We start from the raw sequence: 72,089 nt of genomic DNA on the forward strand, positions 1-72,089 counted from the left end.
TTAACTTAAAGAATCTGTATTTTCCTAACATTAAAGACAAGTGCAAATTATCTATTATGAATGTAAACCATAGAAAAATGTAATTTAGACATTATTGAAATAAAGGTAAATTTTAAGTTTTTAAAAATATATTCAAACATTTGAAAAACAAAATGAATAAGTTCATAGTGTGTTGTCTTTTTAATGAACTGATACTCATTAATAATTCTTATTAAGTGCATCTCCCCACATGTATACATCATGCATACCTTTAACAATAACACACTTAATGTTAAAAATTGTTTCTCAGGCATTCCGTGGAACTGTTGAAGGTTTTTGACTAACTTTGTACTGACAAATTGGAAAACCTGGAGAAACCAAAAATGGAAATTCTGTTAGGGAAATACTCCATTAAGCAAAAAATATGTTGTATTTATGCTATCTGATTGTGACAAGATAGTCTTTTTTCATAGTAAATCATATTTACCATTCAAATATTACCTAAAATTTAACGTATTCATTATAACTGTGACACTGAAACTGAGACTCTGGAAACTTCCAAAGCATTAGAATGCAGTTTCCTTTTCTTTGAAATATGAAGAGCAAGGCAGGTGAAGTGCTTCTTTGAGTCTTTGAGTTTTAGGAGATGAGATGCTTTGCCATTACAAGTATTATATTGTCAATGTTGAGCTAAGATCTTGGATAAATAAGCCATACATACAGTTATTTATTTTATTTTTGAATCTCTTGTGTGACATGCAAGTCATATGTCATATGTACTCTTTCTTAACATCTAAGCATTGGTTGAAACATTTCCTCCACTCTTATTCCCTGTCTCCTATACTAAAATAAAGATTGTGCAACTGAACGGGAAGAACAAAATTTCCACCTCTACTTCAGATCCAGCAAATCCCAAATTTAAATGATAATCTGATAGTCCTAAAGTCTAGATGCAGTGCTGAATAATTTGTAGCAGAAAAGAAGATGTAAGCAACCGCACCTGCAAGCAAGGAATGATACATTCTAATCTTCTGAAGAACCCTCTAATGAACTTCACTGTGTTGTCAACACCTGGAAATCTCCATTTGAATAGATTGTATTGGGCAGAAAAGAGAAATGTAAATAACCTTCACCAAGTACAAATCAAAACAAAACACATATTTGACCTTACTCCACTCACCTTGCTCCTTTAAGACCAACTCTCTCTTCAGTTCTAAAAAATACAAAAGTGGAAAAGATAGCAACAAAAGTGGTTGCAAGACTAGGAAATGGTCAGATCAGGCCCCTGTCTCTTCCACATTGATCTAAACATCTTTATACATTTAAATTGTGTCAGACACACTCTGGGGTGGCCTCCAATAAATGGGTATGTTTTCCTGTTTGGAGTAGATGTAATGCTTATTTGTTGTTTCCAACCAAGAGAATATTGTAAGATGAGATGCAAAGTCCATGTGTATGTTATGGTATATGTGGCAAAAGTGAAGGGATTCCATCCTCACCACTGCAATCCTTATCCCACTCTTCATCATTATTCTCATTCCAGATATGATATTCTTTTAAACATTTTCTCAGAAAATTTCTAAAAAGACTTGCATATTGGAAACAACTGAGGTAAAGTTTTTTTTTTTTTTTATAATTCTGAATACTATTTCTAACAGGCTTTATTGTGTTAAGGTTGTATCTATGTTAAAACACTAATGAAGAGTTCTCCAAGTCATTGCTTAAATGGAGTTGAATCAAAAGAAAGTTGTCATGGATCTGTTTTCTCAAGGTCTCTGTTTTTATGTTTGCTTTCATTACGCATTACATCCTTTCTAAGAGTTCTTCTTACTATATATGCGTTTTTGGAAAAAATGTGTATACATGTATGTAAATGCAAAAAATGATAACCTGTTGACACTGATCCAGAAATTGGGAAAGGAAGGTAAAGGGGAGGTAAGAGGGGTATAAAGGAAAGCAGTGGAGGGGGATGAATTCAAGTATGATATTTTTGATATACTGTAAAAACTTTTATAAATGTCATGATGTACTCCTACCCAGCAGAATAATAAAAAAAAAGACATTTTTTATATTTATCTCTTTGTGTATTCTTCATTTTCTCCTTGAAACATTTGGCCTCCTTGAAAACTCCATAGGCCTTTTGATATAGAACTATTAGGTTAACCTTTTGGACTCTTATAAACTTCAAATTATACATTTTTACTGTCATTAAGAGAGAGAAGCTTAATCTTGAAAACTACATAGCTGAATTATAACATTGTAAAGGGCAAGGAAAATTGTCTTTCTTCCAAATCAAGTGAGTTAAGCAAATATAGGGATAAAGTTGGTTATATTATTGCAAAGATGACTGAATGCATCAGATTTTCTGTATCAGTTGGTAGTGCTTACTATCTGGAGGCAAGATGAGCAGAAAACACTTATCTTCATTTTTAACCCAAATACAGCAACAATATTTAATATATATATATAATATGCTATATCTTATCTTTAAAAGTGTTACTGTTTCAATCTGATACAAAATTCAGAAAGAAAAAACGGTTCATCTTCATTGGACACATTACATTTAAGTGTTCCTTTTCTGTCTTAAAGTATTATCTAGTATTTATTTCACTTACTAATGGAGAGACATTGTGAGGCTAGTCAATATAAAACAATTTTAAAACAAATAATTAAATTTAGGAAATGTATATTACATATTTGAGATGGAAAAGAATATAAGTTGTTTTCCAGGGTTCAGAGAACATTTTAAAAAATTTAGTGTAAAAAAAAATTAAGGCCAGGCATGGTAGTACAAATCTGAAATCTCAGCAATTGTGAGGCTGAGCCAAGAGGATCAGGAGTTAAAGGCCAGTCTGGGCTCCATAGTGAGACCCTGTATCAAAAAAAAAAAAAATCAAAAAAGAAGAAATAGTGCCTACACTTATCTGTGCTTATAATCCAATAACCCTGACAAAGAAAAAAGAAGAAATAGAAAGACTGTGGCAAGTACATGAAGGAATAGCTTTCATCGTGTTGTTTTAGTCTGCTGTAAAAGTTTACTAATTAAACATTCACTGAAACAGGAAGAGAATATCAACAAAACATTTTTAACATGTTCAATATGAAAATGAAGAAAATGTTTTTCTTTTGTTCACATGAAAATCTAATCTATATAGCTTTTCAGAGCATTGCTGTATCTACAAACTGTAGGCTTTTATCATGACTTAGTAGAAGATTTCACACTTTTTCCTATTTAAAAATTAGTAAATATAATTTATTTCTTGGGATATTGTTGTTGTTTACTCAGGCTTGAACTCATGGTCTACACCTAGAGCCATTCCACCAGCCCTTTTTTTGTGGTGGGTTTTTTTCTAGATTGGGTCTGAGGAGCGATTCACCCCAGCTGGCTTCAAACTATGATCCTCCTGATCTCTACCTCCTGAGTAGCTAGGGTTATAGGAGTGAGACATCTGTGCAAGGCAAGCCACACACTGATGTTTCAGAAGTGCTTTTTTTTTTTGGTGGTGTTGGGCTTTAACTCAGGGTGCTCCTACCACTTGAGCCACTCCACCAACCTCAGGAGAAAATTTAGTCATTTTTCATGTGTTAGTATCCATAATCTTCACAAAAAAAATCAATGAGGATACTAAGTAAAAAAATATATATTTAAAAATGCATGTACATAAATAAAGTAAATTTATTATTATATTTAATTTATGGTAAACTATACATAAGAACTCCAGAGTTTTGTCTCTGGACACCAATAAATATCTGTATTTCTGGACTTTATTCATATAGGAAAAAGCCTGATAAATGTTTACTTTGAAGGTGTGAGACGGGATTTAACCCAACTTGTTTACTTTTATACTATCTTAAAAAGACAACTAGATGCCTGACAAGTGAATTTTTTAATGCACAAGTTTATTTAGAATCAGGAAAATGAAAAATATCTCTATGAAAATAATTCAAATTGATATTTAGAAACAACTGAAATGTTTTCTTCCACTGCAGTGTAATAACATAACAAAAAAATCACCAAACTTTTATGGGCATTAAATTGTCAGGAAAAATGGAAAAAATATCTTAACACTAAGTGACCAGCTTCAAGTGCTCTAATTAGTATGTCAAATATTTCTAATGGAAATATTTTAATATTTACTTATTAAAAATGCTGCTAAGCATTGATTATTTGTGTAACAGAAAATTAGATGAAAGACATCATGATGAATCAATCTTCAATTTCAACTGGAAGATTTTCACCCCTGTATTGCCAGGTTTTCTTATTTAAATTGCCAATTCCTTTTAGCTATTTAATTAGGTATGATTCAGTGTCATTACCATTCAAATGCTCTCACAGGACTATGAGCATGTAAAGCTAGAAGAAAATATAGTTACAACTTGATAAATTTAACCTGGTGCAAATTGAAAGATACACTGCAGCCACCTTCCTTTGAAGTGTGAAGAAATAGATTCATGGATCTTATAAAGATGGTAGTTATAAGAAAAATCACTTTTATTAGAGAAAATTCTAGATAGAGCTAGTCAGTTAAGAAAATAAAAGGCCAGGCACAGTGACTCAAGCCTGTTATCCTAGCTACTCAGGAAGCAGAGTTTGAGAGGATTGACATTTGACCTCATCCCAGGTAAGAGGTTCAGGAGATCCTATTGCAACCAATGGTTGGATATGGTGATTAATGCCTGTCATCCCACCTAGTCAAGGAAGTACAAATAGAAGAATTATGGCCCAAGCTGTCTTTGGCATAAAACCAGACCCTATCTCAAAAATTGCTCAATGCAAAAATTGGTAAAAGAGTGTTATTAGTAGTAGAGTACATGCTTAGTAAGTATGAGCCCTGAGTGCAACCCCCAGGACCATAAAAACATGGAAAGGAGCCTTACCATTTTTATAATTGTTATTTTTGAACTGTGATTAATTGCCTTCTCAATATTCTTTCTAATAAATCATTTACAATTACCCTCCAAATGCACAGTCAGTTATTTATGTACACAGACTATCACATGCTCTGTGATTTTAATTTCCACATGTAATTGACTTTATATTTGTCGATTATTCAAAGCTTTGGAAGTTTTCCTGCCTCTCAAATGTCAAATTTCAGAAAACGAGAGTTAAAACATAATTGGTGCTACCAAACAGCCCAGAGGCTCTATTATTGATTGGTTATGTCTCTCTTTTATTCAGATTTCTTTTTTAATTTAGCTTTGGCACTGGTAGCTTTTCTTCTGAAAAACTAAGGTAAATCCAAGGGATACATGAGAATATTTCTGGATCTATCTTCAAGGATTTGTTCTGGAGAACAAAAGAAAGCCCTGTGCATACAGTTTCTTCTTTCTTTCATGGATGAGACTTGATTAAAAATCTCAATTTCTATGTTACACTCCCCTGATCTAAAAGTTAATTTTTCTCCACTTTGGCGATCAATGGCAGGATAAAACTAGGAATAAAATTGTGCTTTGCATGTCCTGGTCTGAATCATTTTCATTAAGATACACAGATTCTGGCTTTCATTCTCCTTTTTGTCTAGATAAGAAATCTAATTGTATCCCATTTCTCCTGCTTATAGCAATAGATGAGAATCACACTCACCCATAAATTTTTCATAAAGAGTTTTTTAGAATTATCATATAACAGAATTAAGGTCACTTTCAAACTGAAATCTCCTTTGGTTCATGATGCTAAATTGCTGCAAAATTACTAGGTCATATTTGAAATACATATAGTGGAGACTATATTGATATACTCTCCAACTCAATTTTCCTGGCTCAAAAGATATAATAAGCAGGCAGTTAAAGGGACACATATGTTGGAAAAGTAAGTGAGATCTAGCATTACGAAAAGGACTTACATATTCTCTGTTGGAAACTACGTTTCTCTTCTATTAAATTTTCTGCATAACAACAGGTAAATAATTTAGTCTATAGTTCAATCATTGTAATGCATAAGGGGGAAATATCGTGAGTATGAAAAAGTCCCATCTAGTATTTTTCAAATACTAAAGATACCATCAATTTGTGCTAGTTTTATTCCTACATGGTATAAATTATGATTCAGTCTTTTTCCTTCTAAAAGTAAAAGAACATTTTTTGCTTCAAAGTCACAGTCACTGGTTCTTCAAATAGGGAAAAAGGAATTATAACTTATGGAAAATTATTTTTACTCATTTCCTTGCCAGATGTTAAATAGATAGTGTCATTCATGATATCACAATGAAAGAATTAGCGAGAAAGACCAAATATGAGAGCAAAAGAGAATTTTAGAGTGGGAAGTTTCAAAGGCTTAAAAAAAGGTATAATGAATCTTGATTTGGGAGAGAGCTTACTGTACAAAACATCAAATTCTATTCAGATATCAGAAATGGTCTAGGTATTGTGCAACTTCTTTATTTATAAAAAATCACATTTACTTTTTATTCGCATGAAATGGATTTGTTATTTCAAAATTCTTTATTATATAGTGATCATTTGACACAAATTCAAAAGGAGAATTTAGAAAGATATCCCTTACAAAACAGACTAATTAATCCAATTGACATATCCTTTTTAGAATATTGAGGATGGGAAATTTAGGGCAGATAAGTACAATATTAAACTAAGAGATTTACATAATCTTGGGCAAAGATACCACATTTAAAAAGCCAATATCACCTTTCATAATTGAAAGCAAGGTACTTTAGCAAAGAATCATTTATTAAAACTGAACTACTATTTCAATAAAGCATTAAGATTTGCTGCATTGAATGCCCCTTGGGCAGCACTCTGAAATAATAGTGAATTGCTATTCTAATCCACAATGGAACATTTTAATAAGTGTGATAAATGACTCACAGAGAGCTTCTGATTTCAATGTCAGTGGAATTAGAATCAGACAAAAGCTGGCCCTGGATGATAGATGTAGAGGATTTTCGTGGTAAACACATTGCAATGTCAGAACAATACAAGCTCATGGAACTCTCAGAGGCAAAATTCATGTTCATTTGTCAACTTTCTGCCTGAGGGTAGAAATGTAGACAGAACACTAGTCTTACTTTAATAGGTAATATACTCCTTTAAATCATATAACCCTTCAAAAGGATATAAAACAACGAAATTAAAAGATATAATATACAAAAATACATCACCTTTTATCTAAAGACATAGCATTGCATTCATAGCTTCAGCAGTAGAATGTATTGGAGAGCTACATTAAGTTCAGCTGGGCTGAAATCCTCGACTTCATTCTCCTAGCTTTGTGAGTATATAAATGTGCATGTGTCCCTTTTCTTTTCCTAACAAATGCAGTCATGTATTCCCAGTAAGATTTCTTCTGATCATGTTAATTTAGAGTAAAGATGCAGAATGAATCGGGATATTATGAAAAAAAAATTTAAGTTCATATATGAAGCTGTGAATTCTTATTTTCTAACATTTAAAATTTGTCCTTTGTACTTTTTCTAAAATGATTTTATCACATATTACTTAAATGCTCCCAAGAAAACAATTTCTAATGTATATTTTAAATTTGCTATGCTAACATCTCCCTCACTGTCTTGCCAATATGTAGCACATATTGCAGAAGTATTATGCTGATATATATGAAGTAGTTTCATTAACAATAAGATAAATTTGAATGGAAATTAAAAAGAAGAAATCTAAAAGACTAAAGAAAAATTAGGATCAATACAACTAATTACAACAAAGTTTTCTCAATTTTTGTCTTAAAAAAAAATAAAATCTTGGAACACAATAAATTTCAAAAATAGTAGAAGAAAAGTTACTTTATGGTTATAAATAACAACTGTAAAATTGTTAAAATAAGGTAATTTTAATATTTTGAAAAGTATCCACAAATTTTTTAATTTTTGGTTGTCCTTGTTGATAAATTAAGGATATGTTTTCCACACCGTAACACACACATGGGCATAAGACCACCTGGAAATCTTATTCAAATGAAGGTCATGATGCTCACAAGTTTCTAGATGCAGCTGTCATGTAGACCACACAATGAGGACTGTGCAATAAATATCCTTCCATGACTTACTTCTTCATTGACATAAAATAGGGGGGAGTTTTTGAGAAATGAAACTAACCACTCTAGATTGTTCATAATTAAGTGAATGAACTCTATAGTAAATGCTTAATCTTTTTGGTTTCATTAATATAAAGCAATGATAGAAAGTGGAGATTGTGGTCAAGAGCACTGATTATGCCACCAGATATATGAGTTGGATTTCCGTTTTCCTTTTTAACTAGCTGTGGAATTTGTGTCTATTATTTCTCATCTTTAAACCTAAAATATTATTAACAGCTACATCATTCTGTGTTTTTGGTTATATTAATGACATGATGCATGTAAAATAGGATAGTTTCTAAATATACAAAATTAAATTATTATTTTTATGAAAAAGCAAAAATCAATGATCTAGAACCCATATATTTATATCTGATTATCGACCCTTTTATTTAATTTTACTAAGATACATTTAACTCTTTAAAATGATTAAACTTTCTGATCTCAAGATTTCATTATGAAATATGAATAATCACATACATTTCAAAATATTGCTAAGATTTTAGGATAATATCTATAAGAATATTTTGGAAATGCTAGTGTTGTGCAAGATGAAAGTACATTTGTACTTCCTTCAGTGTTAAAATTTAGACAAAAACTGCATTTAAATTCACCAATTAGTGAGAGTTATTCAGCATTGATCAACTAATTTTGTTGATTCATTTTTTATTTCATTCCTTTTAAAGTTTCCCAACAATATTTTGACAAAACAGGACAAATGAGAAACAAGTGAATTATGCATGTATTTTTTACTGATTAGAAAGGGATGCATCACACATCTATGAGAGAACTCTTTGACTTTTTGTACTTACAAAAATCATATATTTTGTTTGATAAAAAGTAAAAGGAATCAATTCTGTCATACTTGAGCCCTAACAAAGGAAACATTCAGTAAATAGCTGTTGAAGAATGAATTCAAAAGTTGTTTTTTCCTGATTCTATTTCTCTCTTGTGATGTGTCCTTAAAAGTATACTTGGTGACTTTATTCTTCATATTCAATATGAAATGGGACTATCCAAGAGGACTCGCTACTTGGAGAAATTACAATGAGAATTAGTCAAAATGATGACAGGTAAAGAAAGGTTCCAAAGAAATACAAACCTCTTCATGGCATCAAAGTCCACTTCAAAATGACGGGGGAAAGTAGCTGAAAGAGGGTGTAGCAAGGAGGAAAAAGAGGGGATGTTAGAGATGAGGACTTACAACTTTTATTTCACAGAAATGAAAGCATCAGTTGTAGCCACTATGAATATTTTCTCATGCAGTGAAAGGGTCTTAGATCAGATTTTACTAATGATTTGGAAGAGAGAATAACCCATTCAATTTATTAAACACAAATAACCACAATTTATAAGCATTTGTAACACCAAGGATGTAGAGGTTTGAGAGGTTAGACATAAATAAATTAGTAAGAATAAGTCTTGGAGAACAAAAGTGAGTACACAGACAAAAAAATAGCAGAAGTATCAAAATTACAATCAATAGCTATGATTGCTTTTAACAAAATACTCCCAAATCTTGAATTTCCTGAAATTCCAAAATTAATAGTGTTAATGTAAATATCAATGAATCCACCAGGGCAAACTTAAAATACATGTCAGAATAGAAATAAACATTTCCAAACCACAATTAAACAAAAATAAAGCAAAATAAAATATTAGAGAATTTCTGGGTATCGATTTGAAAATACCAAGAATTCTATATTCATATCTTTGGTAATCCATGCTAAATCCCAGGGATTCACACTTTCTTTGCAGTTATCAACTGTTTGAGCCAAGTCCCAGGCCCTTTTTAATTAATTTATTTATTATATCTTTTTCAAATAGGATCTCACATTTTTTCCCAGGACCAAGATAGGAACACAATCTTGCTTCCTAAATCCCCACACACAGTATCTAAGGATGCTGGGGCCTGGTCACCACACTCAGCATGTTTGTTGGGATGCTATCTTGCAAAATTTTTTCCTGGGCTGGCCTTGAGCTGCAATCTTCCAAACTGATCTCCATCTGAGATTACAGACATGAACCATTTTACCATGCATAGTTTTCTAAGTAATAATTTATGTAAATGTGAGGAATGCATGCGAAATAAATTTCTCGCAATATTATTTATAATAGTGAAGAAAATTGGTAGTTGCCTAAATGTGTCATAAAGAAAACTTTTTGGCGGTTTTGTAGCTATATGACAATATATAGAAACTAAGAAGATGAGATTACATTTGTTGTACACTGTGTGTCATTGGGACATTGCAAATTAAAAGTATAAGGAGATAAAACTATGTCCCTTTTAGAACACCTGAAATCAAAATTTTGAACACAAAAAAACTAGTTAGGAGCTGGTTCCAGTGGTAGAACACCTGCCTAGTAAGCACAAGGCCGTGAGTTCAAACTTCAGTACTGTCAAAAGTAGGTAGGGTATGGAAGAAAAAGAACTCCATAAGATAGAGTGGTATGGAAATTAGAAAGTAATTGGAAGTTTCTTGGAAAGTGAAGCATGTTTTTACCATATTATGCAGCAATTGTTCTTCTAGGCATTTATCAAAATAGGCCTAATAGATGTCCACAGAAAAATCTGCAATGAAGGTTTACAAGAGCTTTATTCATAATCACCGAAAATTTGGAAGTAGCAAAGAAGTTCTTCAATGAGTGAACAGATGAACAAACTGGTTGATCAGTATAATTAAGTATGTTCACATGCTAAAAAAAATGTGCCACCAAGCCACCAGCACAGAATATTTAATTGCATATTGCTAGACAATTGAAGAATTGCTGAAGACAGTATTATATGTCCTTATGGAAAGACCACAGAAGCAATAAAAAGATAAGTCCTTTCCAGAAATTCAGGGAGGAGGAAGAGGGGTGGTTGAATGTACGTAACATAGGGACTTTTTAAAGGCAGCATAATTATTCAGAATGACAGTGTCATTATAGTCAGTTGACATCATATAGTTTTCAAAATCTGTACAGCAGAAAGTGAATTATAATTTATACAGAATCGTTAATGTAAACTGTGCACTAGAATTAGCAGTTATTCATTAATATTCTGTCATTAATTGATACAGATATAGTCACACTTTTAGAGTTTGTCAGTGATAATGGAAACTGTTGGGATTAGGGGTTAGAGATATAAGGAGCTACGTCTTTTCTCTGATCTTTTTTCTGCAAACTTGAAACTGCTGTACAAATGTTCTATTAGTTTGTCATCCCACTCTCTTCTGGTTTCCATGGTTCAAATGAGAAATCAACTATTAGGATGTAATAGTGAGGCTTCTCTGTGCATGGGGAGCCCTGTTTTCTTTGCTTGTTCGAAATTTACTCTGTATTCTACAGTTTATATGTGATTTCTTCATGTGTAGATTTATTTGCAACTCTTGATTTAGAGCTACCTCGAAGCGTTCACTAGCATGTATCTTCAAGAGCTTGATCACTATTCTTTTTTCTTCCTTTTCTGTTTCTTGTAAGATTCACCTTTTATGATTGTCAGTGTGTTTACTGTCACAGTTCTCTAAGATTTTGTCAGTTTTTCTTCAATCTTTCCTTTTTTATTCTTCTTATTGGATATTTTGTACTATCTACCTTCCTATTCATTTATTCTGTCTTCTGTCATCTCAAAATCCCTGTTCAGTTTTTCAGATACTTAAAAAAAATTCAGCTCCTATAAATTTCAACACTAGAATTTCCATTTGATCCTACTTTATCTTTTCTATTTCCATGTTGATAAACTTTATTTGTTGAATTAGTGCTGCTGTTATATATTTTTATTTTAGTTGGTAAACATTAGCTTTCATTCTTTAACCTTCATAGTTTTTATGAATAGCTATTGTGAAATCTCTATTGAATCCTCTGACAATATCTACTCACTTTTTTATCCTCTTAGATAATAGGCACACTTTTCATGTTTAAAACATTTTTGTTAGAAATTGAGCATTTTAGATAACAAGTTCGAGCAATTCTGGAGTTTGATTTTTTTCCCTCCTGATGGCCATTATTGATATAGTTTCATTCTCTGTTAAGTAGTTTGTGTTGGCAAACTTGCAAAATCTCATTCTTTTATGATGAGTGTGCACTACAACTACTAACTTTGCTTAGTTATCTTTTTAAAGATTTCTTGTTTTTAATTTTAAGTCTGGCTCATTAGAGTTCATCACTATCCCCCTGCAGTTTCAAGGTCAGTTTGTGATTTCAGAGATACTCTATTTGACCATCTGTACCCAGTAATACTATTGATCTCTGCATACACAGTAGAAAAAAGTTCTGGCTTTTCTCAAGTCTTTTTTCCTGTAGGACCCTATTTTTCATCTCTCTTTGTATATACGAATCCTTAGGGTTGACCAGGTATGTGTGGCTGACATTGGCTCTCTCTTCCCTACTTCTTAGCTTCTTATCCTGCTATAAATCAGCTTGTCCAATTATAAATGCCACCTGACACTGGTACAACCATTGTTTGTCTTTACTCATTCATCTCTGAGATTGTGACTTGAACTAACAATGCAGCAGGTTGTAAGCATTGCCCATTGCTCCAAATACAGTTAGTGTTTTTTGTGTTCAAGATGCAGTTGCTCTTATTGTCCTGTGCTAGCGGAACCTGTATTAATTGCTAACTTAGGACTTCAGAGTTCATGGAATATCATTACTCTGGATCACCAGAAATTACTAAATTCTTGCTAAAAGTTTGGGCTTTTCCAAAACAGACATTTTTCATGAAATTTGACAAATTTTCAGTGCACTCAAATTGCTGTTTCATTAATTTTGTTCTGTTTTACAGTTGAGGAAGATTTGAAAATGTCTTGGCTGTAGCTAAGCTCAAGTGACCCCAACACAAGTTTTTAAACTTTGTGCAAGCAATCATCTGATTATATCTACATTTCTATGCAAGTTTAAATTTTATAACTGCAAATTATGTCTTTTGAAAGTTCATATAATAGGAGAAACAATATTTCATGTTTAATGATTTTAGTGTGTCTTGTCTAAGAACATGCTGTGGTGTATTAGAAGAGGGAAAGAAAAAAATATAATAAAAACCATAAAAAAAGCTACTAACACCACACTGAACTCATTTTGTTAATCACAGAAAGAGAGGCTAATGAGGTCTTTATCTTATAATTATTCATTGAAATTTTATATTGATGATGTTGATTTTAGATGTGATAAGAAAATGGTCACCATGCTGCATATTTAGTAATCATGCTGTTCCATGGCCTGGATGAAGGAAACTTGGAGATATAATCAGTTCACTTTAAGCTAACCAAAAGATAAATTATCCAGGCCAGGCATACATAAACAAGCTGGCCCTTTAAAAGCAGATTTTAAGATAAGAGACAGGGAAGAAACAGACACACATTCCTTTTGGCCTTGGAAAAGTGAAGTGTCATGTCATATGACAGATCACAGTGGGAGGTCACTAAGATCGGAATGATTTAGTCAGATCTACACTCACAAGGAAATGAATTCCATCAATAATTATTGAGCTTGAAATAAGGCTGTGAATATTAAATTTGACTACAGCCTAAGCTCACATGCTGATTCAGGTCTTGTTGAGAATTCCAGCAGTATCAGCCAAACTACACCTGAAATTTTTGCTTAAAGATGCTGCCATGCAATAGCAGGGTGATGTCCTCATGTGGCAGAAGGGACTAGGAACCTTTTTGGTTTCTTATGTTGCCACTAATTTTAATATGAGGGCTCTGCCTTAACACTTTAATAACTTCCTAAAGGTCCCATCTCCTAATACCCTCACTTTATGATTAGGATTTTAATACATGAATTAATAAAGATTGATTCTATTACACATCCTAAATTTCTCTTGGTGGCCCGCTTATTCTCTCTTAGGCCATATACCCTTCTCAACTTCAAGGATAGATATGTGTCCTGAATTGAGTAATAAGGGTTCTGCATATCTCATTCTCTACTGTGAGGAAACATGTACTTTTCTGTTATGGGTTATATAATGATGACATAAAATTATAGCTGTTCTGGTAGTCATATTTGTCATACAATGATAGCATCCATATATGATAAGGCATGTTTCCTTTATAGTCAGATAGCCACACTTACCAGTTTCACATACATGGATTCAACCAAGTTTGGATCAAAAATAGCTGAAAAAAATGCTTTTGTAATGAACAGGTACAGGATTTCTTTTCTTGTTATTCATTAAACAAGACTTTGTTACAAATATTTCTATTGTATTTATATTTTATTTTGTGCTATAAGCAACCAAGAATGGGTAAAATGAATAGGAGATATGCAAATTTATATAATGGACTGGAGTAGTTTCAGATTTTAGAATCGACATGAGTTTCTGAAACAAATCCCTTGAAAATTTCAAAGGACAACTACCGCAGGCTACATTTTTATAAACACTATTTTTCTTATATGAATTAACATAGAGTCTCTAAGAACAAGTAGCTATGGATTGAAAAAATATTAAGAGGTATGTTGGTGACTTAGTGTCATTGTAATCTATAGGATTTTTATCATGCCACCTATTAAAATAATTTCTCACCAAGACGCTGTTGGCTCCTAATTGCAATCTTAGTTACATGGTCATCTGAAATGGGAAGATGAGAATATTGCTGTTCCAGGACAGACCAGACCAAAAATTTTTTAAAAAATGTGAGACCCCATCTCAACAGAAAACAGCTGGGCATGAAAGACAGGCAACTCCCATTTCAGAAACACCAGATGGGCAAAAAGTGAGACCCAATCTCCAAAACAGCCAGTGCAAAAAGGGCTAGAAATGTGATTCCAGCATCTGCCTGACAAGTGCAAAGCCCTGAGTTTGAACCCTAGTACTGCTAAGAAAAAGAAAAAAATCTCATGGTTCTATGAAAATGGATGTGAGTATTATTATGTATGATATTAGGGAATTATTAAAATACATAAAAATGCCAAGATAGAGACAAACTATGTGCTATATCTTAAATTACAAAGTCAATATAATTGATAAGGCTAAAGTAAATCCTAATAGCAATTCTATTATTCAAGAGAATGAGAAAATCATTCAGGTGTCTTTTGTTCTTCAAGTGTCAAAGGGCCATAATTTCAGAAATATACCTCAAACTCTATACTATCACGATAAGGATCTGAACTGGCACTATATAATAAAATTCCCAATCTTTTCATACAGCCTTTGTACAAAAATGTGACATGTTGGTTAAAAAAATGTAAGCTCATATTTAAGGTATATATTAAGAGTTTATATTATAAATGCATGCTTACAAGAGGTATAATTTTTATCCAATAAATACTCAGAACTGATATTTATTTAAAAAATTAAAACTAAGTTATTCTGCAAAATAGGTCACAAGTATAATTCATATAGTTTGAGTTTTATATCACAATCATTTAAAATAATTTTCTTGTACTTTAAAATATAAAATTGAAATTACTTTCATTAAGAAACATGTTTAAATGTCTTAAAACATGTTTCAGAGAAAATCCCTATTAACTGTATAAAAAATTAGTCTGTGAGCATATTATAGTCACATAATTGAAGGGTTTTATAAATTTTGCTTAGAGGATTGTTGAATTGAGACCTTAAAATAGGAGAGAAAAGTGAGAAGGGATTTTGGAAATTTAATTGCTTGAAGAAAAAAAAATGAGGAAGACTTAGTTAAAATAATTGTGTTGCAATTTAAAACTGATTCCTAGATTTAAAATCTTAGTAATGTGAGTAATGTGTGCTTCAATATCTCAGCTTACCTGATTTCTTCTATATATGAAGATGTACATCACATAATAAAATTAAATATTTATGCTGTAATTATTAAACAATAATAATAGGTAACATTGATTCAGAAATGAAAGATTTTATTAAATCTATACAGATTGCCAAACAGAATCTTCTGTATTATACACATTTACCACCATGTACACATTAAAGTGGGAAAATGTGATTTCTTAGATCTATATTCTTTCATTTTATTGTTTTTACATTTACTTATATGTGTATACATTGTTTGTATGACCTCCCCATCCTCCCGAACTCAGCCCCACGATTCTAAGGCCGAATCTCTTTAGCTCTCTTGTTCGCTGACATTGTGGAAGAGAAAACATAGGAGATAATAAGAAAGACATAGTGTTTTTGCTTGTTTGAGATAAAGATAGCGAGCTATACAGAGAGTTTCCTAGTGTTGCTTCCATGCACTTGTGTATTGCAATCCACATTGGTTCATCTCTACCAGATCTCCTCAGTACCTGCTGGTCCTTCCCATAGTGGCCTCTGCCACTTTAAGATTACTACATTTACTCCTCTACAGCCAGCACATCAACCACATTCAAGTTTTAGGTTTCCTTCCTTTCCCTATTCCTCCGGTGCATGTTCTCCCCTTGGTGTGTGACACATGTGCAATAACTTTACTACATTTGTTTTAGGTCTATAATCCACATATGAAGGAGAATATCTGAACCTGGTTAATGATGATGTTCTCCAAATCCATTCATTTACTTGTGAATGACAAAATTTCATTCTTCTTTGTGATTAAGTAAAATTCCATTGTATATAAATACACATTTTCTTAATCCATTCACCAGTAGTGGGGCATCTTGGCTGTTTCCATAGCTTGGCTATTGTGAATAGTGCTGCAATAAACATGGGTGTGCAGGTGCCTCTGGAGTAACCTGAGTTGCAATCCTTTGGATATATCACTAGGACTCATATTGCTAGATCATACGGCAGACATGTTTGATTTTTAAGTAGCCCCCATATTGTTTTCCAGAGTGATGGCACTAACTTGCATTCCCACCAGCAGTGTATGAGGGTTCCTTTTCTCCTTGCAAACATTTATCATGGTGGTGTTCCTGATGTTAGATATTTTAAGAGGAGTGAGGTAAAATCTCAATGTTGTTTTGATTCACATTTCCTGTATGGCCAGGGATGGTGAGCATTTTTTCATGTATTTTTGGCCATTTGGCTTCTTCCTTTCAAAAAGTTCTGTTTAATTCATTTGTCCACTTCTTTATTGGTTCACTGATTTAGAGGAAGTTTAGTTATTTTGAGCTCCCTGTATATTCTGGTTATCAGTCCCTTGTCTGATGTATAGCTAGCAAATATTTTCTCACACTCTGTGCATGGTCTCTTCAATTTAGAGACCATTTCTTTTGTTGTGCAGAAGCTTTTTAATTTTATATAGTCCCATTTGTCCATCTTTTCTTTTGTTGCTAGGCTTCTGGAGTTCTACTGAGGAAGTCCTTGCCTATACCTATTGCTTCCAGAGTATCCCCTGCTCTTTCGTGTACTAACTGCAAGTTTTCAGGGCTGACATTAAGGTCCTTAATCCACTTTGAGTTGATAATAGTACAGGGTGACAGGACTAGATTTAGTTGCAGTTTCCTATAGGCAGATAACCACTTTTCCTGGCAACATTTGTTGAAGAGGCTGTCTTTTCTCCATTGTGTTTTTTTGGCACCTTTGTCAAAGATAAGGTGGGCATAGCTGTATGGATTCATATCCTGGTCCTCTATTCTGTTCCACTGGTCTTCATGTCTGTTTATGTGCCAGTACCATGCTGTTTTTATTGCTATGGCTCTGGGGCATAGTTTGAAGTCTGGTATTGTGATATCTCCAGACTTGTCTATTTGCAGTCTTTTGTGTTTCCAAATGAACTTTGGGGTAGATTTTCCAATCTCTGTGACAAATGTCATTGGAATTGTGATGGGTATTGCATTGAACATGTAGATTGCTTTTGGTAGTACAGCAATTTTTTTACATTGATTCTGCCAATCCATGAGCACGGAAGATCTTTCCATCTTCTGTAGTCTCCCTCAATCTTTTTCTTCAATGGTTTGTGGTTCTTGAAGAGGTTATTTACACCCTTTGATAAGTTTATTCTGAGGTACATGATTTTTTTTTTGAGGCTCATGGAAGTGGAATTGTTCTCCTATATTCTTTCTCAATTTATTCACTGTTGGTGTATAGAATGGTTACTGATGTTTATAAGTTGATTTTGTATCCTGTTACATTGCTGGAGGTGTTTTTGGTGTCTAGAAGTTTTTGGGCAAAGTTTTTTGGGTATTTGAGGTATAGGATCATATCATCTGCAAATGAGGATAGTTTGACTATTTCTTTAAAAGTTTGTATTCCTTTTATTTCTTCTTCTTGCCTTTATTGCTCTGGTTAGAAATTTCAGGACTATGTTGAGTAAGAGTGGGGAGCATCCTGGTCTCATTCTTGACTTTAGGATAATTGGTTTTAGTTTTACCCCATAAAGTATGATGTTGTCTATAGGTTTGCCATATATAGCCTTTGTAATGTTGAGCTATATTCCTTCTATTCCTAGTTTTCTTGAGCTTTTATTATGAAGTGGTATTGAATCTTGTCAAAGGCTTTCTCTGTGTTTATTGAGATGACCACGTGGTTTTTTTCTGTGGTTCTCTTAATGTGCTGTATTACATTCATTGATTTGTGTATGTTGAACTCTCCCTGCATCACTGGGATGAAGCCAACTTGGTCATGGTGACTATTCCTTGATATGTTGTTGGATTTGGTTTTTCATTATTTTATTGAGAACTTTTGCATCGATGTTTATTAAGGAGACTGGCCTATAGTTTACCTTCTTGGGTGTACCATTGTCCAGTTTTGGGATTGGCATAATGCTTGCTTCATAGAATGAGTGAGGAAATGTTCCTTTCCTTTCTATTTCGTGAAAAAGTTAAAGGAGTATTGGTATCAGTTCTGCTTGTAGGTCTGGTAGAATTCAGCTGAATAATCTGTCAGGTCCCGGCCTTTTATTTTTTTGAAGAGTCTTTCTTGCTGCTTCGATAGCAGTACATATTATAGATCTGTTTAAGCGGTCACTATCCTTTTGATTCAGTTTGGATGGTCATAATTATATAGAAATTTGTCCATTTGTTCAAGATTTTCCATTTTATTGGAATACAGGTTCTCAAAGTATCCTCTGATGATCACCTGGATTTCCTTAATGTTTGTTGTTATCTCCCCTTTTTCATTTCCAGTTTTACTAATTTGGGCCTTTTCTTTCCTCATTTTAGTCAGATTTGACAGTGGCTTGTTAATCTTGTTTATTTTTTCAAAGAACCAGCTTTTTGTTTCATTGATTCTTTGTATGTTTTTTTTTTTGGTCTCTATTTCATTAACTTCAGTCCTTATTGTTTCATTTCCCTACTTCTGGTTGTTTTGGGTTGTACTTCTAGTATTTTTGAGGTGTAGCAATAAGTAATTTATTTTAGATCTTTCAGTCCTTTTAATATATGCACTCATGGCTATAAACTTTCTTCTTAAGACTGCCTTTGCTGTGTCCCATAGGTTCTGCTAGGCGGTATTTTCATTTTCATTAGCTTCCAGGAACTCTTTGATTTCCTCTTATTTCTTCTATGACCCACTGATCACTAGGCAATGTGTTATTTAGCCTCCAATTATTTGCATATCATCTGCTGTTGTTTTGTTGTTGAGTTCTACTTTTAACAAATTGTGATCAGATAGAATGCATGGTATTATTTCTATTTTCTTATATTTTCTGAGACTTGCTATGTGCCCTAAGATATGATCTGTTTTGGAGAAAGTTCCATGGGCTGCTGAGAAGAATGTATATTGCTCTGGAGACAACAGTTAGGTCCATTTGATTTATGGTGTCATTTAGTTCTAAGATTTTTTTGTTGGTTTTTTGTTTGGATGACCTATCTATTGGTGATAGAGGGGTTTTGAAGCTTCCCACTGCCACTGTGTTGGAGTCCATATGTGCTTTTAAGTCCTTTAGTGTATGTGTGATGAAATTGGGTGCACTGACATTGGGTGCATATAGGTTGGTAATTGTTGTTTCCTTTTGATGCATTGCCCCTTTTATTAGTATGAACTGTTCTTCTTTATCTTGTTTGACCAATGTAAGTTTGAAGTCTATTTTGTCTGTTATAGCTATTGCACTCCTGCCTATTTTGGGGGGCTTTTGCTTTGGTAAATCTTCTTCTAGCCTTTCACCCTAAGCCAGTGCTTATTTCTGTCAATAAGATGGGACTTTTGTGAACAATAGATTGTCGGATCTTCCTTTTGAATCCAGTTTGCCAAACGGCATCTTTTGATGGTGTCTTTTGAGTCCATTGACGTTCAGTATTAATATTGATAGGTATGTAGTGATTCCTGCCATTTAGCTGTTTTTATTGTTTAAGGATTTGATTGAAAGCAGCCAGATCAATGGTACTCTCTGATTACTTGTCTTTTCTTCTCTTGTAGTTTGATATTTCCTGTTCTCTCATGTTTTTATTGTTTTTTTTTTTTTTACTTTTATCTTCTGTGTACAGAATTTCTTGTAGTATATTCTGTAGTGGTTGGTTGGTATCATATATTGTTTTAGTTTCTGTTTATCATGGAAGATATTGATTCCTCTGTCAATTTTCAATGATAGTTTTTCTGGGTAGAGTATCCTAGACTGGAAATTATTTTCATTCAGTGCCCAAAATATCTCACCCCATGCCCTTCTTACTTTTAAGGTTTTCACTGAGAAATCTGCTGTTATTTTGGTGGGTTTACCTTTATATGTTATTTGTTTTTTCTCTCTTACAGCCTTCAATATTCTTTCTGTGTTCTATGTGCTTGTTGTTTTAATGAAAATACATCATGGGGAGGTTCTATTTAACTCAAGATGTTTGGAGTCCTGTAAGCTTCCTGTACCTTAATGGGCAAAACTTTCTAGAGATTTAGGAAAATTTCTGTTATTATTTTATTGAATATATTCTGTATCCCTTTGGTTTACACCTCTTCTCCTTCTATGCCCATGATTCTCAGGTTTGGTCATTTGATGGAGTTGCTGATTTTTTGCATATTCTTTTTGCAGCTCTTGAGTTGTTGAACTAACATTTCTTCTGTTTTTTCTTTAATTTCTAATCATGATCTGAGATTCTGTCTTCCACTTGTTCTAGTCTGCTGGAGTCACCTTCCATTGTTTTTTTGTTTGTTTGTTTGACTAAAGGGAATTTTATTTCCAGGGTTTCTATTTGATTTTTTTTTCTGAGGTTTTTTTATATGTTTGGTCAACTCTTACATTTTGTGTTGTCATCTTTAATTCATACCTCTCTGTTTTTATGGTGTTGGTTGTTTCACTTTGGTGTTTGTTGAAGTTTTCTCTGAGTTCATTTATTTGTTTCTATGTCTTCTCATATTCTTTATTTTTGGTTTTATGAAATTTCTTGAGTGCATCTTGTACATTCTGGATAACCATGTCTAATATCTTCTCCATGAATTTCTCAGTGATTTCTGCCAGAATTTCTTTTTTGAAGGTTTTTATGTAGATGTCACTGGGTTCCTTAGTGACTTTTATCATTGTGTTGTTGAGGTCAGGAACTGGATATCTATTTTCCTCATTTGCCACTTAATCCTATATTGAATTATTTTTTTGAGGAGAGTGGTTTCCATCCATTCTTCTTCTTCCCATCACTCCACTTGGTGCTGTGCAACTATGTTCCTGGTAGGCTAATTGGTGGTTTTAATTGCCTGTTTTTGTCCCTTGATTTACTTTTTGTGTTTTGTGGCTGATTTGGTTTTTTGCTAGGTTGATGTGTTTTCTGTCCCTGGCCTGGATGTGTAATTTAGCAATAACAAATTCATAGGTTCAATGCCAGACCATTTGTTTACATATCATATACAATACCCTTGATGATAATAGTTATAAACTGTAGAAGTTGCAGTGTGATGGTTATTAGGCTAGATATAGAAATTTGGGAAATTGGTAAAAGTGGCAATAAAAGGGAAGGAGGGAAAAGGGGTGGGCAGGTGGGAGAAGAAGTGTAGGGGCTGCTGGACTTTGTGGCCCTTGCGTGTGTTTGGCTGTATTTCTGTTGTTTTAGTGGAGTGGGCTTGAGTCCAGGATTTCAAGGACTATGATTGTGTACCATTGGTACAGTAAGCCTAGTCAGTGAGTGGTAAGTGTGTAGGAGGGAGGGGTAGTGTGGTAACAGGTTGGGGGAGGATAGGAGGTGAAGATGGGGAAAGAGTGGATGCATGGGGCAGAAAGAGTAGTTGAGAAGGAGAACAATGCATTGTAGTACAGGAGCAGGAAGGAGAAGTAAAGAGGGTAAGAATAGGGAGAAAAGAATAGTGATGGTGATGTTAATAATACAGGAATAAAATTTTAAAAAGAAAAACAGAAATTAAAAAAAAAAGTAAAACAATAAAAAACACCAGGCTCAGGGACAACAAAATGTTCATTCTTTTGGTAAAAGTTCTGGCATTATTCCTTAGGTGTCCAATCCTGGTATTGGCATACAAGCAGAAGCTTTGATGTGGTCTTGCCAGGTTACTGGCTTGTGAATAGTATTTGGTTCTTCTGTCTACAAGATTAGTTGGAATTGTAAGGTGATGTAAGACTGGCAGCTCGTGCAGTGTGTTCAGAGCTGTTGTTTTCATAAGGCATTGCCCTTCAGCTGCAGCTCTGGTCAACTTCTCCCTCAGCAAGGTGGGGCAATTCAGTTTTGAATGTTGCCCTCTGTCCCAGAGATCAGCTTTGGGATCCACCACCTTCCCTGCTTTGGAAGGTTGGCCTGTAACCCCAGGCTACTCTCAGCCTTTCTGCTTTTCCCAATCTCTGCTGAGTGCTGGCAACTCCTCTGAGAGGTTGGCTTGTTGCCATATCCCCACTTTCAATATTTGCTGGTTTATTGAGAGTTTTGTGAGTTTGGCTCCTTGCCCCACCTCTGTTCTCTGGGACAGGATCAACATTCCACTCCCACCTCCACTGTTGGTGTTAGATTACAGTTTGCTGTTTGCTTTTCAGTTTTGCTGGGGTGGGGGTTCAGTCTGCCTAGGGGCTGTGCTGGATTATTTTCCCTGGGAGAGTTGGTACAGGAGTCTCTTGTGGTACATGATGCTCATCTGTTTGTTCTGCAATTTCATGCAAGCAGCTTTGGAGCTGGCTGACGGGAGAAATGGCTCCATTTTTTTTTTAAGTGTAGCATAGGGAGGCTTTCCACAGGCTAAGGGTCCAGGATTCCACAGAGCTTGATTCTGATTGATGCTCTGTCTTGTTCTTCTTGGGAGAAAAAAAGAAAAGAAAACAGAAGGAAAACCAAAAAAGGGAAATGGCAGGGGGGCTTTTTTTACCCTGCACTAGACACGCCTTGCTGTTTGTGCCATGCAGGGATTTTTCAGTTGTTAGGTGCAATTAAAGGCTGATTTAAGGATCAGTCTTTGAATTTATCTGCACCTAATGTGATGGCAGTTATTATTTTGGTTAGGAGTAATCAAAATTACCCGGTCTATCTCTAACATCTTTCTGGTGTCTTCGAACTTAGGATTTCTGATTCCCTATCCTAGTGGCCATTTTGTGTATTCTTCTTAAATATTAAACAGCAGTTAAGTTAGGGCATGAACTGATGAAATAATTACTAAGCTCTTAGTAAAATGGTAATAAAAAAATATTTCTAATTTACAAAAATATTATTTATATGTTCAGAATAATTATATTAAATGAGTCATATTTATTTTTGAGTTTTGGCATTATGAATGATTAAAATTTGAATCTTTCTTATTTTTCTAATTCAATTTGCATGTCTTTTCTAGACAAAAATATAATTTCATTTACTTTTTCAGGAAAGCAGACATAAAAATCATTTTTAGGGACAAGATCATATGCTTTTTTACATATTAACAATATTTTGACACAATAATTTGATGAAGTCCGTATTTTTTTTTATTGTTATCATCATTTACAGCTGACAAACTAAGCCATGGAGAGTCTAAGTAATGGCTACAATCATGGCTAATGTGTGGAAGAGCAAAAATTCAAACAATGGAAACACTTCAGATTCCTTAGCTTACCCACTAATTCCCCCTCTGTGCCAGGACTAACATATAATCCATTTTTACTTTCACTCCCATTTTCCATATGCTCTTTAACTCTGTCTTGGACACATGACCAAAATTTGTTCATTTATACTTGCAAACATCAGAACAGAATGCATTAGTTTTTGGTTTCTGAAGCAATGTGGTACTGGATATTCTACAATTAAAGAAAGCCTATGTGAAAATTTTCTTAATTCCTGCTGAACTCTGCAGCCCCTACCCCATTGCAATGGCAGTGCTCAAAGAAGGATGAAAATATCCAAGTCTTGGTGGACCTGTCAACCCTAAAACACAATCATCCTGTTCATTACTTCAAGATTGTGTTTAATACTCTCCTCTGCTAAAATCACTGTCCAGCAAAAGTAAGCAGAATTAGCAGTTAAAGATATATGGTTATTTCTCAAGTGATTCTTTTCCTCTAAGATAAAGAGCATTTTGTGTATTTGAATAAAAATGCAGAACTTCATTCATATGATTAGATGGATTTTTAATTTATTGTTAAGATACTTTATTTCAACTCTTAGCAGGTCATTCAATCTACCTTATAATGTGATCAAACGAACAGTGTTGCAAATGCTTCATATGCCTTTGGATCTTCAGTTTACTTAACATATTGTTGCTAGTTACAAGTGAATTTCTTTGTGAGCTGTAAGCCAATCTTTTTTAACAATGGTTTAGTTAACTAAAATTGAGTATCATTAGAATAATACAAATCACTTCAGCACATATAAAAATCTTGGTTTTGTGTTTGTCAAGGAAGTGTAAAATAAATTTTAAAGCAGGATAAATTTTGATTAATGTCCAAAAGAAATCCAGCAATTAGTTATGAGTTTAATAAAAATGTGAGAAAACAATATAAACTTTGAGGCAACATTGTGTTCTACTCTTGTTTATGCGTCATTTCTCGTATAATTAAAAATCACCTACAAAGTAAAGTTACTGAAAAATATACACACCAAAAATTAAAATATTGTAATTTAAGTTTAATAATTTCCTTAGAAGTAGAACATTCTTGAAAGTTGAAATTTTCCTGTCAGCTTTTACTTTCAAGATGAATGAAAATTTTAATTAAATATCTAATTTCAAAATGACATGATAGTTTATTTTAGCACAACTAGCAATTTTCTTGAAAGTTTAAGATTAGTATCTTAAAATTATCAACCTCAATATTTGAAATTGAAAAAAACAGCAAAAGTTAACTTTTGAATCTTGACCTAAAAAAAGTTAACTGTTGTGGAGAACATAGAGAATTTAGTTTTAATGGTATTGAGATATATTCATGGTAAGCTAATGAAGTATTATAAACCACTTTAATGTTTGATCATCATAAAGAATAAACATTGATAAAGCTTTTTTCTTCTCATTCAATCTTAATGATACTATGTTCTCTATCAATCTAGTGACTTCAAGTACAAATATACTGATTTGGCATCATTATATAGAAGCATGTGATCTTAGAGAGAAGTATCTCAGTCATCATATCAATGTTCTGTTTAGACAAATTTTAGCCTCTAAAACTTGTGTCAAGGAATCTTTGAGTCTGAGGAGAAACAGAAGAGTGAAATTGGTGTAAGATTAAAGCAGGAGTAAAGGGAAATTATGTAAAGCAAGATTTCACATATGGATATGACTTCAGGAACTTCCAAAGGATATCTGTTGCCAAGAACAGAAACAGTGTGAGAGTGAGTGAAGTTGTGGAATGACACTAATGTCACTGTGGAATAACCAGAACCTTCCCTATTCCTATAATCATTGCAATCAGATACTGGAAGCAAGTCACAATCTCTAAAAAATGCATATGTTGAACAGGGTTTTTTATCACATAATGTTTTATTGTCTTTTGTACTAATTATATCATTAGGATATATGCCACAAATAAACTTTCACTGAAACCAGTTGGTCTCATCCCCTGGAACACTGCACATGCCTGCCTCCCAGCAAAACGCCAGACATCTGGATTCTCCTGCAGAAAGAGAAAGAGAGACCACAAGATGAAAAGTGCACTGTTTTATAAACTAATCTTAGAGATAATACCCCATCATTTCTTTTTATGTTCTATTTATTAGGAGTAAGTCGCAAACCTCAGCCCACATTCAACCTCCCACACAGAGAATGGATAGAAGTGGCCATTTTCCAAACTTGTTACCACACTAGTCTCTGTAGGCGCTTGTACCAATTGCCTGTCAAAGATCCAAGACTGTGGCCCCATAAATGAAATCCTATAAATGAAATCATAGAATACTGATGAAAACATCAGTGTTAACTACCTTGTCTTACTGGGAATTTTACAAATTATAAAAATGAGACTCAGAAAAGAAACATGACGAGGTAAATGTAACATTACAGCAAAGTTCATCTTTGTTTTTCCATTGAACTATCCTGAAATAATCAAATTCTGAAAATTGTTTTAAAATTACTTTAGAATTATTAAGGATATTTTAAGATTGATAAAACTTTTCCTATATAAGTTTCACCCAGTATCCTCCACTATTATAACACTACATAGCCATGGTGCATTACTTAATAAATTACCATATGTTAAATTTAATCTTAGTTCATTAAAATTTACAGCACTATATAGAGATTTCATTACTTTTTCTGCTAATCTGCTTCTATTATCCTGGGATTCAATCCAGGAAGCCACCTTGTATTACTACTTAGATTCCTCCAGTTTGGTTCAGGATCTTGGTTTTTTCTTGTTATTCATGACCTTAACATTCATGATGAGTAATCATCAAGTATTTTCTAGAATGTGTCTTGATTTAGGTTGGTATTATATTGTCTCATAGTTAGTGTAGGTTTTTGAATTTTGTGGAAGGATACAACAGAAATAAAGTGACACTCTCATGTTATAATACAATGTGCAATATAATATCAACATAATTTGTGACCATTTTCAAAAGGAGGGGAATAAAAGGCCACCTTATAAAAAGAAAAACATTAAATAATTTGTACAACTATGATAAAAACACCACAACAATTAGTCCACATTATAGGGAAGTTACTTTGAAGCTTTGCAAATACAGTTTCTCCTTAAATTTTGGTTTTTCCATTTCCTACATTACTTTGCACTTGATTTTCTCTAAATCCTTTATTTATTTACTCATCTATTCATATCAATATGGATTCAATTTTAATCTATTTAGAAGAAAAGTATCTGTTGGAAAGTATAGGTGAAAAATGTAGTTAAGGAACTGCAGTACATGAATATATATCATGAAAAAATACTGTGATTATTTCATACTTTCAGATAAATGATAACAATTTGCTTTAATGAATAGTTTTGCAGAAATGAGCATGTATTAACTATACAAAGGGATCCCACTGAGATATTTCCATACTTGCATATAATGTACTTTGATCAAATATACTCACTCTATTATTCTGTTGTATCTTCTCTCCTTTTCATTTTCAAACAATTTTAATGAGATTCATTATTTTATTTTCATACATGTCCAGAAAGTACTTAAATCATATTCACTCTACTTTCATCCTCTCTTTTAATTCTCCTTCCCCCACTGGTTTCCCCATGTAAATAGTTCTCCCATTTTACAGTATTGACCTTCAATTATTTTTAGGTCTGGATTCCACATATAAGAGAAAGAACATATGATATGTATCTTTCTCATCTAGTTTATTTTATTCCATTCAAAATAGATAAATATTATGTATTATTTTAAGCTATTTTTATAAATAATTGAATTTTCTATAATTAGTTTTCAATGGTTATCTATGAATAATAAAGTAAATAATTCAGTCAATGATTAAAAACCATGCTAATATTGTTTATCCAGAAGATGTCCTAGTTTGAACAATAAACTATGAATTTTCTTTATATGTGAGTATTTTCAGTCTTTGCCTTTCCTGTGTAATTTGATGCAATATCACTCCACTTGATATAAATACTACTTGGAAAATAACTTAGAAGCCATATACTCTAAATCCTGATTATATATGTGAATAAACAGAAGATTTACTTTAAATGTTATAACTGACTAGTCTATTATAAAAACAAGTATTTAGTTGTGTTTCACATCCTATATTTCTAATCCATTTATTAATATGCCAAGGGAAATTTCACATTTCAAAACTCTAACTTCCACAACCTCTTATCATTTTTATCTTTTTGTGATAAATATTTTTCCCTTATGCTTTTCCCTCTGCCCACATAACATCAACCCATTATCCCAACTCCCATTTTGCTCATAAGTGAATCATACTATTTTTCTAAGAACTAGTCAAGTATCACCTCCTATAAATTGGTTTTGAAGCAGCCTAAAGTTCTTTTCTCATTGTGTGCTTCCCTCACAGTGCTGCATTTCATAGAAATAGTCTGAGTGCTTTTCATTTTTGTATATAGAGTACCTAATATCAAATAATTCTCTTAGATATTCTTTACATATTTTCCCAACCACAGATATTGGTGATTCACATCAAGAGAAAAATATTTGCATTCCATGTCCTCTTGGATTTAAAATGGAGGGGGTGAATTCAGCTAAAATTTATTTTAAGAAATTTTGTGCATGTCACAGTGTACTCCCAGTACAACATGATAATTTGATAATATGATAGATTAAAAACATGATAATTTTAAAAATTCATAAAAAAATGTTTGTCAAGGAATTAGTGAAATAGCAGTCTTTTGACATTTTCAATATTACTTGCTTTTTAACTAAAATGCTTCTCTTAATTTTCTATATTGTTAGTGGAGTTAGACTATAACTCATGTGTAATAGGAATTATATTAGTGTAGGTCTGAAATTATCACTTTGAGAGTGGTGGACAGAAAACTTGTATTCCACAAAATGTATGAAGGAATGTTCAAATATAATAGCAGTTCAGTCAGACAGGCTAAAGTACTGGAAATCATTCTTTGTTTTGACAAGTAAGGATTTTAGTAACAACTGCAATGAAGCCAGTTCATTAAGTTAATTAATGCACTTTTGTAAATACATCACCACCACTCTGCTCATCTTCAGTTCATAGAATACTAAGAAGAATGATGATGCCCAAAGATGTGTGCTTCCTAATCTCTAGAACCTGCATATATGTGATATGACAAAGGAGAATTAAGTTTGCAGATATAGTTAAAGTTGCTAATTAGCAGCCCTTTTAGAATAGATTACCCTGGATTGTTTGGCCAGCTCAATGAAATCACAAAGATCTTTAAAGTGGACCAAAGAGGCACCAGAGACAATGTCAGAGGATGTGATGTGAAAAGACTCACCTGCATATTGCTGACCTTGAAGGTGGAAGAGGACTAGGAGCTACTGAAGGCAGACAACCTGGTTAAGATTGGAAAATGCATCTTCCCCATAAAATTTCTAAAAGAAAACTTGTCACCAGTAATACCTTTGTTTTAGCCCAATGATATTTTGTACATTTGATCTCCAGAATGGAGCAATTTAAATTGTAATAATTTGCCCTGAAAGGGCTTATCAGAGGTGGAAGCAATTTTCCTATGTTTGATTTGTCAAATACCATCTCAATATATTCAAAATATTTTTCAAAAAGATACATTTAAAAAGATAAGTAGTCTTTTTATTGATGATACGTTATTCTGAATATCTGGCCAGAGAACTAAACTGGTATGTATAGTTTATACACATACACATATACACGTATCTATAAATGCTACCAAATATTAGGAACTTTTGATATTTTATACTGAGAAACATTTTGTAAATGTGGTAAATTATGGCCAAAAAACATATTAGTGAATTTTATCTAGAAACTGGCACATTAGAGGTAGCATAATTAATAAAACATCCTGTCTAAAGTTTTACTAAAGAGAAATGAAGTGCTGACCAACATCTGTGAAAACAATTGAGAGCATTTTCTCCTTTACCTTTTTCTCAAAAAATGATAATCAGTAAAGTGTATACTTTTCTTTGTTGTCACTACAAGAGATAAGAAGAAAAATGGTAAGACACAACACAGATATGTTTATTCTGGCAGAAAAACAGATCTGCAAATGGTAACTAAAATTGCTATCACTGCTTTACTATAGTATAGGTACTGCTACCCATTCCCTTTCCACTCAAGCCATAGATTTTTATATCCATATTTTCCCTAGCTTCTTGCTGACAAAGGTTGTGAGCAGAACACAACTCAAATCTCACATTCCTCCATTCTCTTCCCTGACAAAGTTTCATAATCTCTACATTTGATGTATTGTTTCTTCCAAAGGAAACATCCATGCCTCAAGGAACAAAATATGATGCAAAAGGCTAAACTTTGCCTCATTCATAAACAACAGAATTTTAAGGAAATGAGGTCACAGAAAAAAATGTATGGATCTATATGCCCTGGAATAAAATTAAAATATGTGTAATTTATAAGTGGGCTTCAAGGTTGTTAAATTATTAAAAGTGTAATTTGTTTGACTATATATAAAATGGTATGAAGAGTCTTAAGGTTTTTTTTACGTATCCATCCCCTTAGACAATCTGATCAAAGTTATATACATTCTCTTGGTACAATCACACACAAATACACACACAGACACAAACACAACTTATTTTGGAGACCATTTGTAGGAATCCTTGGAACATTCCCTTCTTATCAATGACTTTTCTAAAAATCTAAATAACCAGACTAAGAACCATTAGTTTGAGTATGTGACTGTTTTTTCCTTAATTCTAATATTATGTTTGAAAAAGTGTTTTATATTTAGAAAAACTAAGTTCTCTCAAAGTGAATAAATTAATATTAATTATGTTGGTGTATGAGCCAATTTCAGAACAAAAAATGTCAAAAGGATTGCATGATTAAAATATAAAAATGAGGAAAATGGGTTAAGGAAATATAATAGAAGGAACATATGCAAAAATGCAAAATATCACATGGTTTGGAGTGCTGTAAAGACAAAATTAACATCTAAACTGGGTTTTGAAAGTGAGAGGGGGGCTAATGCCATTTTTATTTACAATGGTAAAAAAGTAGATTTGTGTCCTATGAAACAGGAATAATATGGTATGATGTATTTTTAAAAGATCATTTTGCATGTTATTTTGGAAATTAACTGTTAGGAAGTCAATGAGAAGACTATTTCAAGAAATACTGTTTAATGAAGGTTTTAAACTGGGTGGTAGCAGTGTGAATGTGATGAGAAATGATAGTTTCTAGATAAAGCAGAACTGAATTATTTGCTTATATTTAGAAGTGTGTATGAGAGAAACAGAATGGTATGAAGATAACATATTCTTCCACTTGGAAAATGTGATCTCTAGCCAATAATTCATATTAGTGATGGCTCATCTATAACAGGCAGTATCCTTCAAGTGATAACAAAATATACCAGCATCAACTCTGATACAGCAAGTACCTCAAAGACAAAATGAAATGAATACTGGACCAATAATGTAAAATTAAATATGGTCATATAATTCATCCAATAACTCACACAATATGACTGAAGGCAAGACAATATACTTCTGCATATTCCAGAATGGAATATACAAATTTTCATCTTTTTAAGAATTTAATTAATCTTTAGATGATTCAATGTAAATCAGAAGAGAGTTTATTTTTTCTCTTATCAGATAAATTATCTCACACTTCTTTGGAGGTCAGCTGGAACATATAGCATCAGCACCAGCTTATGGCAAACTATTACCCTTAACCTTTTCATGAAAAGAGATACAAGGGAAAAAATACTGTTGCCTAGAAACATTGAAAAATGTTCAGAGTAGACTGAGTGAGAACAGTCTGTCTCACTACAAGTAAATAATTGATGGTCTGATATTTTATGATCTGCTGAGAAATGCAGATCATGTATATGCAAGATTGCCCTCCACAAATTCCATTCACCTCATCAGTTCTTCCCTATTTATAGTGTTGGTGAAAACCATCATAGTTATATTTGGAAGTGATACCTAAAAATTCTGTGAATTATTTCAATGAGGAATTATTTTTGAGGTATCACAAGACATGGCTAACATTATTATCATTTAGTAAAGAAAAACATTGTTCTCTCTTTTCCCTATCTTTGTCTTTTTTTTTTTAATATATAACAGGGAAGAGTGCACTACTACAAATTATGCAGTCAAGTTTTCCACATTTGGGGAAATCGCAAGGGTCAGCACATCCGGAGTGCAATGTATAAGCCTTGCCCTGGGAAAACCACCTTCATGATTATGGTATCTCCCCTGCCAGGTAAGTATCCCTATCTTTGTCTTTAAATAACTGCTTCTTCCATCTATCCATAGAGACTTCAATTTAGTTTTCAAATTTCATAGTCAAAATCCTGAAAGAGATTTGCAATCCTCTTTTCTAATCATTTTTAGCTAGACAAAACAAAAATGAGAAAAATCTGTTATACAGAAAAATATATATACAGAAGAAAATAGAAAATTATTTAAGGACATCAAACCATTGTCTATTCTGCTATTCTATTTAACATAAAAGGTTTAGAAAATATATTTGCCTTAATATTCACTGTAGTCTTCTATTTAGTTTGCTTTGTTGAGACGAAATTGAGAAAGTTGGATTAAAAATGCTAATATTTTTTAAATCTACACTTTGAATGATACTAAATGCCTTACAGCAGCAAGAAAGTTGAGCACCTAAATAGAAATACAATATTCCATTATGGCAACATGTGAAAATATAGATAGGTTATCTGTGGAATTTCAGGGATTCTGATCATGTTTCTACAATGCACTTGCTTTTCTGTGCTAAGAACTCTTCTTTTTTTCTTTCTTTTTCTTTTATTATTCATATGTGCATACAAGGCTTGGTTCATTTCTCCCCCCTGCCCCCACCCCCTACCTTACCACCCACTCCACCCCCTCCCTCTCCCCTCCACCCCCTCAATACCCAGCAGAAACTATTTTGCCCTTATTTCTAATTTTGTTGTAGAGAGAGTATAAGCAATAACAGGAAGGGACAGGGTTTTTGCTGGTTGAGATAAGGATAGCTATACAGGGCATTGACTCACATTGATTTCCTGTGTGTGGGTATTACCTTCTAGGTTCTTTTTGATACAACCTTTTCTCTAGTACCTGTTCCCCTTTTCCTATTGGCCTCAGTTGCTTTTAAAGTATCTGCTTTAGTTTAGCTCTCAGAAGATTTGTAAACTCAGTGTCTTTCATGATAATAGTGTTTCAGCTTTTTTATTGTCATATTTAGCACACTCAGTATCTACTTTTTCCAATCATGGTATAGACAGTAACGTATTTTGGAGCATACAATTTTTGTAAACTTGAAGTCTTTCCTATATTCTATAGAAATACATACACAAAACAAAGTGTTTAGTTTTTAATCAAAGGTGAAAGCATGCATAATAAAGCTTTTGTTATTTTCTATTTTCTTTCACTAACTAAAATTTTGATTCTTTCACCCTGTAGAAGCTTATCTATGCATGTACTCATAGCACTTACCTATGCCTCATGGCTGATATCATATTTTGCAATTGAGAAAACAGGAGACTAAACAAGTGTAACCTTTCCTTTGTTCTCCAATTAATTTAGTTACACTTCTGTAACTAAATATGGTTCCTTTTTATAGTCCTCAGGTAGGTAAACTTTTATCCCAATGGTGTGTTATGGATTTAAATGTTCTGCTTTCATAGTGTTAACATTTTCCAAGGATTACAAAGTGTTTGAAAGAAGAAAGAACATGTAAAACAAGCACCAGTCTGTCAAACAAAATTAATTAATGATCATCCTCTTCATGCAATGGCAACATGAATATAAAATCATAATCGTAGTGCTTAGAATAAATGCAGATTTTTGCATATTTTATAATCATTTACAAGAGTAAAAGTTATAAAGATATTTAACACTGTTTATTGTAAGAATGAGTATGAAATTAATTTATCTCATCCCTAGACATACATCAATATCTTTAAGTCAAATAGGTGATATGTATGTTAATCAACACAATAATTATAGCATTTAGTTTTCATAGTTTACTATATAAGATTGTTTCAATTTATCATTTTGCTTAGAATAGAGATTTTTTAAGGAAAACTTATTGTTTCCTTTTCTTTGAAGAACATCCTCAATGAATTAATTGGGTTAAAATGATTTTATAGTCTAGCAATATACTTATTTACTTTTGGTCAAACTTAATAAAAAAAATCGACATTTTGGTGGCGAGTGATGGAAAAAATGAATTAACAATCCCAAAACACTCTATATTAGAAAAATAAAATAGTGAAAGACTTTGGTCAAAAACACGATCTGACTCATATATCTGACTAATAACAGAGAAGACCGTGTCTCCCCATGAATTCCCTTTCTCATTTACTCTTTCTGACACCTTACAAAGAAGACCAAGTGAATCACTATTGACTCACTTATTTTAGATTTCTCAGGATGCCAGAGCCATGCTTAGACATTCAACATATGTGTTTGTTAACATTATGTGTCAATTTTACTAGGCTATATTGCTCAGTTGTTTTTTCAAAAACTAGTCTAGATGTGAATCTAAATATATTTTTCAGATGTGATTGAAATTTAAGTCAATAAACTTTGAATAAAGCAGATTATTTTCCACAATGTGGGTAGGTAGGTCAATGTCTTAAGAGCAAAAACTGAGGCTCACAACAAAGTAAAAATGAATCCTTCTTAAGATACAACTTAGAAATCTTTCCTGAGTTTCCAGGCTGAGAGTTGTAAGTGTACATAGTGTACGTGCCAGTTCATTAAAATAAAATAAATATTCCTTCCTTCCTTCCTTCTTTCCTTCCTTTCTTCCTTTCTTTTTCTCTTTCCTTCTCATTTTATATATCTATATATGAGAGAGAACAGCACATTGAATGGAGCATAGAGCGCATCACAGGTGCAATTTATCACTGGAATGAAGGAAACTCTTGATTCAACAAATGCATATCAACAAATGTGATTCACTGCATTCACAGAATGAGGGATAATCATTATATCAACAGATGCAGAAATGTATTTAATAAAACTCACCCATTTCTTAATGATAAAATCTCTCACAAAATTAAGTATAGACAGAACTTATATCAAAATAATAAAGGCCATATGTGAAAAGCTCACAGCTGTCCTTATGTTCTATGACAAAAAAGAGCATGTAGGTAAAAAGAAGAAATAAATGACATATACATCAGAAAGGAAGGAAATCATCTTTGTTTGCAGATGACATTACCTAATTTTGGACAACTGTAAGGATTCTACAGATAAAACTCATAGAACTGATAAAAAATCACCAGCATTAAAGGATACAAAATCAAAGTATAAAAATCTATAACAAGAGAATTAACAATGAACAAAGAAATTTTAAAAAGCAATCCAATTTGTAATAACTTCAAAAAGAATAAAACACTTAGTATTAAATTTAATGAAGGAGGTGAAATATTTGTACACAACAGACTACAAAATACTTCCAAAAGAAATTAAAGCAGATGCAATTAAATGGAAAGATATCCAAAATTCATGCACTGGAAAAGTTAATACTGTCAGAATGTTTATATTTTTTCCAAATATGTGAAGACTCAATGCAATCCTTATAGAATATCAGTGGAATTTTTATAGCAGTGCAAAAATAAGTCTAAAACACATATGCAGACTCAAGGGGCCAGAAATAAACAAGAAAGCTTGAGTAACACGAACAGAGCTAAAAGCATCACATTTCCTGAGCTCGAGATATAATAAGAAGTTTTAGTACTCAAAAGAGTATAGCACTGGTATATAATTTAAAAATACACTAATGGAGCTGGGTGTTGGTGTCTCACACCTATAATCCTAGCAACTTGAGAAATTGAGATCCTGAGGATCACTGTTTGAAGTCAGTCCCAGGAAACATTTTGGAAGACTCCATTCTAGAAATAACCAGAACAAAATGGACTGGAAGTGTGACTCAAGCAGTAGAGGGCGTGCTTTACAAATATGAAGGCCTGAGTTCAAACTCCAGTCCCCAAAAATAATATACTACTAATGGGACAGAATAGAGAATCTTCAAATAAACCCATCCATGTATGTTCAATAGATCTTTAAGCAGGTTGTTAAGAATGCATAATGGAGAAAGATAGTCTCTTTACCAAATGTTTTTTTGGAAAACTATGTGTTTTCAAGCAAAAGTATGAAAATAGATCATTTTTCACACCTTTCACACACACACACACACACACACACACAGACACAAATCCAAATGAATTAGACAAGTATAAGACCCCAAATCACAAAAGACCTAAGAAAAATATTGAAATGTTTTTAACTTTGGCTATAACAATCATTTTTTGGAAGCTCAGGTAGTAATAGTGAAAATAGAAAAGTGCAGTTGCAAAAACGTAAGAAGCCTCTTCAAAGCAAATGAAACAATGGACAAAATGGAAAGGTGACCTATGGAATATGAGAGTGTTTGCAAAACACTTATCTTTCAAAGGCTTAATATCCATAATGTAGGGGGCTGGACTTGTGGCTCACATTGTAGAATGCCTGCCTAGCATCCATGGAACCCTGAGTTCAAACCTCAGCATTGGCAAAAAACTAAAGCAAAACATAATATATAACAGAGTACTGTAAATCAATAGCAAAAGAAAACCTGTTTTAGAAATAGGCAAAGAGTCTTAATACACGTTTCAATGACCAACAAATGTATGAAAACATGCTCTACATTACTAATCATCAGGGAAATCCAAATCTCAAACCCAATGTGGTATAACTGTTAGTATGTACTTATATTTAAAATAAAAGGATGACAAATGTTGAAAAGAAAGAGCTCGTGTACACTGCTACAGTGAATATGAATCATAGTGAGGAAAACCCTATGGACTTCTTCCAAAAACTAAATATAAAACTGCCATGTGATCCAGCAATCCTACTTCTGGGTAGGATTGATTTAAATATCTGGCAAGAGACCTTGTCTCCCAACATTCATTGTAGCATTATTTACAATTGCCAAAACATAGAAGCAATCTGAAAGCCCATGGATATATGACTAGATAAAGAAAATGTATAGTAATGATTAACCATTGGTTAAGCAATCTGAGAACAGTACTATTAGGTGATTGTGCAAACACCATAAAGTGTACAAATTAAAATGTCTACAATGTTATTAAATGATATAATCTTATTGAACCACTCATATCGCATCAGTCAATAGTTGTCTAAAATAGTGTTATACAGCTCATGATTGCATACATATATATGTTTACCATACTTTCTTTATAGAATCATATATCTGTAGGTTAAGATTATATGTGAATATTATTTCTCCCTACAAAATGAATAGCAGACTATTGCAAAAATATTGATGAAAATGAAACTGGAGACCATGATGGCAAGTAAAATAAGCCAGACACTGATGGACAGAAACAGTATGATACAACTTACAGGATAAGTTTAAAGTAATCAAAATCATAAAACCAGAGAGTACAATGGTACTCTCTGGTACAATGGTACAATGGTACTATGTACAGGTTTGAGGAGGGCTAAAAGGAAATATGTTATTCAAAAAATATAAAGGCTAAATTACATAAGATAAATAAGTCCTAGAATTCTATTATACAGTACAGTGACTATAGTTAGCAATATTGCATACTTAAAAGTTTGATAAGAGGGTAGGTATTGTGCTAAGTGTTATCACAATTGATCATCATCATAACCATGAATAAGCAAGAAGAAACTAAAGCAGTTGACGGATAGACATAGGGCATGAATTATGGCAATGATTTCACCAGTGTATATTTATCTTCAAAATCACCCCCATACATGTTAATTATTTTGTTTATAATAATTTATAATCTTTTGATGGTACTGTAAATTTGAATTCAAGACCTTGTACTTATTAGGTAGGCACTCAATACTTTGATCCTGTTCTCTAGCTTTTTTGCTTTAGTGATGCTTTACAATAGAGTCTTGAGTTTATGCCTACACTAACCTGAACTGGAATTTTCCTTTTTATATTTTCCATGTAGCTGGATGACAGGCAAACACCATCATGCCAGGTTTTTATTGGTTGAGATGGGATCTCATGACCTTTGGCCTAGTCTATCCTTGAGTCACAGTCCTCCCAATCTGCTGAATACTTAAGATTGTAGATGTGACATACTACACATGGCTTTTATTTCTTTCTATTTTATTGTTTTTATATTTACTCACATGTGTATACATTGTTTGGGTCACTTCCCCCCAACCTGGCTTCTAGGCAGAACCTGTTCTGCTCTCTTGTTCTCCAATTTTGCTGAAGAAAACATAAGAGAAAACATAAGAGATAATAAGAAAGACATAGTGCATTTGCTAGTTTGAGATAAAAGTAGCTATACAAAGAGATTCTTAGCATTGCTTCCATGCACTTGTGTATTGCAAACTACATTGATTCTTCTCTAACAGATCTTTTCGCTACTTCCTGGTCCCCTTTCCCTAGTGGCCTCTGCCAGTTTAAGATTACGTTATTCAGTCCTCTACAATGAGCACATTAACCGCATTCAAGTTTTAGTTTTCCTTCCCTTTCCCTATTTCTCCATGTGGATTTTATAGCTTATTTAACATCAAAATCTTCTTGAAATTTATAAATGTGTGAATACCAGTGATTTCAGTCCTAGATTTTTATCCAAGAGAAAACATATGTCTGAAATGACTTGTTCATAAATATTTATTAATGAACGTTTCATTGCAATAGTCCCAAACTAGAAATTACCGAAATGTCCACCAATGGATATATGTATAAGCACAGACTTGTGTACCCATACAACACACATACTTGGAACAGACTAATAAAAAGTAACAGACTCTTGATAGATGCTGCAAATTGATGAATCTCAAAATAGTTATTCTGAGTGAAAAATGTCAAGTTTAAACAAATGCATCCGGCTGGGCATGGGGGCTCATGTCTGTAACCTTAACTATGCAGGAGGTGAAGGATGGATGATTATGGACAGAGACAAACCCAAGCAAAAGCTTGAGATTCCATATGAAAACTAACAAATGTAAAAAATGACTATGGATGTGGTTAAGTGGTAGAGTGCCAGGCCCTACCAAGTTCAAAACCCCAGTACTACAAAAATAAAATGCATCCTATATGATTTTATAAGTGTTAAGTCACTAAAGAACACAAATTCACTGAAAGTGTCAGAAAATGTCACTGACTTCTGGTACCTGTGAGGAGTGGGAATAGATGGGACAAGAGCTACTTGTCCAAAGGGTCACTGGGAGACTTCTGGGTACGATGCCTCACTATTTCTTGATCTTGGAAGTGGTTGTGAAAGTTTAGCCATATATCAAAATTTAATAAATTACATCCTTTACCTATTTCATGGCAATAGAAACTTTTGTATTTGAATTTCATCCATATTTTAAGGCTCACAAATTAAATTCTTTTGATTGGTAGATGGCTTACCTGTGATGCTATAAAAAAATGGTGAACGGTAGTGTTCAGTCTACATGATGGATGTTTAAAGAAAAGGAAATTAAGTTCCTTTACATAATAAAAGAATACTGAGTTTAAAATTGTCCTCAGCTAATAATAATACTGGAGACTAAGTACCTTATGGATTCAGAGGAAAGATTAGGCAAGTAAGTGCTTTTGACAGAGAAGAAGGACTAGTAAATTTTTCTCCCCCAAAGAAGGTAATGGCTGATGAGATAATAATGTGTGATATTCAAAGTGAAAATTTTTCCTCTTTTCTGCAATAAATATCCTCTAGAAACTCTAAACATTTTATTAAAAGTCTATAATCAATGCACAAAAGCAAATAGACATATTTGGGATGACTGCATTTACTACATTATAATGTAATTTTACCAAATTCACAAATTTAACTTACAAACTATTCACCCTTTAACTTATAGCACAATTAGGGAGTTGTTTGTTCCCATTAAATGTCCATGTTAAAGTCATTATCTTCTTGTAAAGTGTGTGAATTTACGGTAAACATAAAGTAGGAAAACTGTCTTGTTATAATTCTCTACGTTTAGTAAAAGTGTTTTAGATGCTAAACATTTTTCTCTTTCCTATCATTACGTTATTTAACTAGAAAGAAATAATTCTGCTTAATTATATAACTGAAATCTGACATATAAAAGTATGAAAAGATAGGTGTCCTGTTGCCTAATGCCTAGATGAATGAATTCACAATCATTCTTTGCTCAGTCACTCCAGTTTTTGATCATTAAGGTGTGCTTTCATTTTCATAGCCACTAAATTTAAATTTTTCCTTTTTCATCTCTTGACCAAATGATTCTTTTAATAGCAGTGAAGCTCACATTACTTAAATTACCATTTCACAGTTAACATTCACCCCAAATTACTTATAATATGTCAAATCTTCACAACTAGGATTATGTTTAAAATGGATTATAGGCAGACAACAGATTCAGGAACTGTCATTCATTTTCTCCGGAGAGCTCATTAACCTTTAAAGGTTTGTACATGATTCCATAATTACCTTGCAATGAGATTTTTATTTCTCTTCTATTTCATCAGGTTGTCCCTTTGTATTGCAGACAATGAGAGTGACATTAACTCTTTGAGCTTGCAAAACAGTTGGCTACACAGAAAAAGCTGCATGTAAAGGAAAATCTATTTCTTTAATAATTATCTATGACTCTAGCTCTCCTTTCAGACATGAAAAGAAGAAACTATTAGGACTTATGCATATAGAGTGATACAAATATGGCTTAAAATAATTAATCATGTATTGTTTTCATGTATCATAATATTTTTTCCAACTACTGTTGGAAACACATTCCTGTTTCATGTTGTTTGTAAACTCCTTCTCACTTATATCTGCACATACAATTTGTCACTTGTCCTCAACTTAGTGCAGATGTCCATACAACAACTGTCTCCTAAATGAAAAGTATTTAAAACACTAACATATATGACTAGTACTTCAGGTGTTTACATACTTTATTTTAGTTGTTAGTGGAAGTCTTATTTTAATTTTTAGGAAATACTTCAAAATACAGAATTCATGAAATAAAACATCCTTAGGAATCATTTCATCAAAAATATTTGAAGATCATTTTTTCCCTCATGTGGCTCCTATTTTCAGAATCACCCAAATTAAGAATACTTTATTATACTAATATCCTCTGCTGTAGTTTGAATATGAGTAGAGATCCCCAAAGTTTCATATGTTGAAGACTTGGTGCTATGGGTGATGCTATGAACCTTTCGGAAGTTTGATCCAGGACTGGGGGGAGGGCATGGATTAAGTGGCAGAGTATTTGCTTAGCATTTACAAAGCCTTGGGTTTAATCCTCAGTGCTGAAAAAGAAAGGATAGAATGGACAAAAAGAAAATAGGTCTGATCCAGGAGGAGGTCCATAGGTCATTGGAGGCATGCCTACAAAGGGGTGACCTATCGTACTCTTCTTTCTGGTTGGAGATGTCATCACTTGCTGCCACACATTTCTGTTATGATTCACTGCTGTCACCTGGGAGTCACTCAACCTTCAACATGTATTTCCAAAACCATGAGCTAAAATAAACCTCTTTACTTCTGAGGTAGCACATGTATTTTTGCTTTAGGGATGTGAAGCTGAAAATATATAACCCTTTCTCTTCCTTTGTGCAAACCTTATCTTCAGAGGAAAATAAACCAGATGTGTATGATAACTGATCTGTACATTCACTTTTTATTCCCCCAGGTCCAAACAAAGTGCTGGGCACAAAACAAGTATGTTATACAACTTCATTGACTCAATTGATCAACATAATAATTCAAGACTAATTTATTAGTAAATCTTGGAATTAAAAACTTATGATATAATGTCCTTTACAGTGGTTCAGGTAGACAGTGGTACACAGAGCTCATGATCAGTACATTAAAGTTCTTAATGAAGAATACAATAATTAGGATCTCCAAGATGGTGGTTAGGGTAGGGAATCAGAAATACTAAGCTCGATTCCAGATATCACCTTGAGACGTTAGCGTTACATTTGGGTAATTCTGATTGCTTCTAGCCAAAATAATAACTGCCACCACATTAGGTTCACATAAAATTCAGACTGACACATAAATCAGCCTTTAATATTTCCTAACAGCTGTGAAAATTCCACATGGCACAACACCAAGGTGTGTCCAGCCCTAAGAAAAAAAAGCCCCGTGGCTGTGTCTTTTTTTTTTTTTTTGGTTCCTCTCCCAACAAGGAGAGAACAGAGCATCAATCAGAATCAAACTCTGTGACATCTTGAACCCCAGCACATGGAAAGCCTCCTCACACTGCGCTGCACTGAGAAAAGCGGCACCATTTCTCCCTGTGGCTAGTTCCAAAGTTGCTTGCATGAATATGCAGAATGAACAGGTGAGCATCACATACCACCTATAACTCCCCTATCTACCGCCCAGGAACATAATTCAGGTCAGCTCCAGATACCAACAAAACTGAATAGCACAAACAGTGAAATGTAATCTGACAACAATGGCAGAGGTAGGGGTGGAACCCTGAACCTGCCCTGTAGAGTGAGGGTGGGGCAAGGAACAGAATTCTAAATGCCAAACTCTCAGTGAATGAATGTGAGTCAAGCAATAATGGTTGAGAGCTGGGGGTAAGGCGACAGGCCAACCTTTCAAAGCAGGTCAAGTGGTGAATCCCAGAGCTGATCTCCTGGGACAGAGGGCAACATTCAAAACTGAATTGACCCACCTTGCTGGGGGAGGAACTGACCAAACAGAGTTGCAGCTGAAGAGGGATGTAGCTGCCACCTGGTGAAAACAATGACATCTCTGACCATCCTGCAGGTACCGGCAGACTTACCTCACCTCCCAATTGCAACTAGCCCTTTGGACAGAAGGAACGAAATGCTCTCACAAGCCAGTCACCTGGTGAGATGATATCAGAGCTCCCAGTTGTACACCAATACCAGGATTGGACACCTAAGGAATAACTCCAGAACTTTTACCAAAAGACTGAACTTGTTGTCCCTATACCTGGTGCTTTTTGGTTGTGTCTTTGTGTGTGCGTGTGTTTTCCTGTATTGTTAAGTTCACTATCACTATTTTCTTATCCTTATCTTACCCCCTCACTTGCTCTCCTTTTCCTGTGCTACAATCCACTGTTCTCCCTCCCAAATACTCTTTCTGCCCCATCTCATCCATTCTCTCCCCATCTTTACCTCCCCCTCCTATCTTCACCAATCTGTCACCACACTATGCTTCCCTCCTACACACTCACAACCCACTGACTCTCTGACTGTATCAACAATACACAATCCCAGCCCCCTGCAATCCCTGACATAAGCACCCTCCAGTACAACAAAAGAAATAAACCCAAACATGCACAAAGGCTACAAAACCCAGCAGCTCCCTGATTTCTTTCCTCACCCACCCACCCCTATTCCTACTCCACACTTTTATTGCCACCTTTTCAAACTTCCTGAATATCTGTATCTAGCCTAATAACTATTACACCATAACTCTTATTATTACTAAGGAGTTTTCTATATAATATGTAAACAATGGGTCTGGCATTGAACCTATGAATTTGTTATTGGTAAATTACATCTCTTGGCTAGGGACAAAAAGAACACATCAATCTAGCTAAAAACCAAGTCAGTCACAACACAAAAATTAAATCAAGTGAAAGAAAATAGACAAAACCACAAATTAGCTTATCAAGAACATAGTTGCACAGCACCAAGGGGAGTGATGGGAAGATGAAAAAGGGATGGAAACCACTCTTCTGAAAAAAAAATGGAGGATTATATGGCAAATGAAGAAACTGGATATCCAGTTCCTGACCCCAACAAACAATGATAAATGTCATTAAGGAGTCCAGTGATGCCCACAAAAAAAAAAAAAAAAAAAAAAGAAATCACTGAGAAATTCATGGAGAGATGCTAGAAATTGTTAACCAAAATGCACAAGATGCATTCAAGAAATTTCACATCAATAATAATAAAGAACATGGGAAGACACTGAAACAAATAAATGAATTCAGAAAGGACTTCAACAAATGTCAAAGTGAAACTATAAAAAGAGAGATATATGAATTAAAGATGACAACACAAAATGTAAAAGAGGAGTTCAACAAACATATAGAAAAACCTTAGAAAAAAAGATTCAAACAGAAATCCTGGAAATAAAATAAACTTTAATTAAGCAAAAACACAGTAGAAGGCCACCCAAGCAGACTAGAACAAGTGGAAGAATCTCAGAGCTTGAAGATAAAATAGAAATTAAAGAAAAAATAGATAAAATTTTCGTCAAAAAACTCAAGAGCTGTGAAAGAACTCAGTGACTCCATCAAAAGACCAAACTTGAGGCTCACAGGCATTGAAGAAGGGGAAGAGATGCAAGCCAAAAGGGTAAGTAAAATATTATCATTAAAACAATAACCATAGAGAAAAGAGAAAAAATATTGAAGGCTATAAGAGAGAAAAACCAAACACCAAACAACATATAAATGTAAACCCATCAAAGTAACAGTAGATTTCACAATGGAAACCTGAAAAGCAAGGAGGGCATGTAGTAACATATTTCAGGCATTGAATGAAAATAACTTCAGCCCTAGGATATTCTATGCAGCAAAACTATCATTCAAAATTGACAGAGCAATAAAAATCATTCAGTATAAACAGAAATTAAAACAATACATGACCACCAAGCCACCACTATGGAAGATTCTATAAGGAATTCTGCACAAAGAAGATGAAAGCAAACAAAACAATGAGAGAACTAGAAGTGTCAAACCACAGGAGAAGAAAAGACAAGTAATCAGAGAATAACAGATTCAGCTGCACACAATCAAATCCATAAACAATAAAAAAGGTAAAAACAATAAAAATGGTGGGAATCACCACATACCTATCAATATTAACACTGAATGTCAATAGACTCAACTTCCCCATCAAAAGACACCATTTGGCAAACTAGATTAAAAAGGAAGATATGAAAATCTGTTGTTTAGAAGAGACCTGTCTTACTGATAAAAATAAACACTGGCTTAAGGTGAAAGACTGGGAGATTTACCAAGCCAATGTTCCCTGAAAACAGGTAAGAGTCACAATAATTATATCAGACAAAGTAGACTTCAAACTTACATTGTCAAATGAGAACAAGAAGGACATTCATACTAATGAAAGAGGCAGAAGATATAACAATTATCAACCTATATGCACCCAACGCCTGTGCATCCAATGTCAGTGCACCCAATTCCATCAAACATACACCAAAGGACTTAAAACCACATATAGAATACAACACGATGGTAGCTGGAGACATTAATCCCTTCTATCAAGAATAGATAGGTCATTTAAAAAAAAAACAACAAAGAAATCCTACAACTAAATGATACCATAAATCAAAAGGACCTAACTGATGTCTATAGAATACTTTCTCCAAGAACAGCACAATGTACATTCTTCTCAGCAACCCATGGAATTTTCTCCAAAATAGATTATATCTTAGGGCACAAAACAAGCCTCAGAAAATATAAGAAAATAGAAATAACTCCATGCATTCTACTTGATTACAATGCATTAAACCTATAATCCAACAATGAAAACAGTAGCCTGAAATATATGAATAATTGGAGATTGAATAACACATTGCTCAGTGATCAGTGGGTCATAGAAGAAATAAGAGAGTAAATCAAAAGTTTCCTGGAAGTTAGTGAAAATGAAAACAATACCTACCAGAACCTTTGGGACACAGCAAAGGCAGTATTAAAAGGAAAGTTTATAGGCATGAGTGCATATAATAAAACAGAAAGATCTCAAATACATGACCTAATGCTACATCTCAAACTCCTAGAAAAACAAGAACAGGCAAAACCCAAATCAAGCAGAAGGAGAGAAATAATAAAAATAAGGGCCAAAATTAATGAAATAGAGAATGAAAAAAATATACAAAGAAGAAGTGAAATAAAAACCTGGTTCATATTTGCCTCTGGCAAATATAACTAAAATGAGTAGGGAAAAGACCCCAATTAGTAAAATCAGAAATGAAGCAGGGGAGATAACAACAAACATCAAGGAAATCCAGAGAATCATCAGAGACTACATCGAGAACCTATATTCCAATAAATTGGAAAATCTGAAGAAATGAATAAATTTCTAGATACTTATGACCATCCAAAATTGAGCCAAGAAGATATTAACCACTAAACAGATCTATGACACGTAATGAAATTGAAGCATCAATAAAGAGTTTTGGAAAAAAAAAGTCCAGGACCTGACTGATTCTCTGCTGAATTCCACCAGACTTTTAAAGAAGAATTAATACCAAAAGTCCTTAAACTTTTCCAAAAAATAGAAAGGGAAGGAACACTGCCTAACTCATTCTATGAAGCCAGTATTGCACTCATCCCATGACAGGACAAGGACATATTCAAAAAGGAGAACTACAGGCCAATCTCTTTAGTGAACACTGATGCAAAAATTCTCAATAAAATAATGGCAAACAATCTAACAACATATCAGAAAGATCATTCACCGTGAATAAGTCTGCTTCTTCCCAGGGATACAGGGGCGATTCAACCCATACAAATAATTAAATGTAATACACCACATCAATAGAACCCTAAAGTTCATTTGGAATCACAAAAGACCACAAATAGCCACGGCAACAGTGAGCAAAAAGAGCAATGCTAGAGGTATCACAATACCTGACTTTAAACTATACTATGGAGCCATAGCCATAAAAACAGCATGGTACTGGCTTAAAAACAGATATGAAGACCAGTGGAACAGAATAGAGGACCTGGATATGAATACATACAGCTATGCCCACCTTATGTTTGACAAGGCACCAAAAATATACAATGGAGAGAAGACAGCCTTTTTAACAAATGTTGCTGGGAAAAGTAGCTCTCTGTCTGCAGAAAACTGAAACTAGATCCCTACCTGTCACCCTGTACTAGAATCACCTCAAAGTGGATTAAGAACCTTAATATCAAACCAAAATCTGTGCTAATATCCAGTTAGTACAGGAAAGTGCAAGGAATACTCTCAAAGCAATAGATATAAGCCAAGTTTCTTTAGTAGAACTCTAGCAGCCCAACAACTAAAAGAAAAAATGGAACAAATGGGACTTCATAAAATTAGAAAGCTTCTGCACAACAAAAGAAATGGTCTCTAAATTGAAGAGAACAGGCACAGAGTGGGAGAAAATATTTGCTAGCTATACTTGAGACAAATGACTGATAACCAGAATATACAGGGAGCTCAAAAAAACTAAACTCCCCCCAAATCAATCAACAATAAAGGAGTAGACAACTGAACTAAACAGAACTTTTTGAAAGAAAGAAGTCCAAATGGCCTAAAAACACATGAAAAAATGTTCACTATCTCTGGCCATAAAGGAAGTACAAATCAAAACCACACTAAGATTTCACCTGACTCTTGTTAGAATGGCTAACATCAAAAACACCACCAACAACAAATGTTGGTGAGGATGTGGGGGAAAAGGAACCCTCATATGCTGCTGGTGGGAATATAAGCTAGTACAACCACTTTGGAAAAAAATATGGAGGCTTCTTAAAAAACTAAACAAAGATCTTCCATATGATCCAGCAATCCCACTCCTAGGAATATACTCCAAGAAATGCAACTCAGTTTATTACAAAGGCACCTGCATACTCATGTTTATTGCATCACTATTCACAATAGCCAAGCTGTAAAAACAATCAATATGCCCTACTACGGAAGAATGGATGAGGAAAATGTGGTATTTATACACAATGGAATTTTGCTCAGCCACAAAAAAGAATGAAATTTTGTCATTCACAAGTAAATGGATGGAACTGGAAAACATTATCTTAAGTAAATTTAGTCAGGCTCAGAATGTCAAAAATGGCATGTTCTCCCTCATATGTGGATTATGGACCTAAAAGAAATGCAGTAATATTATTAGACATGGATCACACATTAAGGGGAGACTGCAGAAGGGAGGAATAGGAAAAACTTGAATGTGGGTGATGTGCTCACTATAGGGGAGCTAATACAGTAATCTTAAACTGGCAGAATCTACTATGGAAAAGAGACTAAGAAGTAGCAAAGAGGTCTGGTAGAGATGAACCAATGTGGGTTGGAATACACAAGTGCATGGTAGCAATGCTAGGAATCTGTCTGTATAGCTATCTTTTCCTCAAACTAGCAAAAATGCTACGTCTTTCTTATTATCTCTTATGTTTTCTCTTCAACAAAATCAGAGAACAAGAGGTTGGAACAGGTTCTGCCCATAAGCAGGGATCGGGAGAGTCGGTGGCCCAAACAATGTGTACACATGTGAGTAAATGTAGAAATGATAAAATAAAAAGAAGCTTCACTTAATGTGATTTCAATAAATTATTCTTGGTATAAACATCTACCATTATCTTGATGCATTAATGGACAGGGTCTCTTTCATCCTTCTACTCCTCTTCCTCCTTTCTCTCCGTACTTCTTACCGGCTTTCCATTTGAGTTTATTGTGCCAAATTCTTCAGAGCCAAACCTTGAATCACTTTTAAAAATTCAATCTTTTCAAACTAATATATTGTTTGTAGCAGTGAAATTCATATTGATGATTTAAGATTAATTTCATATCCTTTGCCAGTCACTGTTCACATTTTATATGTTGTTAACATCAACAGAACAAGAAAACACATTTAGCCTGGGGAATTCTAAAATAATGTCATCATATAGAAAGTTAAAGAAAAGAGCAAAAACATAACTATCAGCAGAAATGCAATTTCCAGGTATTGCATTTTCAGATTCCAAGTGTCGAGTTCTTTGAAACCTTTTGTTTTAGTAAGAACGTCCCTACTACTACCTCATCTCTGATAATGTATGTTTCATATCTTTTGTTTTTCCTTTGGTGGGACTATTGTTTGAACTGATGGCTTCACTCTTGCAAAGAAGCACTCTACCACTTGACCTTCCCCTCCACTCTGCTTCATATCATCCTATTCCATTATAATCATCCCTTATAGCGCACTTACTTTTGTTGTGCTAGACATCAAGCCCAGCCAGAGTCTCATGCATGCTGAGAAAATGTTCTACCACTGAACACCTAGACCAAGTTGCATAAGGATAGTTATATGATATTGGGCAAGACTCCTAACATGTCAATCCATTAGTTGAGTACAATGTTGTATGAAAATGAAAACATACTGACTCATTAAAGTTGTTTAATAGGGTATGAATATAAATATACAACTCCATCACAAACTAATATAATAATAAATAAAGAAGACTGGTCAAATTGGCTAAAGCCAAGTAACTCATTGTAAGATTTAAATTGATGAGCAGGAAGTGAAGTAATAATGTTGGTCTTTGTAGGAAAGGACTATTTTTTCAGAAAGTAGCAGTGTTCATTACCCTTTGACTCAACAGGGTTTCCCTTACTTCTGTTTCAGTGAGCAGTGTGTGCACCTGCATGATTTTTTTGTGTTTATTAAATTGCAATCTATTGTCATATTAACTATGGTTTATTAATCAAATTGAATCAAATACATGTATTTCTAGCAGGAGATGACTTTATTCAGGGAGTTAGACGCTTTGAAACTAGAGGAAGGGCTAGAAGAAGCGAGGACCACTGAAAATCGCCAGTGTTCCCAAACATCAGGATGTTTCAGCAGGTCACTAAAGAGCAGCGCAGTTTTTCTCAGTTTTTATGAGGAAGGAAGTTACTGGTAAGCTGAGGATGACAGAATCCACTGGAAAACGTTACATCTGTAGTTTTTAGAGCTCACTTTCTGTTTTCTAAATCACATGCATGTTTTTCACACTAACTGAGACTGGAAGGAAGGTCTGGAAAATATATTTAACTATATTTTAACCCATGACAATGGCAATATTTCACATTTCATTATTTGTAAATGCCCTAATTAACTTTCTAGTTTGACTGTTCATCATGACAATTGAATGATCTTAAGGATGCACCAGTGCAACATGTGCTTGAGATAAGTCTCCCTGTAGCAGCACCCACAACTCCATTCAAGCCACCAGGCAGGGACTCAGCAGCTTCTCTTCACTTGGGAAATCATAAAATTCTTCAGAATTCTGTGGACTTCTGACAAATATATGACTGCCCACTTTTTCAGCAGATCCCTAACCTTGCCTGCAATATTTGGCATAAAAAGATCAGGAAAATCCATTCCTTTAGCCCTTTTGTCTGTTAACATAGCACATTACAGACATTCCAGTACTTCTTGAGCATGCCTCTTGCTTCAGAATCAAATCTTTGTATATTTCCTAGGACTGTGAGGTAGCACTCACCTTCTTTTTTCCTTATACCCCTTCCTTGCTTAGTTTATTTCTGTGACTTACTATCATTTAACATAGTAGGCAATTTATTTATCTCTTTATTAAAAATCTGTTTTCAATCGAATATACATTTTTGAAGTAGAGAATTTGAGTGATTTGTTGTTATTGCTCTCCTTCACTGCTCTATTTTGTGTTTAGAAAATGGTTAGACATGTAGTTAGGATTTAAAATATATTTAATAAGTGAATGCTGGAGCGACCTTAAAGCTTTTGTATTTACTATTGTTGTCTTTTTGCTCTACATCTTCAAGAACATCTTCTGATTGTCCTAATATAGCTGTTCAGTCAAACAGTCATCTAATTGGTTGATTACAGTCCAGTGGAGTCAAGTGTGTACTCTGATCGAAACAGTCCAAAGGAACATTAGAGCAATGATTTATATGTTACCTAGAGTACTTCCTTGAGGACTTAGTGCACAGTTTCTCTAGAAGATTCTGCTTCAGAACAAAAAAAATTAAAGATACATACTTAATATAGGTATATCATCCTAACCTGTGTTTTGTTTTAAACCATTACAAAAGTGAAAAAGAGAGGAGTGGAAGGACCATAGGAAGGACTGACGATGAACATTTAGTGAGCTACATTTACTCTGGTTAAATCTGAGTATCACTGCAGTGCCTTTAAAAATTCTGATCTTCTAGGGAGATATTCTGTATTATCAATTTTAACAAAGTCCTTACTTTTCGCTAAATGTTGCCATTAATTAGATAATTGGAGATTAAGGGAAACAGAAAGACATTTTGTCTTGGTAATCTTTCATACATAATGTGATTATCTCAGGTGCATCATAGGAATTTATGAAAATGAAATCTCAATACTCCTAATGAGTGCTAGATTTATTGTCTGCTATAAGTCAGATATAGATGAATAGGACAACAATTTAAAGTGTACATAATTTCAACTTATTTCTTACAAATAAGAGCAAAATTAAAATATATGGTTTAAGATTAATAACAGAATTGATATATTTTGTTCATGTACTTGTATACTTAAGATTCATAGACAAAAATGACAAGTTAACATCTAAGAAACATTAAAACATCAGTCATCATTCTACTATTTTAGATATTTTTAGCATTACTTTAAAAAAATGAAGTTGGTTGTATGAATAAAAGGTATTTGTAGATTATTACTATATGTCAGATGCAATAGGGGAATAGCATAGAAGAAATTACATGAAAATCTTAGCCCCTTAATAAGTGCATTTTTCAAAGTTTAGAGTGGTAAGTAGAGATCCATAGATAAGCTAGATGGACTAATACCTAGATAATATAAAAATAAACATTTAGAGAGTAGAAAATATGGGGAAATAATTCAGAGGCATGTGATATGTTGATAATTAGTATCTAGCTTGCTTTTTTAAAAAAAATATAGTCCAGGAAAATCTCTTTGATAAGGTAGTGTTGATCAGAGTTTGGAAAGACACTGTAGTGGAGGGCAATGGATGGAGATAAATCCTGCAAGTACCTACCTGGCACAGCAAAAGTGTTCAGCCATGCATCAAGAATACAATATACGCTAAAATATTTAATAAAGAATAAAAAGTTGTGTCCTCAAGATACATAATTTTGAAGAAATTGCTAATATTGATGTAATGGGGAATTTTCCAATAAAAGAATTTTAACATGGATATAAAATGATAAATTAATTGAACAAATTTTCACCTAAATTTTCAGGTATCATTTATATGAAATACTTTTGAATACCCAATAATGTAGTGTTTTAAGGATAGTGGAGGATATTAAATAAGTAGTACTTGTTCCTTGCTATCATAGTATCTAAAATGTGACTAAGGAGATGAAGTATATATAGATGACTAGATAACTCAAAACAAAATTAAGTGGCAGATGTGTATAGTTAATAATTTTATTGAGAATATGGCAATATCACATGAAGCAAGGATAATCAAGGAACAGTACATTAGAAAAAATGCAATGTCAAATATTATCAGAGAATGTTTTTCTTTTTTTTTTTTCATTTTTCTTTTATTATTCATATGTGCATACAAGGCTTGGGTCATTTCTCCCCCCTGGCCCCACCCCCTCCCTTACCACCCACTCCGCCCCCTCCCTCTCCCCCCCCTCAATACCCAGCAGAAACTATTTTGCCCTTATTTCTAATTTTGTTGTAGAGAGAGTATAAGCAATAATAGGAAGGAACAAGGGTTTTGCTGGTTGAGATAAGGATAGCTATACAGGGCATTGACTCACATTGATTTCCTGTGCATGGGTGTTACCTTCTAGGTTAATTCTTTTTGATCTAACCTTTTCTCTAGTACCTGTTCCCCTTTTCCTATTGGCCTCAGTTGCTTTAAGGTATCTGCTTTAGTTTTCTCTGCGTTAAGGGCAACAAATGCTAGCTAGTTTTTTAGGTGTCTTACCTATCCTCACCCCTCCCTTGTGTGCTCTCGCTTTTATCATGTGCTCATAGTCCAATCCCCTTGTTGTGTTTGCCTTGAACAATGATTTTGAAACAACAATTTTCAAAACAAGAGAAAACATAAGCATCTTTCCTTAACAGAAGGAGGTTGGTGTGTGGAATTGTCTTAAAAGTGGACAACTTTTATCAGTTTTTATAGAAGCTCTTAAGAACTATTCTTCAGAAAAATTTTAGTAACTGTTGAGAAGCAGGAAAGTTATAAAAACACACAAAATTAAAACCCATGAGTGATTATAAATAGAAAACATAAAAGTAGTTAAATTGTAAAATATTTGACCACATGGTCTGAACTAAGTACGTACAAACCTTGGGAATACACTTTGAAGTGTAAAATCAAGTGAGAATCCATGTGCAATTCTGAATGTCTGCTCCCATCTTCAAGTCTGTTGGCTTCTTTACGGAAAGGATCAGAAGTTAAGATCACATAAATGACTTTTTAAAGAAATATTAAAACAAAATAATCAAGATAACATATCTCATACTGGAATTAAAAACTGTTTCATAAATTCTAACTTTAATTCACTCCTCTAATTGAAATAATATCTCCTCTGTGAGGTTGGATGATTTTCGAATGAAAACTAGTATCCACATCTTACATGTCAACACTTTCTAATATTTTCTGAAATAAAACAGAATGACAAAGTGCAGATGTGATATTTACACCTTGGATAATGACAGGAAGAGCTAGGTATTTGAGAAGTTCTCTTTTTGATGGATTTCTTATGATTTTTAAACAAATACATTTGGTTTCTCTTATCATTTAGGAAATAGCAAATATAATAATCTGTAAATAAAGTTAGGTATTGAGCAGATTTAAAATTACTTTAAGTCTAACTAAATTTAGAAGGAAGTAAAATCAAATATTGGTAGGGTATAAGGTAGATAATATAAATAAGTAATTTACTATAATAAACAGTACCTGTAAGGGTTCATTAAAAATTAAGTGATATTATTTATGTTGGCTTTTTTTTATAAATATTGTTAATATCACAGTGATTATAAAAGGTAAATCTGGTGAGAATCACAAAAGTACAGCAAGTATGGAGGCATAAAAATGATTGGCAGATAAAGCACTTGCATTCTTTCATTTTTGGTAATTTGCACTTTGTTATCCACTGTCTCTTATGGAGAGATATTTGCAAAAGTGTCACTATTATTTCCCACCTTTTACTTGTGCTCACTTGCAAAATGGCTTTGAAGCCACTGATGGGATTTCTCTATTCCTTGATTATGGGTTTGTTGTGTGACTTGCCAAGGCCAAGAGAAAGCACTAAAAGAACTGCTTCTTACCTAAGGGCTCAGAATTGTGTGATTCCAGTCCAGGCTGTTCTAGAAATGAATGCTCTCCTTAGTTCTTGCTGAGAGAGCCCCATTTACCAGAACCATGAGGGACACTCACTATTCACTCAAATGACTCACCTCTCATTTGGCTGGGAACAGGGGAACAATCCTGGGTGACTACAACCGAGAATTATTTATATCAGCCAAACCACCCATATACAAGAGCAAAGATATATGGTTAGTGTATTAAAGTACTGAGTTTGGGGGTGGATTATAAGCTGTAAAGAATAACTGGTAAAACCAATATGTAGCTTATAGATTTCTTGAAAATGGAAGATGAAAGACTGGAAGGTAGGGAATAGGGAATTTGGAATAGTTTTGTTAAAAAAAGTCAAACACATGATCAATTCAACAATATCTCTGAAAATCCATAGTCATTTCAAGTTGTGCAGACAATGATGGCTTAGGCAATCTGAAGGAAAGTCAAGGGAGTCTGTGTTTTAAGCTTCTCAGGCAAGATTCCAATGAAAGACAAAGCACTGCTATTTCTGTTAGATGCATGGGTTTGTATACAGAGGCTACTTTATAAATCTTGAATCTCCTCCCTTCATATTTGATACCTATGTTTTTGTAGTAATTTATTAACTAAATATTTAAAAATAAAATTCAGATATTCTTACAGGATTTGCATAAGAATTACCAAGTTATCTACCAACAACCAGAATTCAACGATTCATGGATTCCTGAAAATAATTGAAATTAGTTTCTATGTATTTAAAAATTTTAAAACCCATGTAATTAACGTACATAAAACTCCTTTAGGGCTACAGCTGTGGCTCAAGAGAGAAAGCATCTGCCTAGACCTAGCAAGAATGAAGATGCATGAGCAAGAGAGAGAGAGAGAAAGAGAGAGAGAGAAAAAAGCAGAGACACAAGAGAGAGAGACATTGAGAAATGAGCTCTGAACTTGGTAATTTTACAGATGGTTCAGTGTCCAGAAAGACTTCACAGATTATGACACTGGACCATCTATCTGTAAAATCATCAAGTCCAGAGCTCATTTCTCTCTCTCTCTCTCTCTCTCTCTCTCTCTCTCTCTCTCTCTCTCTCTCTCTTCTCATAATCTACTTTGAGTCTTTGAGTTTTGGGCTTCCTCATAGCATGGCAGTGGCAGGGTGGTTAAATGTTTTCATATAGAAATACAGCATCTCAAGGGACCAAAATCTGTGACCCAGAAGCTCCTTTGCCATTTATGACCTGACTTCAAAAGTAATACAGTGCTGCTTCCTCTACATCCTCCTGATTGTAAGGGTGTAATAGATCTATGCAGATCCATTAAAGGGTTGAAGAGTGTTCTCTACCTATTGTAGAAATGACAAAGTTGCAATGTAAAGAAGCATGTGAAATGGATGTTTTTATATAATTTTTTCAAAAAACACTGCCTGCATAAGAAACATCTCATCTAATTCAAATATAAATAAATGTCCATTTCTCTCTGGACAATTGAAGTAAGCATTGCTTCTCCCAAGTATGCTTTGAATGCTACCATTGCTCCAATATCTCATACACACTTTTCAATGAAATACTATTCTGCATCAATTCTGATTTTTCAGTTACTTTGTGAGGTTCCAAGTGGAAAGTTGCTTATCTGAATCTTCTTTCACTTTTATAGAACTTTCCAGACACTGGGACTAGCAAATTAGCAAGCTACTCAAAGATGCTTGGGTATCTTTGAATCAGAACACCGGACACAAGATAGACTACAGTTTATTTCTTGAAGCAATGAACACTTTTTAAATATTACCCTATTTCAATTGATTATAAAATTACACTTTTTATTTGCATGGTGAACTTCATAATTCCCTTAAATATTTAACCAGTATTTCCCCCAACATGAAAAATACTTGAATATAATAGTAACTTTTATAGACTTTAAAATCTATGAAAAATTGCAACAAATTAAAATGGTAAATGTAGCATGCTTTTGTTTATACTGCCAATTATAGAATCCCCTGTGAAGCAATAAAAATGAAATGTTATCTTTAGAGTAAATAATTTAAAAACACACTATTCTCATTTTTGTTAAAGAGAAGAGAATATTAATCTTACATATGGGAATATGTGACTATTATACAAAGATACACTTATCTGCGTGCACATTCTAGGTTCTGATTATGAAGCTATTTATAAATAATTAATAGTAATATCTTAGCTCTCTTATTTCATATCACTGAATACCAATGCAATTTCCTGTGTTTTCCAGAAAGAAACTATTACAATAATAGTTTCATAAATGCTTTTTAGTGAATTTTGTTGTAGAATGTTAAAAATCATTCACAGCTCTAATGCTCAAACAAATATACTAAAAACATTGTTTAGCAAAGTCTTCACACAACTCAACTTGAACGCCTCATTACCAAAGTAGAAGCTCCTCAAAGTCCAGGATTTTGGCTGCATTGTTCACTCATAAATCCCAAGCACCTTTATTTAGGTGTGTTACACAGGAGTCTCCAATAGCAGCTGGTTTGGGTAGCATGGCATATCCTTTTTGCCCATCTCTTATTTAGCTCAGCTGTGCCTGAAGTACTTACTCACCATGACTATAAGTAGCAACCTGAAACATATCTGTGAATTTTCAATATTAGTCCCTGAGTCTTTCCTAAGGTTTCTGAGCTATAGCTTCTGGATGAATTTAATCTAAGGAGAATGTGCAATAGCTCTCTATCACTAGCTACCAGATAGAATCTGGTGTATAATGTTCCAAACTTCAGTCTTTCAGATAGATACTCTGGGAGGTATTCGGAATGTCTCCTAAGAAACCTCACAGGACCACCTTCTAAATAAACTCCTACATTTAAGTCCTGGTCTCAGGCACTATTCTTTGTGGAAAATGGCATTTTATATCTATGCATATTTGCTTTGAAAATAAGCATTTAAGGACTGGTGGTGTGGCTCAATCAGTGAATGCCTGCATTGCAAATGCAAAGCCCTGAGTTCAAATTCCAGTTCTGTGAAAAAAAATGAGAACAGACATTTGATATTTCAGTTATTTGTAATTATATATGACGCATTTACTTTTTGTGACTCAGTACTCTACTCAAGGTGGAGATCTTAAAATGTATTTATGATACAGAGAAATATATACACCTCATGATCTCATAAACTTCAATTAATAGCAGTTTGTGGAAATCTCTCCCTTTGCTTCTTAGTAAACAGAGGTGTTTGAAAAAAGAATGGCATAGAGAATTTGATGTTTTCTTCTCTCTAATTTATTTAGTGAACTGGTATTATTTAGGTCAACTATCTAGTACATGAACATAAATGGGAAATTTAGTGTCTGTTGGTCAAATGTGAACAGTGAGTTCACATTTTAATACATGTTTCCATTCACTTTTTCCTTTAATTATTGAAATATTTCTTTCCAGGCACTGGAAAGTGAAGATGGCACATAATCCTCAAGAATTAATGTCTATATGAGACTGAGATGTACATATTTTTTCTTAACATCACATGTATTTTCTTCATATCAAACAGAGGAAGCCTCCTGAACAAGTGGTGCTGGAAACACTGAATATTCACATATAGAAGATTGAAAATAGATCTCTTATCTTTTATCCTATAAAAATATTAATTTAAAATTGATTAAACACCTTAATGTAGTGAATTAGAAACTATGAAAGTACTAGAGGAAGAATTGACAAATGAGATTGCATTATATTAAATGCTTATGTATAACAAAAATCACAACAGATGAAAGAGACAGTCTACAGAATGGGAGAAAATCTCTGACAGCTATTTATCTGACAGGGGATTAATATCTAGAACATACAAATAAATTCAAAAAATAACAAAACAATCCAATTAAAAATGGAAATGTGAATTGAACATTTTTCAAATGAAGAAGCACAAAGGGCCAATAAATACATGAAAAATGTTTAATATATTTAGCCATCAGGGAAATGTAATTCAAAACAACATTGAGATTCCATTTCACTCTAGTCAGAATAGCTATCAGCAAGAATACAAAACCAACAAATTTTGTGAGGATTCCAGGAAAAAGGAACCCTATTCACTGCCATTGAAAATGAAATTAGTCTAGTCACTCTAGAAATCAATATACAGGTTCCTAAAAAAAAATTAAAAAATAGAACAATGATCATCCAGATGACTTTTGCATGTATATATACCCAAAAGAATCTAATTCAGCTTACTACAGAGATGACTCTATACCCATGTTTAACACAGTGTTAGTCAAAATAGGCAAATTATGCAATCAGCCTAGAGGCTCATTAGCAAATGAACTGAGAAAGAAAATGTGGGTTATCAAAGGAGTTTATACTCAGCCCAGGCATCAAGGATGAAATTATGTCATTTGTTGGAAAATGGATTGAACTATAGGTCATAATGTTAAGTGAAACAAGCCAGTCAAGTATTACATGTTTTCTCTCATATGTCAAATCCAGGGAAAGGGGACATGAGAGTGAAAGAGGGCCATTAAGGAAGGGGAAAGGCAGAAGAAAAATTGGAAAAGAAAGAATAACAGAGTGTGAACACGATGAAAGTACATTACATGCATTTATGGAAATTCCATAATGAAATCCTTTAATCTGTACAATTAATATGAACTAATAAAAACAAAACCAAAATGACATAGATGTACTCTTTTACATGATGCAATCAGATCAGTGAGCTTTAGAAATAAAAATGCCTATTTACTTCATTAATATGTTCATTTAAAAAATCCATGAAAAATACAGCATATTTGGCATCAACAAGTGTAGTAGAACATATATGTAATTAAAATTTAGCTGAATATGGAGAATAAGCACAGGGAAAAGTTCAATGTATGGTGATACAGATCGTGGATTAAATTTAAGCAAATTTTGTTTACAGGTGATGAGTATGCAATGAAACCAATTATAGGAGGTTTTAAAGAGACTAATTGACTTACATGTTAATTGATTTGAGTTGTATTGCTGATATAAAAATGCATGGGACACAATTGTTTATATTCTAGTAGGACAATGCAGACAAGGTGAAAGTAAATTTTAGTGGTCAAAGTATTACTATTAGACCAAGTAGTAGATATTATCGAACTACATGAGAGACTTATTGATCCTTTTTTCAGAATATCTACAAGACCATTATCTGAAGGAAAGAAAAGCCTAGGGATTTTGGAGATGTAGGCAATGAAAAAATAAACAGCTTTTACAGAGGCCAGAGGCAAGATTATGCCATGTAAGGGTGTTATTTACTGATTGTTTTTGGTAGGACTTGGGTTTGAATTCAGAAGTTCCTGCTTGCAGAACAGGTTTTCTGCCACTTGGCACACCTTCAGTCTATTTTTGTTCTGGCTATTTTGGAGATGAGTGTCTAATAAACTATTTGCCCAGGTTGATCTCTAAACTTTATCCTCCTTATCTTAGCCCCCCATATAGTTGGGATTATAGGCAGTAGACACCAGCTCCAAGCTGGGGAGTTAATTCTTTTTAAATAGTTGAAAACAACAATTTGAAGTCATGAATGTTAAAACAAGTGAATGAAGAAATTAAGAAGTCTAATTGTAGATAAATTTAGAGGACAATTGAGGGTGTTTTCTATGTTGTTTGGAAAGGAAATAGAGAACATTGGAGAATTTCAACCGAGAAAAGTAATACAAATTGACTATATTTAAGAAACAAATACCTAATATTTAGCTTACACTTCTGTGTATTTAAATATTTTTATCCTTTCTAACAGGAGATATTCTGGCCTTATCTTGAAAGGTATGGTGGAATGAACAACTCACAGTATTATTGGAGAGACAATGTTAGTCATACTTTTTGTCTCTCTGATAAAACACATAAACAATTTAAGAGGGGACAGATGTATTTTACTTCAAGATTTCAGATATTTCAGTCCATACTCATTGGCTTCATTGATTCTGAACCCTGTTGTTAGGCAGAACATCATTGCAATAGAAGCATATACTAGAGACTATTTACCTCATGGCAGACAGGATAGCAGAGAAAGAAAAGGGCTGGGGACAAGATATACTCACCTAGGACATGCCCAATGACCTACTTCCACCTCAAAAGATTTTCAGAATCTCCCGAAAAATCTCCACCATTAGGGGTCCAAGACTTTGAAACCTGAACCTTTGCAGGGGGTGGGGGGGAGGGCGCATTTCATATCTAAAACATAACAGAGCCCATTTCATTTGCACAAAATTATTAAATGTCCCAAGCAGTGATTAGAAAGATAATTGTTGTCTAGTATCAAGAAGCAATTCAGATAAGGCTACATTTGAATTTTATCAATCACTAGAATTATTTCAATCCAGAAAATATGTTCTCTCAAGTTTCTTGCTGTTAAAATCACTTAAGTGTCTAATGACTGGAGGTAACCAGAAAACACTAGCAATTTTATCTGGTAATATAACCTTTAATTAAAATCATTATACAGGTATTAGTTGGGTAAAAATTGTCTTCTCTTCCCAGATCTCTGCCAGATATCATGTTAAATAGACAAACTATTAATGAATATCATGTGCAATGAATATAGCCATATAGTTTTTTACAGGTTACTTGTCTGAAGGTAAATGTCTGAACCATTGATCATTCAGACTATATCAAAGACAAATTAGTGAATCAAAAGGTTTAAATTCACTCTGTGAATTTAAAATTATATTATAAAAAATAAGTCACAACCAAAACCAGAAAAACAAACAGCATTAAATTTACAGTATTACCATAATTTTTTCCATCTAAAATTGAAAACTCCAAATCCAAAAGAGCAAACCAAATAGAACAAAATTTTTTAAAATTGCTTTTAATATATTTTAAATGACATTATAAAATTCTTAATGAAAAAATATTAGGCTTAGTATGTCATATAAAAATGACTACTAGATACTTTGCATAGCCACTACAATATTTGTAAATAATATCTATTTACAAAAAGGAGAAAGAGAATGGGAAGAAAAGAAAGAGAAAGAAAGGAGTCAATTGGTAATGAAAAATTAAGGAAAAACAGCAGAAATGTTTAGGTTACTGCATATATTTTTGAAATCCTAGTATACTTTAAGTGTTTAGCACTTGTAAATTACAGATCATGCTTTATGAATTACTATCAGTGCACACTGAACAGCCATTTAATTTTCTCTTCCCTTTAAAACTAATTGAAGAAAAGAAGGTAAAGACACTGTGGAAAGCTGGAGCTTTACTTTATTTAAAATTTATGTAGAAGAAGGACAGTATTTTTTTCTCTATTTTATTACTTTCCCCTTTGGGGTATTACATTAATAAACTGAAAATATAAAATATTATTTTGCTGAACCTTCCATCTGTGACTTTGTCACTATTTAGCAAATCCCCTTTAAAATTAACAGGAGGATCAAGTATAGCAGAGATACATGAGCGTTTCTTTCATTTGATTGAATACTAAAATCAAATGAGACATTCTTGGTATAAAATATGGTATGGAATAGACCATGCCATATTGGTTTGATCCAAAGTTCTTTGATGTATAAATTAGGCAAGTCAAGAATCTTCAATAGCTGTCTTTGAGTTTTGTGTGTCTGATTTCCAATTACCCCACCTATGTTTACTAGGCATTTATTATACGTCTTTTACTGTGACAAACACCAGAGATAAAAACCAATTAAGACCTAGTTGGTTCAAGGACCAGTCAATAAGTAGGCTGATCCATCAGTCCTTCATTTTATCCAGAATAAGCATTTCCTATCCTTTCTGTTTGTTTGGGAACGGAAAAGTCACTGTTGAATTCTGTTACTCCTGTGTGCCCACCTCTATGTCTCCAGGTGCCTTTATTTGGTTTCTAATGGTTCACTAAAGCCAGCAGAACCAACTTCCACACAGACACAGTAAGGAGGCAGAAAGAAGTGTTAGGTGAGTGTTAGTTTCCATCTCTTCACTGCACTCCATACACTCCTCCAATATGGGCCAAATGAATAGGAGTAATTATGCAAAAATGTAAGCTGTAGTCTCAAATATTGATACAATTTCTATGTCACAAAGTGAATGGATCTAGACCCTGTTTAATTTATTGTACCTATTAATATTCATTCTACAAGATGTAGAATGTAGAGCTTTTGAGATATTTTGTTTTTCTTTTCTTTGGTTTTGTAATGAATAATCCCTGAATACTATGATATGGGTTTCTCCTTCTAAAAGCCATAGAAATTCAGATTATTGTGAATGAAGTTTCAGAAAATAAACTCATTGATCAAGTTAGATGATATGTCATTCCTTATTACCATTTTATCATTCTTTTTCATTTAAGAAATCTTTTATTCAGAAGAGAAATAGTAAAAATCACTTGGCGTTTTAGTTTCAGCATGTAATCATTCTAAAATGCTGCAAGATTTCAGCAAAATTCTACTTCTGACTTACTTTGTTCCTATGTATATAAATTATACTTGTTTACAAACACTGTAAGTCAGGTTACAATGAAGGCACCTGCACACCCATGTTTATACAGCATTAGTCACAATAACGAAGCTGTGGAAGCTGCCAAGTTTCCCTACTAGTGATGAATGAATTAAGAAAATGTGCTGTTTACATAAAATGGAATTTTATTCTGTCACAAAGAAGAATGGAATCTTGTCATTTGCCTGTAAATAGAAGGAACTGGAGAACATCATCTGAAGTGAAGTTATCCAGGTTATAAAGGCCAAAAGCCACATGTTTTCTTTCACATGTGGAATATAGACCTAATAAAATACATCAATATTATGAAAAACAGATCATGCTAAAAGGAGGTCACATACAAGAGGGGATGGGTAAAAGAAAGAAGTTAAAAAGGTGAATATGGTTGATGCACTTCCTATACAAGAATGAATGTGGATTTTTTAAACCTGTTTAGAGATAAGGGCAAAATAGTTTCTGCCGGGTAACAAGGGGTAAAGGGGGGTAAGGGAGGGGTAAGGGAGGGAACCAGGGGAAGGGGGAGAAATGACCCAAATGTATGCACATATGAATAAAATAAAAATTTTTAAAAATAAAATAAATGTAACACTGTAAAAAAAAACATAAAAAGGGGACTAAGGTTAAATAAAGAAAAACATTCAGATTATAATACATATATACATGGAAATGTGACACACTCTTTATGTAGCTACCCTAAACAAATAAAAATATCAATTTTTTTCCTTTTACAAAATCATAGAACTGGAGGGCAGAACATGTCCTACCTGGAGGGCTTGGTATCAGTGGGGACAGGAAAGCAGATGGGGAAAGGGTGTGAGAGGGTGAATGTAGTGCAAATATTGTATGCATGTTTATAAATGGGAAAATAATACCACTTGAAACTGTTCCAGTAATGGGGGGAGGGAAGATGAAGGAGAATGGTGGAGGGGTGAATTCAAGTATGATATATTTTATATGTTGTAAGAACTTTTATAAATGCAACAATGTACCCCTGCCCAACACAATAATAATAAATAAATAAAAAGGTACAAACAAACAAAAGTGGAGGGCATACTGGAAATAAATGAGGTAATCTCTAGGAGGTTTTAAAAAATAATGGTAAAAGAATGTAATATTTTCATTTTTTCTATATGCTTGGAAAAAAATTCTTGAGAATTCTGTTTTCAGGATATTTCTAATTCTTTACTAGCCCTGTTTTAATAACATATTAGGGTATACCAATGTATGTTTCATGGCAAAATATGTAGAATGAATTGGAATACTTTTAGAATTATGCTAAATAAAGAAGCAGGTGATTATACATAGGTCAAAATTGAGGTATAAACTGATATCTTAAGAAGTCACCAAAAAAAAAAATAAAAGCAAAATACTATTAAGTGCTATAATTTCTTTAAAATTGTATTTATGAGGCTACAATATTACATTTGTGGTCACTTCTCCCCAGAGAGCTAAGCCACTCTATTTTATGCTGGATTCACCCAAGCAGAATGTGATTGCAATTGCAGGAGTGAGGTGCAATGAAAAGTAGGAGGGAGAGCTAATACCAGGATGTAAATTCCAATTGCTCACTTGCTTTTGCTTGTGCCTAATCAATTCCTTAGGAAGTCCTGAGAAGGCAAGTGGTAAGTCAGGACCAGTAAGGAAAGGAAAGAGAGCATCACTGTCCTATTGCCTCTTTAGAGACAGTGCTCCATTGGCTTTTGTGTACTCTTAGTAATTGACCCCAAGATGTATTACACCTGTATGTGTTCAAGTTTAAGTCATTTTATGCTGTGTTCTGTTGTCACAGTACAAAACATGTGTATATAGGTATATATATGTATGTATGTATATATATGTTGAATTTAAACCAAGTCATTTTCAAAATGTGCCTACAAGACCAATTATAAGAGCATACATTTTCTCTGCTATTGTACAAGTATGTACAAACATGTTTTCATTCTCTGTGACACTTCAAAATAATTTTCTTCATATATAGATACTGCATTGTAAGCCCTATACGTAGAAGATGAAATGTTTTAATATGCTCTATTTCAGTTTTATTCATCTTTGTGCAATTCATATATACTTAATTTTATGGGAAAATAATTAAATGCCATTTCATGTGAAAAGTAATGAAACTATTTATTAAATTATCAAAGAATGTCCTACTTACAAAAATTACAAAATTTGGATCTTTTCCTTGGATTTATCATAAGATCTTTAAAATTTTCAAATATTTAGCGCAATCAATTTGAGGGATTTGCTTTATTTTATTTTCTTAATTTTTTTTTTTTTTGTGTGGCAGCACTGGAGCTTGAACTTAGAGCCTCATGCTTGCTGGGCAAGTGTGCCACCACTTGAACCATTCTGCCAGCCCAAGAGATTTGCTTTTAAGTAATGTTGAAATGAATAATTTTGTCAGATTATAAAGGTTTTATTTTTGTTTAAAAGACTAAATATGTAGCTAATTTAGTGCTATGGATCACTTACCTAGAAAACCATTAAAACAACTCATGTCTCTTTAATGCCGTCTGGTCTCTTGTCATCATTTTCCCTCCTTTTGCATTATTAGCTCTAATCAAGGCTTTATGAAATCTTCTGTTAATTATTGTTTAATATAAACAGTATGTGTAACAATTTAAGCTGTTATAGTTCTTTTTATAAAAGATTTTTCTGATAAATTTGAGAGCTTTTGAGTATCTCAAGAATGTATTATACAACAAAGGTAAGTTTATAATATAAACTGAGAGCTTATTGCAGTGCAGCATATTGTTGGATTTTGAGTTATTTGATATGACCATTAATGACCATTTGTCATCTAGTAAGCTATTCTTAGTACATTCATACAAATTATCAGGATATTTTTCTACATCAAATTTTTCTGCCCTGATAGACTAGTAATTACATAAGGATGGAATTGCTAACAAACATTTATGCAGACAGAGTACCTTTAAAAAAAACTTAATTGTAGCTGTTGTATAAATGGTTAGTAATAAAATTTTGTTTTGATTTTACATATTTATATAGCAGAACTGATGTGGATACATCAAGAACCAATATTTGTGACTAAGCTATGGCTAAGAAAATTATTAATTGAAATTAGTGTAGGACAGGATGGTTAAAATAATTCTGCCAAGAACCAATCATAACCCACAGAAGGACAGAGAAACTATTCCAATACATTGAGAATATCTTGTGTTGGCAAAAGAAAATACAGTCAGCTTATTGCTTTTCATCTTCTATAATTCATCTCATAAGAAAAAAAAAAGGAGAGGTAATAAACTACATGTCCTAAAGAATTTTCTAGTTTAAGGAGTTGAATTTTGAGTAAGAAGTAAGATACTCATTTACAAATTTTCCAAATAATATTGATTACTTAGTAGAAAAGTGAAACAGGTTAACATTTTCAGGTATGTTTCTGGAATGCCACATAAGACTTAGTTAAATCTGAATAGGTAAAGATTTATCAAAAGGAGGAATCTTCACAAGAATATAAATATGGATTTCAAATGGAAAACTCATTTTCTTAGCCTGTTTTATGCTTCTATTGAAAAATCCATGAGACAATTTTATAATGAACAAAACTTATTGGCTCATGTTTCTGGAGGCTGGGAATTTCAAGTGTGAGGAACTGATATCTGGCAAGGACTTTCTTGCTGCACCGTTGATGGAAGGATAGAGTGAGAGATCAAGGGATGAAGCTCACAGCCTCAAGTGCTTTTGTCATTGTCATTAAACAATCATCAAGGTACAGCTCTCATAACTTTAAAGCCTCTTAAAGATTTCACTTCCCAATAACACACATTTTGGATCAAGTTTCCAACGCATGAACTTTGGGGTATCAATTCAAACCATAGCAAGTATCAATAAAACCTGCAACAATGTCCAGTGCCCATCAGTAATGGCCCACATAGCTAAACTGGGTATGTCCTGAAATTCATTGAGTCTCTAACATTCTAATTGTTAGTAAATGACTAAACTTCTAAAAATGATTGTGTGAGAAAACCTGAAATATTGAGAATGTCCCATAAAACCTTTTCTCTCACAACCCTGACTCCTTTTCAGCCAATTGTATACTGATTAGAAAGGACACTAAATAAATTTGGGAAAGTAGGGACAGAAAATTGAAAGAGTCTGGTACTATGTGAAGCACATCCCTAGTTCCCTGGAAACCCTATCTTCCTAAAGTCATTGTACCATAAATTAAATAAGAAATACATTTTATTGTGACAAGCCACAGAAATTTCAAAGTTTATTAATGAAAATATTGATGCTTATCCTTTTCTGGTAAATATTTATTGGCATTTCAGCCAGAGAGAATGAAATGGACCTATTAAAATTTTCCCAGGGTCCCCAAATCAAGTTATTCTACCTCCGAATAGGCTCCTTTTATCCATCTCCCATAGAGTGGAGGAAGAGGGAAAACACCAGGGATGTTAGGAAAACCATACCCTTATAAATTTCCTTCTACTATTTCTCTATTAATTATGTAGCAGAGAAACTGACAGCAAATATGTAGAAAAACAGATCTAAAGGATTACTTGCTATCATACGCTATCACATAAGCATGTTCAAGAATGATCCTTTATGTGGCAGAGGTAGGAGTGAGAGGGAGAAAGATGGCTCTCAGCAGACATGAGACCCTACCTGAAAAATAAGCTAAAGAGAAAGAGACAAGGGGTATGGCTCAACTGGTAAAACACCCTGAGTTCAATTCCCAGTATCACCAAAAAATAAAACAAAATTAAGAACATTAAAATGTAAATCACATCATAATTCAAAATGTACAGTCCATAAGGACATATGAGGAGGTGCTTACATTTTGTTTTCAAAAATAAGAAAATGTTTTCAAGAGAATTCATTGAAAAATGAATACAATTAACTCCAACATGATATCTTAAATCCAACTTTTAAACAGGAGAGAACTTTTAAGAAAGGATCATGCACTAGATTCTCTAGTAATTGACATAAACTAAGGATCAGGAGATATAACACTGAACCCAAATAGTAAAAATGAAAACTTCAGTTGAAATAGTTAAAAAATAAAGCTTTTATTTGATATTGACTAGTGTAAATGTGTACAATCTATATTTGTATTTTTAAGTTGTCTTTACTATAGTAAAAGTTCACTAAACTCATGCACCCTAAATTTAGAAAAGCAAATTGATCTAGAAGAGCCTAGAGACAGAGAACAAAATTTCACGAGTAAAATTAGTTTGCAAAAAATCTCAGCTAACTTATGAGAAACAAGAAGATAGTAATATGTTTCACAGTGATTAATCTAGTTAGACAAATTTTAACTAAAATTGAATTTCAGAAAATATTCTGAGCAAGTATGGTGCAATTAGGTGATATTAGTTGTTTAGTATTCCATAAAACTTGAACTACAACAAAAGATGTGAAGATCATAAAATAAACATAAAAGAAAACATAAGGGCTATTTCCAAAAGGAAAAATGTCATACTTTCATGGTGACCATTCCTTATTCAGTTGCAAAAACTGACCATGACTGAGATCATTTATCACATAAACTTTTTCATCAATCACTGTCTTAAGGCTACATAAGTATATTTTCTACTAAAGGGGAGAAATTAAAAGATACAGTTATAACTAAAAGATATTCAAAACTATTGTTATTATAAAGAAGAGTTTAGTTTTATAAAGGAACAAAGGATAAAAATTGTTCTATGCTATGGAATTTGTAAAATAAGAAAAGTATTGTGATAACTTAAATTTTTCAAATTTTTTCCTGTTAGATTAGTAATATAAAAAGTATTGTACCAAATGCCTAGTATATTCTTTACAATAATATGCCTTGGCTGTGATTGGTTTCTCCAATGAAATTATAATAAAAGTGTGGAAAAACTATTCATTGGACCCAAATGAAGAGTCTACTAGTAAAGGTAACAAAAAATATATTGCTTTCTTATTACCCATACATCAGCTACATTTTTCTTTTTAAAGGTCAATCAATGACAGCCTGAACTTTTTCTTTTCCAATACTGAAAAGCAGCAATAAATTGGTTTCACTATACATGGTAGGACTGTATACTCTTGGATAAGTTTTAATTCCAAAAATCACAGTAAGTGACCTTCTTTATAATAACACTATTGTTTGTCTAGCTTCAAAGATAGTCTCTGTGACAGTATCCTCAACTTTCACAATTCTGATATTTCTTGTCAAGTTGTCAGTCACACAGGGAATTTACATTAAGGTAGATTCAGGAACTTTGATTTAAAAGTTCAAATACAATCCAAAGTGACAAAGGGCTCAGTAAAATCTAAGTCATGTCATACATACTTCTTTTAATTAAAATGGGTAAACACTTGAGGAAATAAAGTAGGTCAAATATATACCCAATACTTTTAAACTTTACCAAATAGAGTTTAGAATATTCTCTTTTCAAGGTGCAGAATCATTTCTCTTACTCCTTGGTCACACCACATATTATTTCAAATAACATGAGGTGAATGCAATTTGTAAGATTGATATTGTCCAATCAGCACTATCTAGAAACACATTGCAAAGGAAATTGCATACTACCTAGGTCAGGGTTGATAAAGAGTTTACAAAGTTAAATTAACTTATTTATCAGCAGATATATTGTCTTAAAAGAATGTGTTCTGAAATCCCAACTAATCCTGTGTCCTGTGTAAGTTAATTTCCCCTAAGGTGAAATTGCTTTTGGGCGATTTTGATAAGGTCCCTTTAAAAGTTAACCCCAGTGATTGATATTTATTGTGTATCAAAACTGTTTATGGAAGCTTGGGTTTCAAAGCTGAATAAATGAATATAAAACATTGGGGGTGGGGAAACAGCACAACGTTTGAGGGGAAAATGTCCCTGATAAGTTCTTCTTGCATCAAAATGCAAAAATTGCTGATTAAAAATGATAATACAGTCAGTATTACATTTAGGCCACTTATCTTTTATTTTCTCTGGAAACAAATGAAGTAAGTTTCTTAAAATTATTTTTTTGATTGAGTTTTATACTTTTTTTGTTGTGCTGGGTGGGAGTACATTGTGGCATTTACAAAAGTTCTGCTTTGCTGTTTAACATCCATTTAATATGATACTTGTTATTGGAGAACTATAGATAGACATAAAGAAAGTATAATGCTATTTTGAGACAAATATTTGCATTTAAGTTATTACTCATCTGTTTCAATCTGTGTAAAGTTTGGCAGTACTCAGCTTCTTTGACACTCAGTTTCTCTAGTAATGTTTACCTAATAATTGTAGTAGATCTAAATTAGATTATATGTATCTAAACATATATATATACTAGTTAACATGCTCATTATATATATATATATTAGTTAACACAGAAACTGCAATAGTGACTAAAATTATTTTATATTATAAAATAGTAATATCAAAGTGCTACTCATAAATTTTTTACTTCTTCCCTCCCAGATGTCCATTTAGCTTGCTACCTTAATTTCTATAGGAATTCATTATAAAATATCACACTATAGTAAGATCTTCCTTAGTCACCTATCTGAAGTTTACCCCACTACCTCCTTTATTCCTTTCCATAAATTATTTTGACCTATATTTTTGTCATTACCTAACATACTAAATATTTTGCTTACACATTCTCTTTTAGTCTACAATGTAAGATCCATAGAAGTGATTCTGTCTAAATTTATTACTACTGAATTTTTAGGATCCAGAAAAAATATACATGGTAATTATTCAATGATGTTTATCTAAAGAACAAACACCAACGTTGAGAGTTACACCATAATACAACTTTAAGGCCACTTTGAGAGATTGAAAATTAAACTCAGTTTACCTTGATACATTAAAAACACATAATAAACAAAACAAAAGCCTTTCCCATGTTCATTCAGAAATCTTGTTAAACATGAAGATTCTAATTTAATAGATCTTAGAAATCTCCTGAAATTTTCCATTCTTATCAAATCAAATTGATGCCACTAGTGCTAATCCTTGGATGTCACTTTGAGTAGCATAATTATAAACTATTATAGATTTATCAAAGGCATATAAAACAAAAATATAATTATTTAAGAATATGCATCCTGGCCTGGTGGCTCCTGACTATATTCCCAGTACTCTGAGAACCCAAGGCATGAAAGTCACAAATTGAAAGCTATCCTGACCTAAATAGGGAGACCCTGTTGCAATAAAATAAACAGAAAAAACAAGTCAATTATAGGTAATTCCTAGTTTATATTTTTCTAGATTTTATATAAATGAGTAGCATGTTATTGACTGAAACTTTCCAAACACTAAGGCAATTTGCAGATGGAGGGAGAGTTCACTACTTACTTCTCAGATAACTCTAAATGCTGGATGCGATGCCAGCTACATCTAGCTCTATCAATTAAACTATAGCAGACAAAATGTGGGCCAGCTAATTTGTACCAGCAATAGTTTATCTACCAGATGAACATCTCAACTAGTCCTGTAGAATGTGTAACGGTCTTAAAGGGTAGGGGATGCACCATATATGAAGAAGGCCCGAGAAAATTCCTAGGGATTTGAACCCAAGAGCAAGAAAAAAGAGTTAAATGAAATACCAGAATCATTTGCTTTTGTGAATATGACTCAGCTCTGGTGAAATAATAATAGAACTTTTTTCTAAGGTAACAGATAAGATAGTACGTTGTAAGGGTGGTTATCAGTGGACATTGTGACAAGTTTCAAATTTTAAACCCATAAAATGTAACCAGGATGGAATAATAAATGCATAGCCTTGAAGGATATAATGCTTTAAGCTACTTAGCTTAGAAAAAAGAATATATATCATGACTACTTCATGAATAATTTTCACATTTTTGACATTTCATGACAAAACAAGTTGTTTTGAAAAGAGCTGTGAAATAGGGCTTTTGAGTAACCATTGAGTTTTAAGGTAGAAGGAATACCCAATAATAAAAATCTGATTCTTTCTTCTTTAATATTGATTTCCTTAAATATTCATGCATATTGCTTAATAATTACTCACATTTTTGTGCTCTTTTAGATGAAAAATATAGGTGAATAGTTAACTTTAAAGAGGAAGCCATTTCATCTGTTTCTGCAAGTCATGTATTTCATTTAGGATGCCCTGGCTCCAATGATGCTGAAAAGACAGTATATTTAGGCAGTGCCTAAGGTGAGGCTATCAGTCTTCCAATGTAGTAGTATATCAAAAGGATGGAACAGGTATAGTAGCTATATAATAACATAGTCATAGAAATAAGAAGGATTATAATATAAACTCCTAATACACTATCAGAAAATATCACAATATTGTATTTTAAACAAATATTAAATTGCCAGTTTTATAGAAAATACAATCTCCATCTCTCAGATTCCAGGAACAAACATAAATCTTTTTATGCCATTCCCCAAAGGAATGAATCTGTCACTATCTACCTTTCCTTGTTTCAGTTCCTAACAGGGAGCAAAATGGTTCTGTTCTTCATTCTTCATATTCTCACTTGCTAGGTGATATCTAAAATACATAGTCTACAGCAATATGACAATGACAATGAGTGTGTTAACTCCTTCACAATGATAGAGTCTGAATTCTCTTTGTATTATCCAACAAGCCTTATACATAAAAGAGATGTTTTTCTTATTTGGAGAGTTTCACAATCTTTCATCTATTCTGAATTTTAGCTTTCCAAATGTTATTTTTATGTGCAGTAGCAATGATATATCATGACAATTCAGGTGTACTTTTGATTTCCCATTTCAAGCTTCCTTTTTGATATTCTGGAAGAGTGCTTGGTCTCACCCCTTCTTATTATGCTCCATGACTGTAGCCTGTACAGGTAGAGGTGATGAGAGCACCAGCCTCTCTGATGAGCCTGTCTGTCTACACAAATAGTTTTTCAGAAATCCATCACCCTTGTTGTAATCCTTCACATTTGGCAGCTTGGGTATTTTTATGCCTCTCTTTTGTCAAACTACCTCACTTACAGGGCTTTACTCCAAAATTGTTTCCTTTGTCATCCCCAACA

At 33.3% G+C, this 72,089-nt stretch overlaps 1 pseudogene; it reads right to left on the reverse strand.

The window, feature by feature from the left end:
* Window positions 1-31,826: 31,826 nt before the first annotated feature.
* On the reverse strand, window positions 31,827-31,978 carry LOC141411063 (U1 spliceosomal RNA; annotated as a pseudogene).
* Between the last annotated feature and the right edge of the window lie 40,111 nt (window positions 31,979-72,089).

This window comes from Castor canadensis, chromosome 9 (genome assembly GCF_047511655.1).
Source record: "Castor canadensis chromosome 9, mCasCan1.hap1v2, whole genome shotgun sequence".
In the NCBI taxonomy this organism is placed as follows: domain Eukaryota; kingdom Metazoa; phylum Chordata; class Mammalia; order Rodentia; family Castoridae; genus Castor; species Castor canadensis.